The following is a 67,206-nucleotide window of genomic DNA, read 5'->3' as shown; positions in this document are numbered from 1 at the left end:
CAATGCTTTATTTTCAAATGTGCATTTCTATAAGACAAAAATTCAGTGTTAATATTGTTAACTGCATATGTGATTAAAAACATATTTCAGTGTTATTATTGGTTTCTGTCCTTTAATTTTTATATTTAATTTTGATGTATAGAATATGTTGCATTTGTAGTTTTGGTAGGAGTCTTGACACCTCACCGTGGACCTCACTAATTTTCACACCTACAGCCCTGGATGCAAGGTCTCTTTCATGATGCAAGACATTTGTTTTCTCTCATGGCCCTCAGCCTTTATGTGTACAAATAATTTTTTATCAAGGATCAATAGCATCCTTCTTTAAGGATCACGTGCATCCTATTCCATGTATATCATTAAACAGTTACCAACAGTGAGATATTTTATTCATATAACATGTTTAAACTCAGAATAATTGACTAAACCTGTTATTGTAGACATTATGTCTCTCTGAGGAGTGGATAATCACTTTACTTTCAATATCCAACTGAGTGAGGTTAAATATTGACCAAACTGGTTCTGAAACACAAACATCCTGGTGGGGATTCCCAGAGACCTGACTGTATTCAGTAGATCATAACATTGTGTCAGACTGTGTCCTGATTGTTGACAGAATAGACTAGATACAAATAGAAATAATTAGCAGTTGTACTCTCAGTCATGTACATGGAAAGCAACAGATTGTAAATGTTGTATATAGTTCAATAAATTTAATTTCTTCCTGTAATTGGCCTCAGTATCTACTATATACACATTCACTTCCACAGATGGCAGAGGACACCAGGGAATGCAACACACATTTTTTGTATTTATAACGTATTTTTTGTGCTTGTGTGACAAACGTTGACACAATATTTCCATATTTATCTGGTACAAATTAAAGTGGTGGTGCAGTATGCGGTAGAAGTACTTTGGAAATGGAAAGTTGTGTTATAACCCTCCCTGTCTGGTCAGCCATGATATTGCTATATATACAGTACTGTGCGAAAGTCGTAGGCACATAAGACGTTTAACAAAAACATTTGTCTTAAGATGGTTATTTATATATTTAGCTGTAGTGTGTCAATAGGTAATATGCATTTTAGACTCCCAAACATTCCTTCTGCAAACAGAATATATTATAATAATAGAACATGTAGCCCTGCAACAAATGGCCCCCACAGAGACCCCCACTGAACATTGAGTCAGTCTGGGATTACATGAAGAGACAGAAGTAACTGAGACAGCCTAATTAAATAGAAGAACTGTGGCAAATTCTCCAAATAGCTTGAAACATCCTATCTGACAACAACCAAGAAAAACCGTGTCCATGTATACCTATGAGAATTGTTTTAAAGGCAAAGTTGGTCACACCAAATATTGATTAAGCTTTTCTTTTTTTTTCTTCTTTTTTTTATGTTTACTAGACTTTGGATGGTATTCATTGAAAAATGAATAATTATGACACTAGAAATCCTCACTATGCAACATTTTTCACAAGTGCCTAAAACTTTTGCACAGTACTGTAAATATATATATATATATATATATATATATATATATATATATATATATATATATATATATATATATGACTCATATCACTGGCAACCGCAACAAGATGGTGGACGTGCTGAGAATAGAGAAATAACTCTTTTAACTGCGCTGTCGACGAGCCCAGGGGCAAAGCTGCACTGCCGTACAGAGAAGGAGAAAGCTGCTGATTTGCGCCGTAGATCCAACAGCAATCGCTCAGAGATGGGAGGAACAGTGTGTGACTTGCAGCTTGCTGCATACACAACCAGTCGGCTCCGAAGAAAATTTCTGAATGAAACAGATGCATTTCCCTCTCTTTATACCCGTATGTCCGGGGGTGGGACATGCAAATTCTGTCTGCCAATTTCTCATTGGCCTTTTCTCATAGATCAGAGATGCAAAAGGCACTCAAGAGAGACCCCTAGTGTCGCTTCTTCGACACAACGTCCAAGTGAGCGACAGACGGGGAACTGTAGTTATTAAGAATTCAAAGAGGTTTGAGCTTTTCTGTAGTACTATTTAATTATTATTTCATTATAATTATATCCATGCCATTTCATGATTGTTATGTCACAAAGATATGTGTCTCTACACCTTTAGGGTGATCTGTGTCCACTTTGGTCAAGTTGGATCCTGTTAACTCTATATCAGTTCGTCTTGCATGTGGAACTGAAGAACAGGTGTCTAAGCATTTCTGTGGAGAAATAAGTTTATTTATGATTGACCTAGAATCAGTAATAATCGTCTTTATTTAAACTGTTATTGTATGACCTAAATTTGAGTGTGTTCAATTACAATTATTAAGCAGAAACAACAACATTTAAAAAGCAAATCTGTGATAAGTCTACTTGCATATATACCTTAACTTAAATAGTTAAGTTCCTTCTATATTATCTCCAAGTTAAGTGAACTTAATTACACAAGTTTCGGAGACTCTGAGTTTACGCAATCAATTTAGTGAAGTCAACTTATTAGTGTTTTCAGTGTAGAATTAGATTTACGTGAGATTTAAATCTTTATTTAGATTTACAAATTTTGCATTCATGGATTCCCTGTAAAACGTAATAACCTGCAAGGAGCTATTTCTACTTGATCAAACCTAAAATTAGTTTTGTTTGTGTAACCTAATGTTCAATAAAATGTTTGACTTGAATCTGAATAGTTGATTTAGATGCACATGAATCAAATTTTTAGGTTATAATTTTTTATTTTTTTTTAGTGTGGGTATAGAAGCCATGACCTTGAGATGCCAAAATAATAACAAAGTATGATCCCAAAGATTTAGGTACCAGAAATATCAGGGAATATAAAAATTGATGTTCTGGTCGGTAAAAGTCATGGTTATTAATAAAAACCTTACATTTCTATAGTAAATATATGTTCCCTTTACAAAAAACTTCTCTTTGATGCTGCGCTGCTAAGCTCTACGGGGAACAACTCTAGCTGTGAACCGAGCTGAAATAGTGTGTGTAACACGTCAATGAACATTGACTGGAATTTATAGCCTCGGCTGATGTAATCATTAGATGCACCTGTGGCAAGACTATAAATGGATACGTCACCAGGTGTCGTCAGAAACTCTTTTTTTTCTGAGCGATTCCGTTTCTGTGTGTTTCACAAACACTGTCAAAACTTTCTTTCCTCTGTTAGGAGTTAGAATCAGTTAGGCAGTGTGCAGTGAACGTTGTTCAATTTTCTCTTCTGTTTAGAAAATATATATAGGCTATATATTTCAAAAAAGAGAGAGAAAAAAAAAGAGAGAATGACTGAAAGCCGCAAACGGTGCGTGTTCACCTCTTCTTGCTCTATAGCTGAAGAGGACACACATCAGTTTTTGCTCTGTTTGTTTGGGGGTAAGAGCACGCTGCTCTGGCGTTGCAGCAGGGCGGGTGCGAGCACTGCGATTTGCTTTAACAGGCAGAGTGCTTCGTGCTCGCCTCGCTTGCTTCCGGGAGTCAGCACTCACGAAAAAAAAAATAAAAAAAATAAAGATCGTTCGTGGGGCTCTTACATGGATTTGGCTGAGGAGCAAGAGACGGGTTGATCCCTTTCTCTCACTCTCTCCCCAAACCCAGCTGGTCCTTCACATGATCTCGAAGCGCATTCTGACGCTTCTTCGGATCATGAGGGGATTGCGATTCTCTTCCCGCCTCCGAGCTTTCTGTCCGCGATAAAAAAAATCTACGGAGGAATTGCTCGATGTTGTTACCCCTTGTGCATCAATTAAAAAAAGTTACACATAGGTTCATTATGGACAAAAACTGTCATAAAAATATTATAGATTTATATTTTGTTCCACTTTCACTGACATAATTTTTTTAACCAGCATCAGCTCTAATCATAATGACCAAACATTCATTCATTTTTAGAATTTTAACCCTTTAAACGCTGGTTTGTTTACATAATGCCACTGTTGTTTTTTTTTAGGAAAAAATGAAAAATAGTAATTATTTTCATTTTAATAGATGCTAAGCAGAATTTTTTTTCTTTGATTATTAGAGCCTCGGATATGTCAATGATTAACAACAACATTCATTTTGATGCTTTCATATTTTTTATGCAGTATCAGATTTAAAAAAAGCTACCACTCAGGTCCATAATGGACAAAAATGGCCATGTCAAAAAGTGTCATAAAAATATTATAGAATAATATTTTTTCTACTTTCACTGACTTATATTTTAACCAGCATCAGTTCTAATCATAATTACCAAACATTCATTTATTTTCAGAATTTTAACACTTTAAACGCCGGTTTGTTTACATAATGCCACTACGTTTTTTATAAAAAATATAATAATTATAATTATTTTCAATTTAATAAATGCTAAACAGAATTTTTTTATTTTTATTATTAGAGCCTCAGACACATACAAACCACACTCTGAAATCCATACCAACACACTCACACAATTATATATTCATAATGTATCTAATTGGCTCTATAATATGCATAAGCCAAAAACAGCAGAAAACAACAAAAAAAGCGATGATATGCCAAACCTGAAAAAATGGCACGATCTGGTAAAAAATATTTAAAATGTACATTTTGAAGCCTTGCCAACATAATGAAAGCATGTTAAACAAGATTGCATAATTGTATAGTTAAATGGCACTGGGATTAAAAATCGCAGTTTTAATGGGTTTCAATGGGGCCATTTTTGTCCAAATTGAACGACGCTAAGAGGGAGTATTTTGTGTAACTAGTGCAAAAAATATTTTTTTTAAAGGAAATAGGGTGAAATATTAAAATTCCAATAAAAATTCACACCTGAGGAAAATTTTATGCAGTTAGCATTAACACAAAGTTATCAAAAAACCAAAACTGAAAAAGCCAAACATGTCCACAAGGATGCACAGCTCTTGCATGGATTTGGCTGAGGAGCAAGAGACAGGTTGATCCCTTTCTCTCACTCTCTCCCCAAACCCAGCTGGTCCTTCACATGATCTCGAAGCGAGTTCTGACGCTTCTTCGGATCATGAGGAGGATCGCGATTCTCTTCCCGCCTCCGAGCTTTCTGCCCGCGATAAAAAAAATCTACGGAGGAATTGCTCGATGTTGTTACTCAAGCTGTTGCCAGATTGGACTGGCCACGCGAAAAAGAGACACCAAACCCTCCAAATTAGGGGATAGATTTTATCTTCCAGTCTAAGAAAGGGAACGCCTCATGAGTCCCTTCCCTTCTTTGATAACCTCCATGAAGAGCTTTTTCGCTCATGGAGGAACCCCTAAATAAAAAAATAAATAAATAAATGAATAAATTATATATATATATATATATATACAGTGAGGAAAATAAGTATTTGAACACCCTGCTATTTTGCAAGTTCTCCCACTTAGAAATCATGGAGTGGTTTGAAATTGTCATCGTAGGTGCATGTCCACTGTGAGAGACATAATCTAAAAAAAAAAATCCAGCAATCACAATGTATGATTTTTTAACTATTTATTTGTATGATACAGCTGCAAATAAGTATTTGAACACCTGAGAAAATCAATGTTAATATTTGGTACAGTAGCCTTTGTTTGCAATTACAGAGGTCAAATGTTTCCTGTAGTTTTTCACCAGGTTTGCACACACTGCAGGAGGGATTTTGGCCCACTCCTCCACACAGATCTTCTCTAGATCAGTCAGGTTTCTGGGCTGTCGCTGAGAAACAAGGAGTTTGAGCTCCCTCCAAAGATTCTCTATTGGGTTTAGGTCTGGAGACTGGCTAGGCCACGCCAGAACCTTGATATGCTTCTTACAGAGCCACTCCTTGGTTATCCTGGCTGTGTGCTTCGGGTCATTGTCATGTTGGAAGACCCAGCCTCGACCCATCTTCAATGCTCTAACTGAGGGAAGGAGGTTGTTCCCCAAAATCTCGCAATACATGGCCCCGGTCATCCTCTCCTTAATACAGTGCAGTCAGCCCTGTCCCATGTGCAGAAAAACACCCCCAAAGCATGATGCTACCACCCCCATGCTTCACAGTAGGGATGGTGTTCTTGGGATGGTACTCATCATTCTTCTTCCTCCAAACACGGTTAGTGGAATTATGACCAAAAAGTTCTATTTTGGTCTCATCTGACCACATGACTTTCTCCCATGACTCCTCTGGATCATCCAAATGGTCATTGGCAAACTTAAGACGGGCCTTGACATGTGCTGGTTTAAGCAGGGGAACCTTCCGTGCCATGCATGATTTCAAACCGTGACGTCTTAGTGTATTACCAACAGTAACCTTGGAAGCGGTGGTCCCAGCTCTTTTCAGGTCATTGACCAGCTCCTCCCGTGTAGTTCTGGGCTGATTTCTCACCTTTCTTAGGATCATTGAGACCCCACGAGGTGAGATCTTGCATGGAGCCCCAATCCGAGGGAGATTGACAGTCATGTTTAGCTTCTTCCATTTTCTAATGATTGCTCCAACAGTGGACCTTTTTTCACCAAGCTGCTTGGCAATTTCCCGTAGCCCTTTCCAGCCTTGTGGAGGTGTACAATTTTGTCTCTAGTGTCTTTGGACAGCTCTTTGGTCTTGGCCATGTTAGTAGTTGGATTCTTACTGATTGTATGGGGTGGACAGGTGTCTTTATGCAGCTAACGACCTCAAACAGGTGCATCTAATTTAGGATAATAAATGGAGTGGAGGTGGACATTTTAAAGGCAGACTAACAGGTCTTTGAGGGTCAGAATTCTAGCTGATAGACAGGTGTTCAAATACGTATTTGCAGCTGTATCATACAAATAAATAGTTAAAAAATCATACATTGTGATTTCTGGATTTTTTTTTTTAGATTATGTCTCTCACAGTGGACATGCACCTACGATGACAATTTCAGACCCCTCCATGATTTCCAAGTGGGAGAACTTGCAAAATAGCAGGGTGTTCAAATACTTATTTTCCTCACTGTATATATTTTTTTTCTTCCCGTGTTCACATACCCTCGACGTCATTATATTCGACCATCGTGGGTGCTGAGGCACGGGGGTATTCAGTGATGCCGCCGGTCGAAGAGACGCTTGCGGGCTATCTCTCACCGGGCTCGGCATCGTCACTTAAGAAGCCCTCTCTCCCCTCAAAGCCTTGTAGGACATCCTCCACTTTAGTGGGAAGGGCTTATCAAGCAGCAGGTCAGGCTGGTGCTGCTCTGCACACCATGCTGTTTTACAGGCGAACCAGAATGACCCCCCGGACGACCTGAGTGTGGGTTCTGCGCTTGACAAGCAAGCCTCAGACCCGCCTCAGTCCTGTCTGAACGGGGGCTCAAAAGCAAAGCATGGCGAGTCGTGCTCCTCCTCCCAGGGATTGGGGACAGTCTCGCCTCCCTCACCAGCCCCCAAAGCAAGACCTCAGGGCTATAATTTCTAGTAAGAGAAAACCCTGACGGACTTGCGCCTAGATTAGGGGGTAGCTCCCCTCGGGACGGGGCGCGTGCTTCACTTCACCCCTCCGGTACCCCCTCGAAGCCCCTCCATTCCCGCCACCTCTTGATGTTTCGGGTTGCAGAGGCTTCCGTCAAAATTGGGTGTTTTAGCTGTTCCTGCATTTTATTCAGGGCGCTGAAACACCCGACAACCCTCAACAGGAAGTGTTAAAATATAATACCCATCTCAGAGATCCTGGCAGCGTGGAAACTTCTGCCGGATATATTCTTTTCTGTGGGTCTTATAAGGGCGTCAGGATTTAATTCACTCGCCGCTTTTCCGTGTTTCAACGGCGTGTTCTCACTACCGTAAACCGGATTTCTTTTTTGTAAAAACAAAAAACTCAATCTCCTGGTTAAAGGGGCCATGGTATGTGTTCCCCTTCCAGAGAGAGAGTTAGGTTATTACACTAAATACTTCCTGTTTCCCATGGAGGGTGAGGGGTGGCATCTGGCTTAGATCTTAAAGCTTGAACTACCCGTGGGTGTTCAAGTCCAAGATGATGCCTGTCAAGACGGTCGTGTCTCAAGCCCTACAACTCGTTTGGCTGGTCACCTTTGATATTATGACGCACTTCTATACTTCATTTAGAAGTTCTGCCACAACATGGAAAGTTCCTGAGGTTCACTTCTGGGGGCGAAGTCTTCCAGGGTCAGGTTCTTTCACTCAGCCTAGCCCTTTTTACCCGCACATTCACAATGCATGATGTAGCGCTGGCTCCTTGCGACTCCGGGGCATCTGCATTCTGAATTATGTAGACGACTGGCTAATCCTAGCGCAGTTCCAGGAACTGGCAGTTCAGCACAGGGACATCGTCTTAGCTCATCTGTTTCTCTGGGGTTGAGGCTCAACGCCAAGAAAAGCGTCCTCTCTCCCACTCAGAACACTGTCTATCGGGGCATCGTATGGAGTTCAATCACAATGTGGGCACAACTGTCTCCCGCTAGTATTGAGTCCATTCAGATCACCCTGAGCAAAGTCAGGCTAGGTCAAGGTTGCACTGTTATCAGTATCAACGATTTCCAGGTCTCAGGGCGAACGCGTCCACGGTGATCCCTCTGGACCTTCTGCTCTGGACCGTTTTTGTTGTGGCCAAAAGCCAGGGGATTTCTTCCAAGGGCCAAAACCCCTAGGCTAAATAGGGTTACGCGCCTCAGGCTTCGTTCCCTTTCTATGTGGTTCAGACCCGGTTTTCTGCCTTGGGTCCCACTCTAGAGTGCGTCTTGTTGTCGCAGGCTGCTAACAACAGACGCCTCCCTGATGGTGCGGGTAGCGGCCTTAAGTGGTCGATCCAGCTTAAGGGGATAGGAGGGTCGTCAGCTTGGTTGTCACAGTCACTGTCTCGGGTTGATGGCTGTATTTCTGGCCCTGAAATACCTCCTCCTGAGGCTGCCATGTCTTGGTGCGGGTGGACAATACAGCGGTAGCCTCTTACATAAATCATCAAGGAGACCCACGTTCTTATCAGCTGTATTTCTGACACGTTGGGTTCTCCCTAGGGCCCAGGGCAAGCTCCTGTCACTCAGGTCAGTTATATCCCTGGATGCCCGTATATGGGAGCAGATTTACGGTCCAGACAGAAAATACCAACGGGGGAGTTAAGAACTCCACCCTAAGGTAGTAGTTGCCCAGAGTTCGCCAGCAAGGGTTTTTGCCTCTTACTGATAGCACCGCATTGGCCGAACAGGGCTTCGTTCTCGGAGATAATCTCTTCCCTCGACGGCTCGCCTTGGGCGATTCCGAACAGGAAGGATCTTCTATCTCAGGCACAGGGCAATATTTCATCCCTGCCCCAAATTGTGGAATCTTTCATGTTTGGCCCCTAAGGGTACCAACTGAGGGACACAGGGCTCTCTCCTGAGGTTATCGTGACCTTTTTCAATGCCAGGCTTTTTCCACTTGGAACTGATCTGGGTAGATTTTACAGGGCAGAAGAGGACCTCTTCGCCTCTGTTGATAGCGCAATGTCTCCTCTACTTCTCCCCGAGTCGCCCAGTCCCCCCCTCCCCCTCGGGAGGACTGAACGTAGTAACGCAAATGCGCCTGCATGCGTTTCCTTCTACTAAAGTTCTTATTACAGAACCAGCTAATTGCCAGTTTGCTTCAGTTCTGGATTTTCTGTAGAAAGAAATGTCAGCGGGCACTTGCCTCGCCACTGCCAGGTTCTATGTGGCCACTGCGGTTTGCCACGGCTTGATGGGTGGGGTGCCCTCAAAGAGGCATCCTCATTATTGCCCGGGCCTACGAGGCGCGCGGTCAAGCTTCACCAGTAGGTTTCAGGGCGCACTCTACCAGAGGGCTCTCCTCCTCTAAAACCTTGGCTAGAGGTCTCCCTCTGCAGCAAGTTTGTGATGCAGCAGGTTGTCCTTTCCGCACACATTCATCAAACTTTATGGGCTAGATGCTTTGCTACTCCGGGCTCTTATGTCCTTGAGTCGACATCTCAGCCGATGCCTAAACAAGTTTGTGATGCGGCAGGTTGTCCTCTCCACACACATTCATTGGACTTTTTTAGTTTGGATGTTCTGCACTCCGGGCTCTTATGCCCTTGAGTCGACATCTCAGCCCATGCCTAAACAAGTTTGTGATGCGGCAGGCTGGTCCTCTCCGCTCACATTCATCAGTTTTTATGACAAGTTTGTGTTGCGATAGGGTTCTCTTCGCACACATTCATCAAACTTTATGGGTTAGATGCTTTGCTACTCCGGGCTCTTATGCCCTTGAGTCGACACCTCAGCTCATGCCTGAACAAGTTTGTGATGCAGCAGTCTGGTCCTCTCCGCTCACATTCATCAGTTTTTATGACAAGTTTGTGTTGCGATAGGGTTCTCTTCGCACACATTCATCGAACTTTATGGGTTAGATGCTTTGCTACTCCGGGCTCTTATGCCCTTGAGTCGACATCTCAGCTCATGCCTGAACAAGTTTGTGATGCGGCAGGCTGGTCCTTTCCGCTCACATTCATCAGTTTTTATGACAAGTTTGTGTTGCGACAGGGTTCTCTTCACACATTCATCAAACTTTATGGGTTAGATGCTTTGCTACTCCGGGCTCTTATGCCCTTGAGTCGACATCTCAGCTCATGCCTGAACAAGTTTATGATGCGGCAGGCTGGTCCTCTCCGCACACATTCATCAAAATTTAATGGTTTAGATGTTTATGCTACTCCGGGCTCTTATGCCCTTGAGTCGACATCTCAAGCTCATGTCTGAGACCTCTCGCGTTTTTGTGAGTACACTGCACAACCGTAGGGGTCCGGACAGCCCCGAGTGCGGCGGCGTGGGTATTGCGTTCCCCATAGCGCTTAGCAGCGCAGCATCAAAGTGAAGCTTTTTGTAAAGGGAACGTCTCGGGTTACATGTGTAAACCTTGTTCCCTGAAAAAATCGGAACGAGATGCTGCGCTGCTTTGCCGCACTGGGACTTCCCAGGACTGCTCTTCAAAAAGAAGTATCTGACGACACCTGGTGACGTATCCATTTATAGCCTGGCCACAGGTGCATCTAATGATTACATCAGCCGAGGCTATAAATTCCAGTCAATGTTCATTGACGTGTTACACACACTATTTCAGCTCGGTTCACAGCTAGAGTTGTTCCCCGTAGCGCTTAGCAGCGCAGCATCTCGTTCCGCTTTTTTCAGGGAACAAGGGTTACACATGTAACCCGAGACATTTTCTAGTTATTTTCAGCTCTAAAAAGTTTCATCGACTAAAATATACTTTTGTGAGTGCAATCTTTATAATAATTATTTTTAGAAGTCTTTATCCTGTAATCACAAACAACTGGAAAAGTCATGGAAAATATCATGAAAATTAAATGGTCAATTGTGTGGAAACCCTGAAGTATAATGAAGTGTGTACCAATAACCTACGCCAATGCAATCAAAAGAAATTTTTCTGAACCATAAACACTGATAAAACAAACACTAGCTTCACAAAAAAGAAATACAAGCCCATACAACATGAATACAGGTGTTGTGAAATCACTTCTGTCTCAAAGTGTTTCGGGAAATCATGTGACTTCTACTTATTGTGGCAATACAGGAAGCAGAGAAACGAGGGAAAGTAAGGGAGAAAGAGGACAACACTGTGCACACTCAAGTACAGACAGACTAAGAAAGACATTCTTGCGAGTGACACAGATTTGGAAAAATGTATTTCAGGACACTGCAAGCAAGTGTCAGCCTACTGCTCATGCTCTTAGTCTGCTCAAACATCATCACAGGTACAGTAGTGCTTAAAAACATCAAACGCATTTATCAGTAGTGTTCATATATTTCAGGTCATGCTGGTCATGTGGGCAACATGGCTTTATGTTTCTGGCTTTGTCTTTAGATAAAAGAACTGCGGCTATAACCATCCGAGAAAAATGTCAGTGTATTGAAGAGACTGGGTCTGTGCAATGGAGAAAAATCACAAACTACACAATTATAGAAAACGATCCTCTGTGCAACAAGGTTCAAATCATGTGAGTATATAACATTCCGATCCGAAGCATCATGGCCAAACTGAGAACTGGGAACAATTTCCTTCAGATGTATGAGCCAAGTGGATTTTGAATGCAACTTAAAAAAAATAATAATAATAAAAATACAAATATAGTGTAAATCTAAAATTTTATTATTTATATTGCTATCTTTGATAATTAACTTGCTGAAATGCTGTAGTAGAAATCATGTCCAAAGGTGTCCAGTCCAATTGTATTGCACATTCTACAGATCACGTGCATTAAACTGAAAATTCTCTATCATCTAACCACCCTAATTTCACTCAAGGAGTTCATATTAAAAATTAAAAATTAGTTTATTTAAAAAAATATGTGAGGCCGAGTTTTGACATGTCATTGAAATGCATACTCCCTCAAAAATTATAGGTGCATGACGCCACTGCTTTCAATCATATCTAGTATTATTCTAGTAAACTCAGTACTTTATTGTAGAACATTAAGTCTAATTAATGTGCAATTACATCCCTACTGGACATTTTGCTATTTGTTTTATTGTTAAAAGCATGAGAGAATATTACACAATATACTGTATCTTGTTGAGACATGTCATAATCACGAGTGAGGTGGATTTATGTGATGTGAACCCTAAAGCATGGTCATGGGAAAATGAATAATATAGTAATCATTCTGGATTCAGCTCATTCCTATCTGGGCATGAGTGGGCATGATTCTGTATGCCACTCAATTTGACTGAAATTTCAACTCTTTCTTGGAAACTTCTGGAAATATTAGAGCTGCTATGACTTGATCTATATCTAAAGCTTACCTTGCCTTAGTAAAAGCACTTTTACATGCTATGTGTGGACAATACATAATTGTATGCACCCGTTCCACATACATAGAAATACATGTGAATTTTGAACAATTAATTTTAAGTTCAAGTGAGCTTTCTAGGGAGGGGTTGATCCCTCTGATCAAAAGTTGCCGTATTATATAGCTTACACTGGTTTCTTTGCACAAATCTCAAAATATGCCAATCTCCTTCACAGACTCTGGCTGTCAAGTAAACAAGCTTGTTTAAACCCAGATTCCAAGCAGGGGAAAAGACTGCAAAGTTGCTGGAAGAGGTATGTGAACAACAAACATGAACACACGGGAAGTCGGCATGTTGTTTCACAATGTTCCAGTTCCCTATGATCCACCACATTATACCAACTCACTGACAAGTGGCATCTCTCATCAGATATTTTTCCATCGTTTCAAGCTTGTTTAGCTTCCCTTGTGGCACGACTGAAAGTGAGTTGCATCTGCAGTGTGGGAGACCAGTACTTGCATGCTGCATTGAAACTAGGTAGTAATAAATTTGCATAATCAGTGACGATTGCAATTTCGAGGTTGCATTTTCCCCCTCACATTACATTTTTAATCCTTTGATGTTTAGGTTTGGGGTTTGGGCTGTGGGGTAAAGTTCATTAAATGCATTCCAATTATATTACATCCTGTAGAGCTACAAAATAATTAGCTTTTGGTACCCCTCTGTGGACATGTCACCCAGAAAATGGAAATTGGCTCACTCCTGCCCATACGCCGAACAGCACTTACCACTTTGGCCACTGGGGGCAGAATTTCCAATTTCAGTAAACAAACATCGAAGTCAACGTACTGTTTCTTATTTCACTGTGAGTTTAGTCTGGATTAACAATAGCTCTCTAAAATATTATTAGCAAACAGGATAATCTATCATTATTATTCTTTTCATGAATTCATAAATATGAAAATTTGAATTAACTCAATTTGTCCATGTTTAAAATCACACAGATTTAAGTGTCTCATAAATGGTCAAGTAGTTGCTCAGATGTACAGGATTATTGAATCTTTTCATATATAAATGTAATGTTATTGGGGAAAATGTAACTTCCAAATCATGCTTGTCAGTGATTATGCAAATATGATTATTCCTTGTTTGAACACAGGATCTGAACCCAGTTCTCCCACATTGCTTACACAACAAGCTTCAACTCGGGCCTCAGGTCAAGATAAATACATTGAAGCCAATTCAAAAAATGTATGAGAGGAGATGTCACGACTAGTTGAGGCATAATGTGGCCAATCCAAGGGTACTGGAACTTTCAGAATCAACAAACCAACTCCCCATGTGATAATGTAGCTACAAAAGTCAAAGAATTTCCAAAAGCTCTAATGCATATTATTTCATGGATATTCAGACTTTAAATAATATGGGCAGTGTTCCGAAGTAGTAATGTGATACTTTTAATGTGATACTTTTAACACATAATTGAAACAACTGTTAGAAAAAGGATTGTTATATTAAACACCATCTATGTAGAAACAAATGTAGCCTCTATGCAGTTGCTGTTTTCAGAGATGGTCGAATCAGGATAAATCTGTTCCCCAGTTGATCTTATGTGTTGACGTTGACATTAATGTCATGCATAGATTTAGTGTTGGGAAATTGCAAGACTCAGGGTCATTAGATGATTAGATAACATTTTTGCTTGCTCAGCTTTGTGAACTGTTGATGTAATGAAATGCCTTCATTATTCCATTGTCCAGGATTAAATCTAAAACACAGCACAAGAAGGTCTGTTTGAAGCTCCAGAGGAAGAAAGGACCAAAAAAGCAAAAGAAGCATTAGCAATCCTTGCCTTTCCTGTGTAGAAAGGCTGTTTACCTTTTGTCATTGTCATTTTGTCCATTTTCATTTATCCTGCCAATCCTTTATGTGCACAAATAGATATGTATATTTTGATGGCACGTGTATATATTTTGTACTGTTATTTTCTAATAAAACATGATACAATCCTGAGTTTTTGTAGCCTTTCTGTATTGAATCGGATGGGTTTCATTTTCATTTCATTTTATAAGCAATCTGGAACATTAACCAAATCTAAATAAATCACTATTAATAAAATTAGACCCAAGAAAAAATAAGAATATTCTAAGCCCCTCAGTGTATTTCTCTGTCCTTTTGTATGTATAAATAATCCATCTTGTATCTTGGTTAAAGATTCGTTTTTAATAATAACTTTACTCAATATTAAAGGACAAGCCAGCTCCAGATATGGGGGGAAATGCAATCAGCTAAAAGCCAAGTATTTTCATACTCAGTGGAAGAAAAGAATATTCGATGAACTAACCTCTGTCCATGACCATTCTCATAAATGATATATATATATATATATATATATATATATATATATATATATATATATATATAAACGGCTTATGTGGCTTTCAAGAAAAATAATTACGTTCTACTGGTCCAGAAATATTTTTTTACACAAGAATGATTTTAAAACAAGCGGTCATGTTTATGGAGATGCTCTCCTCCTGCTTAAACAAATTACACCCTGACCAGCACTGCCCAACCAGTCAATTACGGCAAACCAGCTGTGGCTCTCATCTGCAGCAATATATCAACCACCATTCGCAATAAAGCAATTAAAGCTTTACAGAGAGCCCTTAACCCCTGTTTTGCAGAAGTTGAACAGATTTGGAATATGACTATTTATTTGTTATTTGTTTGCTTCTTTGCTTCCATCATAAGGGACACATTACATTATTGGCCTACATAGAGAAACAGAATTATATTTAAGAATATTTTTTTTACTATAAACCTCCACTTTCACTTTCTTCTTGCTTTGTTTTTGGAGTCACATTCTTCATGCATGTCGCCACCTACTGGGCTGGGAGTCTGGGATGGAGACTTTATAGTAAAAAAGGACTTAAATATTCATCTGTTTCTCACCCACACTTATCATCTGGCTTCTGAAGATATTGTAGATTTAACCACTGTGTGAACTAACCCTTTAATGTTACATACTGTAATACAACTAAAGAGATGACTTTTATCAGAAAGTTAGTTTACATGTACACCAATATGCTGATAATATCTAAATCAGCTTTTTTTTAACAAATCTGACAAGGCAAGAAATCCGTTTTAAATGACATTTGGAATTATCGTGTTATTCTACTTTTGACGTCAAACCATGAAGAGGCATGTGCTCAACATGTGCACACATAGGATGAGCCGGTAAGAACACGGAGTATGGTGGTTACATGGTATGCATATTCAACGAAGTGGCCTTTACGCTTTGTCGGTTAAGCATAATCGTGTTAGAACATGCTTGTAAATGCGTTCAGTGTTCAAATGTTGTTGTGTAATACAGTCTATTGCTCTTCAAAATGTGTAAGGTATGTTGTTGATTTTTTGAATAGGTTCAGTGCCTCTGTTTAATTACTGTGATATTTAAAGGGAATACCTGTTAAACTATTGCCATGGTGCACCCTGTAGAGGTGTGGTCTAATGCAACATATGCCTGATACAGTACTAATGATGTGTGTTTCTTCAACTGTTAACTTCTAGAAAGTAATGTCTTGTTAAAATATTTTCACACCACAGGAGATGTATACTAAATATACAATATAAAACATTTCACACTTTTTGCATAATTTTGCAAAATTACATTTTTATTGGAAATAATGGTCAATAAAAATATTCGGCTCACAAGTTACATTTACCTTGAATTTTCTGTTTTCTTCAAACAACACTTTCTCAAATTTCATGTCAAGCATGCTCTTCACTGACACTTTTGCTGACTTGGTAAACAAGTGCACTAACTTTTGAAAAAAAAAAAAAAAAATGTTTATATATATATATATATATATATATATATATATATATATATATATATATATTAGGGACAAAATTGATTGGTGTGGTCAGGAAAGGACACACAATTGTGGGAAAGTCATAATTTTAGAAGACAATTTAAAATTCATTTTTACACAATAAATACTAAAATGGTTTATGTTTATTTTAAGATTATCATAGGTTTGAACATGTAATAATTTGCATTTTTATGATGGATTTTCACAGTTTAATATTGAAAGTCTGGATAAGGTAAAATATATACATAAAAGGCATTTCAAATGACCAAAAAGGTTGAAGTAAAAAATAAATTATGAAATAAATAATGAAGTTTCCAATTCAGTTTACATGAGACCTTCATAAAAGATAAAGAAAAAAGTTGAAATCTGAAATCTGTTTGTTGACATGAAAGTGCCCGAATACATTTATAACCCAAGTTAACATTTACAGTCTAATCATTGGTGCTTTATCTGACATAGTCTCTTCTGGTTCCATCTCATGGTATTCTTCCATCTCATTATCATCCTGTCTGAAACTCTCAATGAAGTGCACATTTCTTGTGTCTGTTTGTCTTTTCTTGCGCTGTGCACTCTTCGCTGACTGGTCCTGCCCAAGCATTGACTGGGCACTGTCTGTTGGGCCGAATATTTGGCTATTGCTATGGAAAAAAGATGCTCTTTTGCCCGAGGTGATGTGGAAGAAAGAAAATGTCTGTTCAGTATCCCCCATATCTGTGACACAGACAGAAGACATTGCTGGGTCACCATAAGATGCACTGCGGTCTTTAGGTGGATCTAACTTTTTATTTTTGCTCAGTATGAAGTTAAAGAATCCAGTCACTAGCAACATAATTCCTGTAAAGGAATATGCAATAGGTTATTAATTCACGTCTGTTTATGATCTTCTTTTAATGCATTTTACAGACACAGTTTAGTGCCACAGAGCAACAATGTTTAAATCTCTTTGGTGGAGTCAACCACGAATGGCTTCTATGTAGTTGTCTCTATTAATTAAGCTGGGATTGGAGAAATTATTTAAATAAAACAATTATTCACTTCACCTTAAATAGCAACAGCAAACTATTAATGACAGTTATGACTAAATAAAGCCAATCACCTGGTATTACTGCATGCCATACAAGCACTGGATGCAGGAAACACATCACGGACATCATTGTGTAGTATAGAAATTTCTGGAACCCCCCAACTTTAGCCATCTTCTTCCAAACAATGAAGAACTTCCAAGTGGGTGGACAACTAAAAGCAAAAACGGAAAGAAGACACAAATTACTAAAATGCAATGACTAAAATCAAAGTACTACCACAGATATTTTTACTTAGATCTACAGTAACAAACAATATAATTTGGTAGAACGTACGGGAGGCACATTGCCAACAGAGCATCAATGAAATAGGAAACTTCAAAAAGCATTATCACCACAGAGGAGAACCTGTTGAGAATACACACAGGATTAATAATGAATTGCAGTGGTTAAGAAATGCTTGTTAAAAATGTCTTGTTATTGGAAAGGTATTAGTATCCGAACAACTCAAGAAGAGAGACACAGAACAATACTTTGTTTGTTCCTCTTAATGCTTTCATGAAGTTAGTAATCATAAAGCAGTTATGATCTTGTATTTCAAGTCACTTTATTGTATTCTCATGTTCACACATGTGCACAACCACTTTCCAGTGAAAATATTGCCCTGTTGTTCATGCAGAACCTTTCTGGTTTGGCTCTGAACCCAGACAGATCAGATAATTGGGGACTTGCCTCCATCTGTGTGTAATTCCCTAGAGGAGGACATTTATAGCCAATCAGTTGGAAATGGAATGACAGTGGACTTCAATGACCATGTATATTCCTATTGGGCCTGATCTGTGGTTTGTTTGTTTGCGTTACTTAAGGATATCACCAAATGTAGTGCAGCCACTACAATAAACTGATTGTGATGTTGTACACAACTTTTCATTCATGATGAATAATGTCAAGTGCCTCAGAATACACCACCCTATAAATCAACTCTGATAAGCCCTGAATTTGAGTGTGCCTTTGGCATGTAGCCTAAAGGTAGGTTCTAACAAATAAATTGAAAGAGTGCCAAAACAAAGAGAGATCACTGCCACCCAAACACAAATGAACAGAAATACAATTTACCATTGCCCTAGTTTAAGAAACATTGCAAATGCACACAAACAGTAGTACATTAGAACACTTGCTTGTTTTCTTCGAAATGATATATTATCTTCCATATCTCTACTAAACTCATTTTAGAAAATCACTGCAGGAAAAAGACAAACATGTGACAGGAAGTGTAGAGTATTTATGAAAGGTGTTTTATCTTCTACAGCAGCCCATTTTAATACTCACAGGAGATATACGGCCAGGCTTTTGAACTCCCCCTCTGTCAGAGTCTCTATGCCCACAGCACAAAGTACTGAAACACAATAGAGAGGACAACATAAACACACACTTACAGAATTTAACGCAAGATCTTTAAATTATCTGGTGCAATTAGTAATCTGGCCACTAGATGTCAGGTTTGCCCCACTTAGCTTGACGTCAAATTTACAAAACCCCCCTATTGTTGTGGTGTGCATGCAGTGTACAATCTAACTAAACGAATTGTCTGTCTGTCTGTCTCTCTCTCTCTCTCTCTCTCTCTCTCTCTCTCTCTCTCTCTCTCTCTCTCTCTCTCTCTCTCTATCTGTCTATCTAGCTTTAAAAGAATAATACAAGTTCTCTGTGAATAAAAAACTAGCTAATTGGTGAAATGTCTAAACATTTTTAAAATCTTCAAATCTGTGGATCAGATACTTAAAGGTGCAGTATGTAAGATTCAGAAACCCTTGTTATTAATGACACCTGTGGCCGTTAAGTGAACTGCAGCCAGCTACCTGTTGCTCGTGCTCGTAAACATACTCCATAGGGAAGTGAGCCAGCAAGCATAGGCCAAAACAATGATGTAACATACAAAGAGACTGAACGTGATTCACCAGCATCATGCTGACAGATGAGGTAACTTAATTAAAATTACACAGTTATGATTGTTTTAATAAAAACTTTGAGACTAAACTAAAACTACTTATCAGCTAACATAGCATACTGATACACACATACAGCTACATTCTACCGAACTATACCAGACAGTTTACTGTTGCACTGCACTGTTATGTTACTCTATTGTTTTGTATGTTATATATTGTACTACGAAAAAAACAAGCGTATTTGCTTAAATTGATCCTGTACACCTGACTTTTAGTATAAAGAGAAGATTGTTGAAATTATTTGAAAGTTACAAAGCAAGGTAGTCAATTTGGCAGCGTTAGCAGGCAGGATCAAATTAGCTAAAATTACACAGCTTAATTCTTATGGCACTATATTTCACATGATTTGCAGTTATGTAAGATTACCTGTCCCATAAGAAGAGCTCCAATTCAGGGTCGGTTTTGATTCCCAAATCAAACGAAGGTCCCTCCAGGAATTAAATGCCCTGCCGATGTTCACTCTAGTTTTCGCTCGACCACAATCACAGTCCCGTTTAGCCAGACAGTATTTAGTAGATAAAATTAATTTTTTTGGCTTACTCTGAGTTTGTGTAGGAGTCGGTGTTGTGCTATGAGCTGGACGTTTGCTGGATTCCATCTCTAAGATAACGTTACCTAGTGTTGCAGACTGTCTGTTGACGCTGTTCAATAGCGGAAAAGAAGCTATTACTGAGGCGAGGTTCTCGGGAGTGCGCATAAATGTCACATCCTTTGGATTTTCTCTGCAAAACCGACCCGCTCCCTTCGCATTGAAATCAGTCTACAGGCTTTAATAGGCAACCTAGGAAGTTTTTTTTTTAAATAGCGTTACAAGCTGTTCACACATTGGCACAAAAAAAAAGGGGAATATTACATGAAAATCTTTACATATTGCACCTTTTATTAAAAATAAATATTTATTTTTTATCATGTAATGAAAATACAATCTAAACGAGTGAATGCCATGTTATGAAAATTGCATAAAAACATATCACACACTGAACAATACTTTTCAAACATAGTAATATTTATATAATTAGTATTAATATTATAGTAATGATTAACATTCATATTTATTTATTTAATATAAATATTGTAATTTACAAGTAATAAGTAAAGGAATCCGTTTTGTTTTTAAATGTTTTGAAATGGAAATAGTTATGAATTTAACATCCACAAAAAAATAAGAAAATTAAAACATTCTCATAATTAAAAGTTTTTTCAAACAACATAAAAATACTCAATGTCAACCCTTTCAACCAGAGCACCTACTACAGTACTCAATATTGGTCAATATAAAAAAATTGGCAATGCACGCTCAATGAACAGCCAAAATAACCTTACAAAGTATTAGAAAATACAGAAGATCTATTTGTTGTCCTATAATCTAATTTATCATTAAATAAATATTAAACTTTAAGCCCACATACAGTATACAGTGTATCACATGTCCCATATAATTTTACTTTATTCAAACAATTCTCTAGTCTGGGCAAGTGTAAGGCAGTAATTCCTCATCTTAATTAAAGTAATTATTCTCAACAGAGTACCATTTGGATAAAGAGTGCAGCATTGCCATACGTTTTATGTAACTGTTGTCTGCTAGTGGTCTGTAATCCACCTAGACTCCGGTTAACTGGACATGAGGAGAATATTTGTGTACATTTACGAGACTACCCTCCATTTTCATTTAGAACGGGCATTTCAAAAACATCCGAACAAATTTGTCATTCCTGTCCTTATTTTGATGCAGGTCAGTATGTTCATGAAAATTGGTAATGAGCCCAAAATACACATCCCATAAACAAAGGTATTAAATGTCAAAGTTACCTTTAAAGAAATGTATTCATGGCACCTTCTGTGAAACAATGGCCTACAAACCGATACAAAAGACACAATCCTACCTGCAGCAGTCGAGATGCCAAGAACTCGGCAAGTATATTCCACCATAACCCATACAGCTGAGCCTTTCATGGCCAAAATGAAAGGACTTCTACTTTAGGAACGTCTCGTTTTTGATAGCCAAGTTAAACTTTAAATATGTGTGTAAGTATGGCAGTAGAGCCAGTGCCACTATGGCCCCATGGTCGGTAATCTTCTTGCCTGAGCTGGTGGGTGCTGTAGGCTAGTTCCCAGTGAAGCTTTCACCTTAGTAATCAGCCTAACATAAAAACTAAAACCCAAACACTGACCACCCTCTGTTAGTTCCTGCTACATTCCTGTTTTATCCCCTCACCTTGAGTGGAGGTGCTCAAGGTGAGGGGATAAAACAAGAAAGGCCCAATGAAAAACATTATAATAAAGTTAAAGTTTACCTGACTAAGTAGCAGGAGAGACTATGAGTATGAATGAGGCATGTTCCCTGAGGGCGCGCACACACACACACACACACACACACACACCTAGAACTCTTACAGGTTGTGAGTGTATGACCTTTAAGAGGAGGTATTTTACCCTGCAACCCTTTTACAGCTGCTGAGGGACACTTTCAAATTAAATTACCTTCAGCCAATTAATCAAAAATGCCCTTGCCACAAGTAAATTTAAATGGAGAGAGTCACAAATGTCTGGCAGACAAGCCCTGCTCTGAACTATTTGATTTATGGTAGAGAAAGTAGGTCTGCTGCATGTAGCAGTACTTATAGAGTCTGATCCTGACACAAGACATATGTTAATCATTCCACAGCAGACACACTGAACAGACACCATCTCTTCCAGTCTTTAGTTACCTGTGTCAAAGGTCAGACTTTTCTGAGTCATAACAGATCACAATTGATTAGAACCATAGTGCACCATCACGACATCATGACACAGTGAGGATCCATGTAAATAAATGTGATCAATACATGTGACTACAATTGTACAACATTTAATTTACGATTTCAATATATGTTGGAATTACTCTAGTTTATACATCCCATTATTTTAATATACTGTCTGATATTGTTTAAGTTTCTAATAAAACTGAGAAGAATGATAGATTACAATGCCAGGGTGCCAAGTTAAATAACAAGAATGTATAAATGACATGAAAGGAATAGTTCACCCAATAATTCTTTCATCATTTACAGATGATCCCAGATGTGTATGACATTTTGTTCTTCTGCAGAACACAAAAGAATATTTTTAGAAGAATATTTCAGCTCTGTGGGTCCATACAATGCTAGTGAATGTTGATCAAAACTTTGAAGTACCAAAACTTTGATGCACCAAAAGCACATAAAGGCAGCATAAAAGTAATCCAAAAGACTCCAGTGGTTTAACCAATGTCTTCTGAAGTAATACAATCGGTTCTAAGAGAGAACAGGTGAAAATGTAACTCCTTTTTCACTATAAATCTAGACATCAGCAGTCTCCTTGGCGATCATGATTTCAAGCTTGATTACATTACTCATGATCGTGTCTAGAGACTGCAGTGGCAAGATGTACATTATTGAAGTTATATGAAATAATTTTTATATGCTCTCACCTAATACCAATTGGATAACTTCTGAAGACATGGATTAAACTACTGGAGTCATAAGGATTGCATTTATGCTGCCTTTATGTTCTTTTTGGACCTTCAAAATTCTGGCCATCATTCACTTGCATTGTATGGACCTTCAGAGCTGAGATATTCTTCTAAAAATCTTTGTTTGTGTTCTGCAGAAGAAAGAAAGTAAATCATGAGAAAATGTAAATTTTTGGATGAACTATTCCTTAAATGCGATTGATGTGAACATGTAGTGCCATGCAATTTTAGAGAAATTAATGGTCTATCAAAGAGACAAACCGAATCATAACTTCCTCTGTTCTGAATCCCCATGGACAAATACCAAGTCTGTCTAGTCATCCTTTGGGAAAATATATCATGAATGTTCATAAATATGTAGAACATAGGAGATATGAGAGTAAATGGAAACATATTGCAGGTGCAAACTGTAAATTCTAAAGGTTTATGTGACGTGAACATTCAGGGGACAATTGAGGACCCGTAAACAGAAAAAAAATTATCATTTCTCAGTTAAGTGAGGCCCTGGAGGACACATCATTATGTACTATATATCAGCACAGAGTGAAATAGGCTGTCTTGGCAAACACATGGAGAGATTTGCTCTAATTTACAACTCCCATTTCCAAGTTGACTCCTGCTAAGAGGAAAAATGTAAATCCTTTAACACAGAACAAAACTACCTTTGTTTTCTGCCTGGGTCAACTGTTTTCCAGATTAGCATTATATCATTCCAGGTATGTGTGTGCATTTCTGTGGAATGTTCAGACGGTGAGGTAAAAAATTGACAACAGAAAACAAGTTTATTTTTTATTAAGCAGTTAAAGCAATTAGATTCTATGGAATATTGACCCTGATTAATAGCACTCAAGACATCTGATATACTTCTAATTTGTCTAGTGAAAATGTTTTGTGTGTTAGTATTCCTCTTTTGAATACTGTGTCTAAATGAATAAATCCAAGTCTATCTATTCTCTGCATGCACAAATTTACTTGAGCTTACGACATCTTTTGCGCTTCCAGCAAATCAGTACAGTCCTTCATGCAAATAATTGAATAAAATCACAAACAACAAAATGTTATATTTTTGGGAAAAGTTCTTGTGAAATTGCTAAATTGTTTATACGTGCTATTTAGAGCAAAATAGAGCCTAATCTGTGGAACGTTATTAGTGAAAATAAAGAAAACAGACTTAGACCAATTTCAACAGTACAGCACAGCAGTTAATAAAAGCAAAATATATAGAATGTATGTTTCTATTAATAAAATGTCATGACAACTTGGACAGAGTGCCTATTTTGCTCCTGTAAAACAAGGAAAAACAAGGAAAAACTAGAAAAACAAAACAAAACAACACAACAGATACATGTTAATGAGTTGTTTTGGCAATGTCTTGGGAATGTTAAACCAACCTAATCATAAAGCCTTAATATTTAGATTTTGGATGTCTGGTTTGCATTTCTACCATGTTTTTCTGAGTTCAGTCTGCAATGACATAATAATTGTCTTAGTCAAATAGGAATAAATGTATTGAGGTGTGAAGCTTACTGTACTGTAAAGACTAACTGGTTACCCTGACAAAGTTTTTGTATGATCTAGAATTTTTTTCATCAAAGGAATAGATGTATAGTAAATGTACCAGCTGCTAATCACTGCTGAGTCAAAGTGACTCCTAATTCATGCTCTTAAAATGTCATTTTTATGACCCTTGCTAACCTTGAAATGTTTTTAATCATTTGTCCTACTCATAAACAAACACATGCTGGGTGTGAATGACTCCCTTGGGAATGATATATGAAATTGGATGGCCTTTTGAGGCGCTTGATATATTGCCTTATACCTCACAAAGAAAAAAAAAAGTATATTTAGTGTACTACAAACAACACATATGACACAAAGCCATTTATCTTGCTGTCACACAGATGACAGACTTTTTCAAAGAATGGATAGCATGGTAATAGACTAAGTAACCTACAGCAAATCCTTTTATAACTCCAGTACAATGGTGTTAATGAGTTTGATATGGTGTTATGGTATGGCTGTCTGCCATAACATTTTATTTCATCTGACAGTATAATTGTGTTAATTACGAATGTGAACAGTTTCTGTAAGCAACCCCCTTTTGAAGTAATATGAGGTCAGCACACTCTGTGTACGCAAGCATTTTAGATAGTATGTTTAAACATGATATTTAGTTTAAAAGAAGTGATTCACATTGTACAAAGCACATCACTTTCAAGTATGCACAATACACAACAATGTTTAATCTGTATTTCTGGTCTCCCCCTCATTTTCCATTCTATTGCAATCTGAGCAATGGATTTGTAATTCATCAAAGCCTACTGGGGTACATTAAATCTTGATTACTACAGCAATTTTATCTCTCAACCTAAACATCTCATGAGAGGATTATTGGTTGGCACCACCATTTTCTGCATTGAGTAAGACATTTTCCTTTCTTTCAACAAAAAGTTAAAAATAAGCTATTTTGAAAGTTTTCTTTATTTAAAAAAAAAATATTTAATGATGACTGATCACCAAAATACTGTAAACAAATTAAATGTTAATTGCCTAGATACAATCCAGTTTGCAAACTGAAAACAAGAGTCAGTTTGATGTCCACATTCTAGATTTGCAACTTTATACATACAGCAAATTATGAACATGATTGGAAGGTGTATTAATGCAAGATTGAACCTCATCAATGAGATACCCAAAAGCAAATACCTAATTTTCGGAACTACAAAGCTGTAATTAGAGTGGAAACAGCCAAGCCTCATACCTTAAGAAGTAAGGCATTTGTTGTAATATCACCATTGGTTTTTGACAAAGTTTATTCCATTACTGCCTCTATGTGGCTGCAGAGAATATTGCACTTTTAGTAGGACTATGTGACAATGCTTATTTCAAAATGTTCAAGTGTATTAATTTTTTTTCCATTACAAATGATATTACAAGAATGACAATTTGAGTGAAAATTTACATTGAAAAATTCATATGAATTCAAGTCACCCTTTTGCTTTAATGACAGCATGCACTCGAACTGACATGGACAGCACAAGATTATGCAAAATCTGATGATTCATGTTATCCCATATATTCCAAAGTGAACATGAAATCAGACCTTTTGTACATAGGAATTAACATGGTCAGTGTCACAAATTTGATTAGTGATCACTTTGTGTAAAATCTTAAATATTTCTTATTCTTTTACATCATAATGTTTCCTTGGTTTGTTTATTTATTTTTTAAATCCCAAATCTTTTGTATATTTCCAGGTTTAAATTTAAATGCTATATTTTCAATGTGGTTTCATAAACCCTTAAGTGTCATAAAAGCTTTATACTGGACTCAATTTAGGCTCCTCCTTATTCACCAATTTCTTTACAGGGATATGTGATCATCCATGAGAAACATAAGAATGCAGGAATAGAACTAGCTGACCTTGACCTTCAGAGGGAGATGATGAATGAGGTCAAAGGAGTGGTGGCATTGGTTGATGACAGGCTTTGTAGAGGAGCATCAGAAGTGTCTGTGGAGCCTCATGCTAAAGCCTCAGAACTCCAGCAATGATTCAAACCCACTATGGCACAGACCCACTCTCCCAAATAGGACTTGTTAAAGCCTTTTGCTGTGATCTTCTCCAAAGCACAGAGTTATCATAATGAGTTGGGAGACATCATAACTGATCCTGGACTAAAAAGCTATTTCAACTCTGTCTTTGCTTGACCAACAGGATCATAGAGTAAATTACCCATGAGTCTCTCTTGCTAAAGAGGGATTCTAAGGATGCACAGATGGCTTATTTGATGAGTCAGTTCAGACAGGAAAGAAAACTGATTCCTAATTACAAAAAATAAAATGTTAGTCATTGTTCATGTTGTTATGCAAATGTTTAGCAAAAGAGAGATAAAAAAAATAAATAGCAAATAAATGAAAATACATGCACAAAAAAAACATCAAAAACATGTTTTAATATCCAAGAAAATAAAACAAACCATTATAATGTATGACTTTTATAAGTCTTTGCATTTGTTAAAGGGATAGTACACCAAAAATGGAAACTGGCATAATTTTCTCAACCTCATGCCATTCAAAACCTGTACTACTTTCTTTCCTCTGTGGAACAAGAGAGACATTTTGCTAAATGCACTGGTCACTCTTTTTCACTCAAATATAATAAATGGGAATTGGAGCTATCAAGCTTCAGAAAAGACACGAAAGAACTCTAAAACTACCATAAAAGTGGTCCAAAGGACTCATGTACTCTATTCAAAGTGCTTTTAGATCTTAGTGTAGAAATTCGGTACATCCGAATCACACCTGCGGGATAGGTACTCAATTGCAACAATATCTGCCAAGTTACACCAGGAACGCACAATCCCTCCATCATTGCTCAGACTATCCACAATAGGCTGAGACAGGCTGGACTGAGGGCTTGTAGGCCTGTTGTAAGGCAGGTCCTTACCAGATATCACAGGCAACAACGTCGCCTATGGGCACAAAGCCACCTTCGCTGGACCGGCAAAAAGTGCTTTCAGTGACAAGTCACGGTTTTGTCTCACCAGGGGTGATGGTCGGACTAGCGTTTATCTTTGAAGGAATGAGCTTTACACCGAGGCCTGTACTCTCGAGCGGGATCGATTTGGAGGTGGAGTGTCAGTCATGGTCTGGGGCGATGTGTCACAGCATCATCAGACTGAACTTGTTGTCATTGTAGGCAATCTCAACACTGTGTGTTACAGGGAAGACATCCTCCTCCTTCATGTGGTACCCTGCCTTCAGGCTCATCTGGACATGACTCTCATGCATGACAATGCCACCAGCCATACTGCTCCTTCTGTGCGTGATTTCCTGCAAGACAGCAATGTTAGTGTTCTGACATGGCCATCTCAATCCCATTGAGCATGTGGGGGTGAGGGCTAGGGCATTTCACACAGAAATGCCCGGGAACTTGCAAGTGCCTTGGTGGAATAACATCTCACAGCAAGAACTGGCAAATTCGGTGCAGTCCATGAGGAGGAGTTGCACTGCAGTACTTAATGCAACTGTGACCACACCAGATACTGACTGTTACTTTTGATTTTGATCCCCACTTTGTTCAGTGATACATTAGTCAATTTCGGCTAGTCACATATCTTAATTGTTGAACCTTTTTATGTTCATACAAATATTTAAACATGTTAAGTTTGATAAAAACAAAAACAGTTGAAAGTGAGAGGACGTTTCTTTTTTTGCTGAGTTTATTTCCTCGTAATCCTGCAAAATTTCACAATTCTCCAAGTTAACTGAGTGTATCAATAATATCAAAGATTGGATGGCTAGAAATTGACTTCTACTCAATTCTGAAAAAACAGAGGTACTACTTATTGGACCAAAAACCTCTAAAAATAAGATGCTAAAATATTATTTGACTCTCGATGGATGTACTGTCACATTGTCTTCTACAGCGAAGAACTTCGGTGTTATAATTTTATAGCAATCTGTCATTTGAAAACCACATAAACAATGTGGGTAGAACAGCATTCTTCCATCTCAGAAATATTGCTAAGATATGACTCATGCTCTCTGTTTCTAATGCCGAAAAACTAATTTATTGTAATGGATTACTGGGAGAATGTCCTGCAGATTCCATAATTAATCTTCAGTTAATTCAAAATACAAGAGCTAGAGTGCTGACTAGAACAAAAGATAGCACTTAAACCTGTGCTAGAATATGTCTAACACCTGTCTCTAATTCCAGTGAGGTAACTCAGGTTTAAGTGCCCTTACCGCATTCTCCTCTCTCCAGACGGACATGCGACCACGCCCCTGCTGCCACACCAGGTGTCATTAATGTTACTTTTATTAAGATGCTATGAAAATTGTTAATACTTTATTATTACTTTAACTAATAAACGAATTCCTTATACACAAAAAACTGTTAAGCATTGTAGCTAATATGAGTGTAGTAATGTTAACGTTAACACGTTATCTTGTATTACCACATATAGTCTTCATAAAATTAATGGTTATTTGTTTTATTTGTGTACTAATATGTGCTTTTCTGTGTAGAGTTCAATTGTTTTCCTACTTAGAAATATACATTGAAATTATTTGATATCACGAGAAAAAGGCATCACAGACAGCAGTAAAAGGCAAATAAATAAATAAATAAAAGCATATAAAACTAGCAGGGGTGCAATAACATGCAGTCTTTTCACAAAGTTTAATTGCATAGGTTAAATTTAAATGTACACTGGTGGCCAAAAGTTTGGGATAATGTACAGATTTAGCTGTTTCTGAAGGAATTTGGTACTTTAATTCACCAAAGTGGCATTCACATGGGTGAAATGTCACCTGAGTATCTGGATAAAATGACAACTAGTATGCCAAGTATCTGCAAAGTTATCATTGCTGCATGTGAAGTATTGTTTTATTAGAACGCTTTGAAGAAGTTAAAGAAGTTCTGAACATATTTTTCAAATTGTAATAGCACATTTTCACGTTATTAATGTCCTGACTATACATTGTAATCAGTTGAATGCCACTTTGGTGAATAAAAGTACCAATTTCTTTCCATAAGGGCAAAATCTGAACATTATTCCAGACTTTTGGCTGCCAGTGTAAATATTTACATTTAGCAAGAAAATAAATTACAGTGCAAATTATGGTTACTCTAGGGATGCTTGTGCATCAGATACTGTAAATGTCCTGCTCCTTACTGAAATGTAAAATATTATTGGTTAGCAAATATCCAATCACATCTGAAATGAGCGTTCTGATTGGTGGATCAGCTTAGTCGGACTGTCTGTCTTGCCAGTGCAATCGTTTGCGCTCCCGCAGCTCCATGCGCATTTAGAGAGAATCTCTGTACACTTTAAAAAAAATATATATATATATATTCACAATTCACTCAATGGCGCTGTAGCATCGTGTTAGTAGATTGCAAAAGTTCTGGGTCAAAAGCCTACTCGTTGTTCTGGCAGCCATACATATCATCACTTATTAGAGGTGGGCATATGCAAACGATAGGTGGGCATACGGCGTATGCCTGCATATGCCTGCGTGTGCCTTATTCTAAACTACTGCTAGAATATCAAAATCCACAAAAGGAGGTAGATACTCTTCCTATTTGGCTCCTAAACTATGAAATAATCTTCCCAAGAAAGGTTGGAACTCAGTCTCTCTTTATGTCTAGACTAAAGACTCATCTTTTAAGCCAGGCATACACCTAATTTATCTATCATCTCATAGTTATGCTGCATCCGTTAGGTCTGCCAGAAACAGAACTCATACTCTATGTTTTAAAGTCAATGGCATCTATGCTAATATTATCCTATTTTGTTCCCTGTCTTAACCTCAGGATACATATCCAGAGGTTACGAGAGCATGCCAGATCCCGCTCCGGTGCTGCCTGACGTCTGTCAACCATTACAATATGTTGCTAAGTGATGACGAATAACTGCAGCCTATGCCAGCCCGATATCACTTCAGTCTACTATGATGGACTTGACAGAGGATGAACTGATGCCAGCACCAACCCTCAGACACAGGATACTTCACTGGACACTGTCTGAATCTTGGACTTAAGATGGACTCCACCGGAAATTAATCTGCCACAAGTTTACAGTAGTACTGCAGTGCACCTTACTGACCGCTACCTGCATCACCTTGGTCAAAGGATGGACTACACTCTTAAAATGGAATATGTAGATAATAAATTAATTGCAGCCTTCATCAGCCAAATAACCACAGACGATGCATCTGTTTGCACTTCCGCAGTTAATAAAGAATGTCAATTCTAAGAACTGAGTCACTAATCTTACAGTTAATACAATATCTTTTTGTTTAAACACTGACCCCTAACACTTAGTTTACTAATTTACAATATTGACTTGGACTAAACATAAATAACAAATATTGGCATTATATTCATGCTGCTTAGACAGAGGGGAACTGGCCCCCACAGTAAACCTGGTTTCCCCCAAGGTTGTTTTTCTTCTTTAACCAACATCTTATGGAGTTTTATGTTCCTTGCCACAGTTGCTTTAAGTTGCTCACTGGGGTCTAAATATAAATATAATTATTTTCTATTCTTTTTTTAAGTAAACCGCATTATGACTCGAACACATTACTAAATTACAGCTTTTTCTGTTGAAGCATAATTCTCTGTAAATCTGCTTGAAATGATATGTGTTGTGAAATACACTTTACAAATAAAAATGACTTGAAGTTGACGATAGGAGGAACAGTCCAAAATTTAAAGTCTGTTTGTAGCTTAAAGGCTTCAGTCCCGATTCATTGTAATTGCATAGAAAACAGTGACCAGTACATTTTTACAGAATATCTCCTTTTGGTTTGCATGGCAAAAAGAAAGTCATACAGGTTTGGAATGACATGAGGGTGATTAAATAATGACACAATTTCCTTTTTTGGGTGAACTATTCCTTTAATGTGTAGTGCAATAAAAAACTTGACTTACCTGGCTGACAATGAGAAGGCAAATGTGTGTCAGGGGTTTCTCAAAGTGTGTCAGGACAGTCTGCACGTTTGGCGCTAAACTCAAAATCCCTGCCATTTGCTCTGTGGGTGATCCTCAGCTTTAGTGAGTAAATGGCCTGAGTCCATCTCATTATTTTTGATTGCTCTAGTATTTGTTCCACTGAGCATGGCTTCATAAAAGTCTTTAGGTGGAGACAAAGCCTGATGACCATGGCGTTTTATGAGGCCCTCTCTGCACTTCTGCTGGATTAGAAAAAGCCACAAGTGGATAACTGCAGAGCCAGCAGTGGTGATGAGTCTGTCCTTGTGAAGGACACACGACTAAAACCCTGCAGCTGGGATCTATCATATCACTATTTAAAACAAACTGGAGATGCTTTATCTGCAGTTTATACAAGAATTTATACAGCATCACATGTCTGCTGTACTGTAGTATGAACCTCTGTTAAGGATCAATCTGTCAGATTTAATGATTCAAATTATGTGAAATATACCATGCATTTCATATGCAGCTCAGCTCCAGTTCCAATTTGAATCAATGGAAGAGCCAGGTCAGCACTTAGAGAATCAGTATAACTTTTAAAAAAAAGTAGACTTCTATTGCTTTTCTTTTTTTTAATGAAGCTCATTATAATGTCTACAAACTAACCATAACTCTATTCTTAGAAGAACATTTTTGCATTTTCAGATATAAAAATCAATGCAATTTCCAATTAATTAAATAAGATATAGATCATATATATATACATTTATATTATATTATATATATTGTATTTTAATAGTCATAATATATTTTTTCAGACACAAGGACATCCCAAATGTCCCAAAGGTCTTATTTCCCTCAGACCTTTAAGAAGCTCACTTAAGGGGACAGTTCTGTCCCCAAATTATAGCAAACACTCCACACACAGCAACTTTTTTCAGTTATTACTCCTGTGCCCCATATCCACTTCTCAAGATCCTGTCAAATTAAGTTTATGGATGCTGGAAGAAATGTTCATTTTAACATCAGAAGCAAAAGATAAATATATAACATGATCCCTGTCTGTAATACTATCTCTGCTCTCTGTTTTTGCTCTGATATTGAAGAAAGCAAGAAAACATGACAGCTCTTATGCTTGCTGGCAAACTCATCATTATTTCAGTCAGTGATTTGCTCAAAAATGTAGACAAATGGAATAAACATAATGAACTCAAATAAAGGCAAGCACAACGAGTATCATCTTAAATGTATATAATGTGTGCAGTCTAAGGAAACTGAACAGTTATTAACAAACTTTTGCAAACAATTGTATATTGAAAATAAAAAATAAATAAGTATGAGCAACCAAATATACAGTATATGCTACTCTTTTCCAGACAATATCATTTCAACAGAGAAAGCTGTACTGAACCCCATATGATCTGAATCTGTAAATTTAAGGGTGTTTTCACACTCGGTCTGTTTCAGGGGTCTGAGCCTGGTTTGCAGGATTTTTGGCCCATATGTGAACAATCCAAACGATCTCAGACCTTTTTAAAGCAAACTGAGCCGAGACTATCTTGGGAGGTGGTCTTAGTACGTTCGGTTCACTAATAGCGTGCACAGTGAACACAAAGCTCTCTGGGCTCAACTGATTTTCCCTTTCGTGTAATTCCAAACATGCTTGAACCTGACAGATTATATTATACACCAGTAATGATGACTCAAGAGACGTGACGAGCTGCTTATTCTGTTTCTATGGAGATTACAGAGTAAATTACTTTTACATTTATGCATTTTGCAGTTTTAAAATGGCCCACTAAAAGGGGCCTGTGTTTGGTTCTTTTAAACAGGACCCAAGTGTGAAAACACCCTTACTGTTTTTCAAACATAAGTCTTCTTTTCAGAGTATTGATATTTCTTCTCACAACATTTCACATCACCAAAGTCGTTTACATGGCTTGCTATGTCTAAGAAAAACCACATGTTTAAAAGGAGCATCATCAATCTCTCAAAAAAAGGAAGTGAAGGGGAAATTGTATATTTGAGTGTAACAAATAATTTTTAGAATAGCCCATAGATCTTTTCTCTTTCTGTGGTCGTTTTTCAGTTTCTCTTGAAAAGTTTAGTGGACTGCAGTATTTCAATAGCAACACTGTGGTAATATACTACCTCTTAATATAACGAGTATATAATAGTTTCCATATAAAAAATGCATTTGTCAGAGAAAGGAAATCATTTCACAATTTCATGAGAATGATAAATGTCACCAATTTTGGAATATGACGGAGATGTCATCCAAAACTTTTTTTATTTTTATCATTCAGATATTCACTCTCGAAATCTTAAAAAAAAATCTGTTTGTAGGGGTAGTTGTAGTTTTATTTGCTGAGTAATGATGGTTGGGCTTTCATTAAATACTGTAGTGAATCTGGCTCTACATGCATGCATTTTAGAATAAGTATTATCATATTAAAGACAAATATGTTTACATCTTGATTATTCTTAACACTGTCATTCTAACCATTGTCTCTATGTGTTTCAAAATAAAATGTAGTAATGCTATTGTGAAGCATTAATGAATTGGATCATGTTTGGAGCATTGAGAGGGGCACTGAATCCCATCAGACTGAACAGCTATAACGAGTGGATTTTAAAGAACTGTTGCGTGTTTATTCTCTGTTGCCCCTCATCTTGCTCCAGTCGCACTAGTGATAGTGGTGATGAATGACTCAATTAGCTGTGGGAGGACTTATGGAGCAGTGGAGTAAGAGAGAGAGTCATGGAAATTGAGAAAAGACTGTAATGAGCCAGGGTTCTGTCATTGGAACGATTCGTCAGGGAGATTAATGAGTGTAAATGAACAGCTTTAAGTGTGGTTGAAAGTAATTGCCCTCAGCTACAGCAGTACTTCAGAGTAACTGTTTCCACAAACAAATTTAATGATTTAGTCTACATTTGTTACAGGATCTGTAAATGAAATGTGACTGTCATGTTAATGAAACCTGTAGATGTTATTAAGCATCAATAAGAACAATCTGCCTTGATCATTTTGCAGGCATGAGGAAATTGCTGTCTGCCCGAAAGCTTCACTGCCCTCTTCAGGAGACTGAATGTACATTCTCTCCAGAGAAAAGCACTTAATAAACAGTATCATTACCATTTCCAATCTAGTGTATCATGTATATTAAGGCCCATGTGTATAGCACCTCTTAATCCATAATTCACCTGTCAGACCGCCAAATACCTGTCATGACAATTGCAGCTGTAATTAAACGATCTGTAATCATGTAACTGACTGTTGTACCAGTATTACAACTTAATGTGTCAAAACACCCATCGTAACGTAATGCACTCAGAGCATGATACGAATAAAACACTCAGACGCTTGTAACCCATTTGACCTTCAAGTGTTATACCAATAAAGTCAGAATGTAAGAAACCACTTGGCTAATTTTTACCTAGTGCTTTTGGCTATTTTGCTAATTTTATAGATCATGCATGAGCCACACTGGAGCCTGCCAAGGTCAGTGGCAGCTGGCAGCATACAGCACAGTTGCTCTGCCAGTGGGGTTGTCTTTACAGACTTAACATTTCTAAATTGACAATTCTGTCATGGCTGAGTTGTGTTACATAATACAGATTCTATAGTGCAATTAATCAGGACCTGAAAGGTATTTACCAGTCTGTCTAATGAATCTAAGGCAGCACAGACATACCGTGGCCCAAAAAAGTATTCAAACACTTAAGCCACACTTAAAAATGTATAAATGTCTTTGCATAATAGTATAAAATACAATATCAAACCAAGTGGCATTCATATTATAGAAAGGTAGCACAAGCACATTTTTCATACAAAAAATTTTTTAAAAGAGGTTTTTAGGTTTTAAATTATAACACAATATATTTACAATATTGTTCAAAATTAAGACAAAACTATTAAGACACTTTCAAATTGTCTAACATGTCCATAGTTAATGTGATGAACTACACCTGTGGTTACTCTGCTGGGATGCCTATGTGAACTTGAGGGGATCTGACCTCACACATCCACAAAATGTGACCTTGGAACCAGTTGAAAATTAATTGCAAAATTGACTTTCTTCTGCTGAACACAAAAAAAGCTCAGCTCTGTAGGTCCATTCAATGCAATTAAGTGAATGGTGACCATGCCTTTGAAGCTCCAAAAGGCAGATAAAGTCAGCATAAAAGTTATCTATTAGACTCCAGTGGTTTAACCAATGTCAATGTGAGAACAGATAAAAATATAACTCTACTTTTCTAACTCACTTTACATCTTGCCGTTGCAGTTTATAAGCATGATCATGAATTTGATTACTAAAATGATCTTAGTGCTTGATGCATGCACAGAACGCAGATGGCTCTGTGTAATCGAGCTTGAAATCATGATCGCCAGGGAGACTGCTGTCAAGATGTACAGTGAAAAAGGAGTTATATTTTGGTTTGTTCTCATCCAAAACTTCACCATGAAGATAGACATAGAAGCTGGCATGGTGTAAAATCACTAAATAATTAACTAATTTCTCATTGGATCGCTTCAGAAGACATTGATTAAACCACTGGAGTCTTATGGATAACTTTTATGCTGACTTTATCTGCCTTTTGGAGCTTTAAAGGCCTGATCACCATTCACTTAGTTGCAATGTGTGGACCTACAGAGCTGAGATATACTTCTAAATATCTTTTTTTGTGTTCAGCAGAAGAAAGTCATACACATCTTAGATGGCATGAGGGTGAGTAAATTATGAGAGAATTAAAATATTTGGGTCAACTATCCAATTAAATGTCCAAAAACATATTGCAGCCACTGTATAAATTAAGGCACAGGAGGATTGTGCTTAAAATGTAATTAATATTAAAGATTTCTGAACAATATACTTAAGAATTTTATATGGCCAACAACAATAAATATTAGGATAGTTAAAATGCATCTTTTCATTGCAAATATGTCAGCAGACATGAAAGTGACAAGAGGTTTTAACTGCTTTACCTAAACCAATAAACCAGGGGCTTTTCACAGTCAGTGTGACTGTGCTTAGAGACAGTTTCATGGCTTTTAAACAGGCTGCAATAAACTCCCAAAAAGATGTAACATAAGTGCTTTGGGCCAGATAATAAACAGTATGTCAGAAAAACTCTAGCAAATTAATGAAATAAAAAGTGCATTTAGTTATGAAACATCTTCAAAAACGTTATGAGTTTAGTGCATTCAGAGGACACTCTTGCACACCATGTTGGCATCACACTGTACTTGTCAGGACATTTAACAATTCCCAAACATTTAACTCAGTCCAGCTGCTGTATTTGAATCCACTGTGTTAATGAATTCTTTATACATTCTAATGAAAGGCATCAGCAACAGAGACCTGAAAAAAAAATGCATTGAATATGAATGAGGCCTTAACTTGCATCTTTGCATCTCATAAAATGAGCAGTCAAAACCGATTGTGTGGGCAGTGAAATATCAATGGGAAAAACAAAACAAATATAAATTATTTGGTGATAAAACATGACTTGCAGTTCAAGACAGCTTAAGCAAGTGTACAAAATCAGTGTTGGAATGGTAGGCTACACAAGTATCCTGAACCCATAACAAAGCTTAGGGATATGGCTCAATGACATGTAAACTAAAGAGGAAGTAGACCAAAGGAGTTGTGATTGTGCCTTATTCAGCTTTTCGAGACCCTTAACTTTAGATATCACAGATCAAATGAGTGTGGATTATGCAGACATTTGTGTCAAAATAATGGAAAATATTAGGCTCATAAAATGTGTTTGGGCACAGAATGTTCCATTGGGCCTTACAGTGTTTCTTGTTCCATTACACAAGTTTATAATACAAGCAGAGTATGTTCATTAGAACAAAGGTTATCAGAAGATTAATTTCTTCTGTTGCCTTTAAGTACAGAACTATCAACAAATTCTAATTTTGGAAGTCATGAAACCCCAAAGTCACATCTTTGAACGCAAAGAAATGTGCATGTGCCTGCAGTTATTTGCACTAATTAGTGGGTCTACGAGGTGACATCACTTACATTTTGAGCCGTTGCTGTCACGAAGAAGTGCTAGAAAAAGATGTAATCACTGCTAAACATCAAGAGATGAAAGTAAAAATAAAAGATTGTAAGGAGGTCTGGAGATACCTGCATTTGTATAACTTGCATCTGAAGGCATATAAAGACATCTGTTCTAAACTCCTGAAGATAAAGTCCAGTGTCTCATAGGAGAAGTAGCGTGCATGCGCCAATCGCCTGTGTATGCGTGCACAGTTATTTGAAGTATACTTTGACAGGCTCTTGTTCGACTGTACGCAGACCCTAACAGTAACCAACACCTACATAACCTAACCTAACCTAACCTAACCTAACCTAACCTAACCTAACCTAACCTAACCCTAACCTAACCCTAACCCTAACCATAACCTTACCTCCTCTCTATGACAAAGTCATCTAATGAAATGTGATGTTGAAAGTGAGTTTTCCTTGGACAGCTTTGCACCAAATTGTTTGTAACTATAAAATATGTGAATAAAGCCTCAAATGAGCAATTACATTTAGTGAAAAACAGAATTAATGTAGCACTGAAAAACATGCATGGAAGAGTGGTCGTGTGTCTGTCTGTGGGAGAGAGAGAGTGTTAAGGCTTTTCACCTGGGTTGTCATTGTCTTTAAAACCTGTCTCTTGTCATAGCAGAGGGAGACTTAAAAGCCACACTAGCTCACCAGTTTGAGAGAGAGAGAGACCTGAAAAAACAAGCTTGATGCCCCAGAGTGTTTAAAAGATGTTTTTTGTTACCTAATTGAGTGATTTGAATTTACAAGAACTGAGTGCATTAAAGGAAACCATGAGAGCTGAAGTCAGAAAATAAAAGACTTGCCTGCACTGCTTCTTTGTCTCCTGACTCCTCCATTGCCCAAAGATCTGTCCCTACTACAGTGGTGCTGAAACAAGGGAATTTGGAGGACAACGCTGTTATGAAGTCTTCACTGCTGAGTGAAGTTATCAAATCCCTTGCCAGCATTCAGTAGACCCAGCATCAAGCCCTCATCGAGTCATGGCTGGAACAGGAACAGCGCTTCCAACTCCTGCTCCAGGCCAAGGTGGAGGACTGGCAGGTGTTCTGGAGCCTGATCGAGAGGGAGGGGGCTGGTGCTGCGATCCCCCCGGAGCCCACTACCCCATGACCCTTATGAAGCTGGGGACAAATGAGGGCTTGAGACGAAGAACCATATAAGTCCATATTTTCAAATTTTGAATAATAACATTTTTTTAATTTGGACTCTGAATATTATATTATTATTATTTTTTTGACTTGAAGATAGACAACAAAAGCTTCACAATTCTAATGAGATAAGATTTTTTAGTATCAATCTTAAAAATAAAAAGTTAGAGTAATTTACATTTCTGGAATGTGGAAGAACAGTATATGTCCAGTTAATGTGGAATAACAGTATAAGTCCAATTCATCATATCACTTTAAACCACTGGAGATTTGATTCCTTTATCTTAGTTTTAATACAGTAACAGAACCTTAAAGAAAATATTAAGCATTTCTTTCTTTCAATTTCTTTTATTTTTTGCCAACGTAAATCACAGAACAAAAACACGGACAATACAGTACGAACAATGAACAATACATAGGCCTACTTATATTGCAGAAAATAGACATCAGTACAAACAATAAACCGTACATACAATCAACAATACATACAAACAATAAACAACAGTAATAACTGTAAACAATACATATTTACAATACAGACATACATCATCATCATTCCATGCTATGGTTCCATATGCTAGTTTACCATTTTATTTTACATTTCATAAATCACCCCATTCATTCATTTACTAAATAAATAACTATATATTCCTATTATACAACATAAGATAAGGCATACAAGATAAGCTACAACTACTATTATGATTAATTTTACACAATATACACAATGTACCCCACCTTACCCTGCACATGACCTACACATACCAGGCTACTCTTCACATTCTAATGTCCCATAAAATGCTTGGGCCTCCGCTGGCATGTAGGCTAGCATTTTCATAAGATCCCGGTGCTTCTCCTTCTTGACGGGCAGAGGGTCCTCGTAAGCTACGAGCATACGTGGTGGAGAACAAGGGAGCTGGAGGTGGTTGATTCTTCCTCTGTTTGGTGATCAGCCAGGTCTTCCATCCCTCGTAGAGGCTGTGGCTCCCTTTTGTGTGGACACACCATGGATCAGCAGCTGAAATCATTATTCAACAAGAAATTCAATAAAGATTCTTCTTTCACGCACATATCCCCAACACTGTTAATCTCAGAAAACCAACTCTTTAGTTTTTTACCTGTCACTTTCAACCACATCATGGATGTGATTAGCAAGCCAGGTGGACGCTTTAATGTTGCATCAGGGAGCTGCCTGAAGTCCGCACATTTCATCTCAATTACTTTGAATGGATGCTGCTGCCTTGCTCCACGGATCATCTCGGCGACATCGCTGGGGGTGTGGAGTGTGGACACCTTACGCCTCTTGTCCAGCGTGGCAAAGGAACGGTCACAGGGAAGGAAGGAGTGACCAGACACCATGAACTTCTGCTCTATCTGACTGAAGTACCCTCTAGATATGAGCAGGGCCATGAGGTTTAGGACTCGCCAGTTGTTGTTCTGCCCACAGCATCGGTCACTATAGATGACGAGCTTCCGTTCCTTTGCCTGGACAAGGGGAGCGAAAGATGTTTCTGCCCACTTCAAAAGACAGCTTGCCACCTCGATGGAACCTCTGTGAGCGATGCCCTCATGCCAGAGGCACATTGTAGGAGGATTGTCAGTGCCCATCTCCTGGATACAGAGGTTGTAGTTGGCCAGCTGTCGTTGATAGTACACGTTGGAGTGTGTCAGGTTTGGCGTGAACACTACCCCCTGCATGTCGATACAAATGACATGGCAGTCATCATTGGCTTTGGCCCTCGCTGTGTCAGCCTGCAACTGGGTGTACGCTTTTTCAGCTTTCCGGTGGTGAAGCTCACTCTCGGCTGCGATCTTCAACCTTTCTCCATCTGTTGTAGCAGCTGTTAATTTTGAGAACAGGGCGTCACATTTCGCACAAGTGTCACTTCTTGGCTGCCCAAAACTGAGGTTCTGCTGCTTGAAGAGGTCCCTATAGAGCCAGAACTTTGCAGTGGATGTTGGATTGTTTTCCTTGTACAGGCGGAACATGCGGAGCAGGTTTAAATCAGGGCTCAGGTACTCCCTCTCCACATCTCCCTTCATCCGTGAGTAGTGGTTCGGCTGGCGTGGGAAGCTCAAGATATGCTCTCTTATCCCCTCTCTCACTGCAGGATGAATGCTATGAGGCCTAAAAAATAAACAATGAACAAGGGAAATATAATAAACTATGCTGGTCTGTTTTGCACAATTGCATTGTTTCTGTGACCATAAATGTATAATTCTAAACCTTCTTCTAAACTATAGAATTTTGTTTTTCACATACAGTCATTAAAGGGATAATTCAGGATATAGCATTAAGCTTTGTATCATTAGAAAACCAAATTATTTTTAGTATTTTCGAATTACCATGCTTTCCTCCCTCATATCCCCCTGAGATGAGAGATTTATGTATTTTTTGTCTGGAAAAAATCCTCCGATGATGCAAAAATCGTCATTGTTTACATGCACACATTTTGTTTCAATCTAACTGAATTTATTCCGATTTGTGAATCTGAATGTAGTGTTTACATGAATGCCAAGCATGTGATCGATTGATGTGTGCGTTTTAGCATTCCAATCTGGGAGTTGTTGTCTTTCATCCCCATAAATCAAAAATAAATTTTCTGGCTTTTCTCAGTCTAGAAGGCTCCAAATTCAAAAATAATTTCACATTTCTACTACATAAATGACCCATTTTAAATACATTAATCTTTCCAGAGCTGAAGTATCCCTTTAAGATCCACATGTTGTAATGATACAAAGAATAATCATACATTACATTTGCATAGCACTTTACCTCTGATATCGATCTCAAAGTGCAAAAATATGTTTCCTGACTGGGCAACAACAGTGAGCTGAATCCTAACCATTATGGTACGTGCACGCTGGCGTTATAGGGTGGAAAGGCACCCGACACCTTATAATGCCAGCGTCCAGTGCACCATTAGACCAGGGAATGTTGTAGGGCAACGGATGCTGACAATGGTGCAGCTTTAAAAACTAACAGGACGAGAGCATGAGGTCCTTCAAGATTTTTTTTTTTTTTACTTACCTGTTCTTATGTTTTCCTCTGAAGTCCTCTAATGGAGACCTGACTTTATCTACCTGCTCTGTTCCCTCAGACTGACTGCCTAACTTTTCTTGAATAACCTTTTCAAAGATAAGTAACTTTAAATAAATATGTTATGGACAATGTATCTAATTAAAATCATGCATGTAATACAAAATTAACAAACGGAAAACGCTAGGCTATATAAAACTTGCCTGTAGGCGACTGTTGGTCAGTTGAAAGACTGACATAAATGTGAGCTTACAAACAGCAAGTCTTTGGCCTCCTTGTTGCACATGGTACTTGAAGGTGTACTTCCTCTTAGTTATCTCAGTTTCAGGCCCACGTGGTCGGTCTGCGACTCACCTTGTGCTAGAAGTAAAAAGACATGAAGTAAAAAGACATTTACCATAGCGTAGCAGGCTAGCCATAGTGTAGAGCTGTCAAGTTAAGGTCATTAAGTACGTGAGTAGGCTTTGGTTAGGAGAATGAATAAGCCATGTGTATGCCTTTTAGAGCACCAAAGCGCTGTGGTCTGTAATGCACTTGGTGGCCTACTTGATGCCGATCATCCTTCATCCATCCTCACAAAATTTAACATTTACAGTGATCAGGCACATGTGCAGTCTTAGTGAATTGAAGGCATACAGTAGTATTCAATTCACTGGTTATTTCATGGGCCTACATTGTGATGCATTGCATACTGTTGACATGATATGGTCATGAATTGCTTAAGTTAGCCTACCTGCTCCAAACCAGAGAGAATGATAGCCTGCTGCCTCTCATAAGAGACAGCATAAAACTCTGTGAAGAGCTGGAGTTTTCTTTGTTCTGTTAGGCTTGAACACTGCCTGGGACACGTCTCATTGCACACCTTGCCCTTAACAAAAACAAAGTCACATTAGCTGGGTTTTTTTTTTTTTTTTAGCTATAGAACACTAGAGCTATTAGCAGCTATTAAGGTTACTAGCTAGAATATATAACAGCTTACACAATCAATGCATTTTTTTTATTATTACCTTTTATTTATTTATTGTATTTAATGAGTAACAAACATAGCATAGCATACAATTTTACAAAACAAAGTGTTGAATTAAGTGGTAACAGGGGATCCAAAAAATATATCAAAATATTTTAAACACGTCAATTACTTTTTTTTTTTTTTTTACCAATTTCAGTGAAGACATAAAGCAATCAAAGTCTAATTTTCTTAGCTTTCATTTCGACCTATTCATGACTTGATTCGCTAAACAGTCCGAGCTGTATGAACATTAGTATAACGTTAGACGCCCATATGCCCCCTGACTGTAACCAGCTACGTTACAAAGTAACTGGCCAGCCAGCTAACATTAGGGACATCAAACGCAGCTAAAATGTTTCGATTAATTTATCCGTGGTCATAAGGAGTAGTCTACAGCATTCATTTCGACCCATTCATGAATTGATCCGTTAAACAGAGTGAGCTATATGAATAAACTGTAGTAGACGACGCCCAGTAGCCTACACGCCCCTCTGACTGTAACCGCAAAAGTTAGGTAGATACTTTGTATAGGGTTCTTTCACTCACCTCTTTCGGTGGACTTTTTCCTCGTTTTTGCTCTCCTCTCCGGTTCACATATGGTTTCCCAGCATCCCTCAAAGACTTCCTTGCTCTGTCCTTCCATTCATTCATGTTCGCTCTCCTTTTTTTGCCGAGGTTTTGCCTTTTAATGTCCGCAGCGGACATGAAAGCAACCGGCGTCTCCATTTTTCGTTAGTGGACATAAACGGTTTTTCCGCGTGAGACTATTTTAAAATTTAAAATACAGATTTTTGGTCGCGCGAACACCCCCCCAAAGTGATTATGTATACAAAGTGGCACACATACATTCAAGTCACATGGTTATCTCAATTTTTGTTTTTTTTGGACTTATACGGTTGTTCGTCGCATGAACACAAATGATGATCTGGAGGCCACCTTGACTTGTTCGAGAAAACTGCCAAGGTGTGGAAGTAGCCACCCGACCAGTTGTTGCCGTTACTCTTGCCGGAGGTGCAGCTAGCAGCCCAACAACTTCCCACCACCAGCCTCCTCAATTACCCCAACCCTAAGAAAGTCATCCTGCAGCAGGTCGGTTGTAATTTGGAGCAAAGCCATCAGCGATTCCGATCCCTGAAGTTCGGGAGGCACTACCGCCTGTTTGTGTGGTGGTGGTGGTAAAAATAGATAAAGAAAAGGAGAAAATAAATATATGAATAATTAGTGTCATCAAAACTAAAATATAAAGAGAAAAGAAAATAACAATTTGTAAATCATAAATAAATGATTTAAATAAATAATAATAAATCATCAGAATATGATATTGTCATTGAAAGAAATTGAATATTATTAATGCATACTATATGATTGTGTATTAAAGCGATTGATATTCCTTTTCTTATGGACAATCGATTGTTTGATTGCTTCTGCCTTGGCACATTTGCACCTGCTGGGGAGAGGGCGCACTGCTCAGACAATACAGAGATTCAGACGATGCTGAAGCAGCTCCGTGTCCTGTGTCTTTGTTAATTGTTTTATCTTCCCTTACCAGGTATGACATGTATAAATTGTAATGTAAAGACACTTTGTATAGTTTAAGGCTGTGAAAAATGGCAAACATAATTCTGTGAAGTGTGTTAATTGTTTGTTAAAATGTTTAAAAGTTCGGTTCAAGTTAACTGTGTGTGGGGATGTCACGTGTGCAACGGGTGAATGCTAAATTGATAGCAGAGACCATGCGGTTACAGCAATTGTAAAAATGTGATAAATGTATACAATAGTATTTGTACTTTTGATAACTAATGTAACATAAGAATTTGAAGTTTGAGTGCTTTAAAGAAGTATTGTGTTGGTTCATTATATTATGTAAATGGTATAATTAATGTGCATCGTGATCCTTGTTTCTATTGAAATTATTTGTTCAATTTGTGGAAACAGTACCTGATGAGAACCTGTATGTGAGTGTAAATCTGTATTTTTCTGTATATTGTGACTTTATCTTAACAGAGATTATCTGTTGTTATATGTTAATTGTTAAATGAGAATGCAGAAATATTTGCTCTGGTCAGACAATACAGAGATTCAGACGATGCTGAAGCAGCTCCGTGTCCTGTGTCTTTGTTAATTGTTTTATCTTCCCTTACCAGGCGGTGAGGGTGCTACATTTTGGAGGCCCCAGCGAGGATGAGTGCAGTGCGAGTTGGCTTCCAGTAACGACAGCCTGCTTTCAGTGCCATTCAGCCTTCTACTCAGCCCAGGTGACCAGTGAAGTGAAGACGTTCAGTGTCCGTGTCGAGCCAGGAAGGAAAGTGCAAGCAATCTAAGGTTTATCTTCGATACTAGGAGCGCTGCAGAATTCCAGTTTGATAAGGGCATTTCTTCTATCACTTTGCACACATCTAGACTGAGTAACTCATGGATCACTTAGAGGATCTGAAGCTTGAGGTGATAGGAGCAGTATATGCTCTCTCACAAGAAAATTTGATTGAACTGTGTGAATTCCTTGGTATTGAGTGTGAACATATTAGTAGTAAAAGCAGGTCATTTATTATTTCTGTGATTGTGAGACACATTGAGAGAGAGGCATTAGAGGAGCTTGAAGATGCAGGTATGGCAGAGCTTCTATGTCTAAAAGATAAAATCTGTGAAATTCAGAGGGTTAATGAAAACAGTGATTCAGAGAGGAAAATAGCACAGTCCACTAAGAGAGTGAATGTAAATCCAGGAGCAGAAACCATAGAACAGGAAAATTTGCAAAAAGAAATTGACACATTACAATTAGCATTGCAAAAGCTAATAGAGCAGAAACATAGAGCAGCTAATCACACACCACAAAAAACATGTACACAACAGAACACAAGTACATTACAAAGTTATCCCACTTTACCAAATCCAAATGTTCAGCCAGACCCAAGCTCTGATCTGCAGTTAATGACACACAGACCAGTTATGACTCCCTGGAACAGAGAATTCAAGATATCAGGACAGATAGGTGAACCTGGACAAAAGGATAAACTTACCTTTTCAAGTTTAGCCCATCAAATCGAACATGGATTGAGCAAGGGAGTTTCAGAGCTTGAAATAGTTGACGCAGTAATAAGAGCAATTGCACCAGGCATGCAGCTTCGTAGTTATCTGGAGGGGAAACCAAATTTAACCCTTCCTGTGCTGAGACGTATACTAAGAGCGCATTATCAAGAAAGAGGGGCGACTGAATTGTACAAACAGCTTACCTCCGAGGCGCAAAGTAGTAAAGAGAGCCCACAAAGTTTCCTCGTTCGGTGTCTTGATTTGAGGCAAAAGATCTTGTTCGCATCTCAGGAAGCTGAATCCAGTTTGAAATATGATCCAAGTCTAGTTCAGAGCATGTTTCTTCATACTGTTCTTACTGGCCTGCAAAATGACACCATAAGAAGTGACCTGCAACCTTACTTGACAACCATTGATGTGAGTGATGAAATTCTTTTTGATAAAGTCAATGTTGCTTGTGCAAATGAAACAGAGCGGCAAAACAAGAAGAAGCTTATATTCCATCACACCAAAGTGAATCCAGTGCAGGTGGAGGCAGTTACTATTGAAAAGAAAGGAAAGACACAGTGTCACAAAAACACAGAGAAATTTGAACCTGACATTTTGAGTGAGTTAAAGGAAATGCGCTCTGACATGGCATTGTTGAAGGATCTCAGTGCGGAGGTGTCTCAAATTAAAGAATCTATTCAACAACCTAAGATCATGTCCACACAGTTTTCTGCCAATGTGAGGGATCAAACTAAAATGCCTCCATACAACATACCACCCCAGCCTCCGTACCCACCTCAAAGTTATGTGCAGCAATATGACAGGAGAATGGGGGCAGTTCAGCAGCCACAGTGGCTCCCTGCACAACGCTTCCATCCTCCCCCGACTCGTGTGAGAAAATGTCTGGCATGTCAACAAAGCGGATTGGATGTATACTGTACTCACTGCTATAAGTGTGGCAGTAGCGATCATTTTGTGGTTGGTTGTAGAGCACGAGGCCCAACGATGTACAGAGAGCAGTCGTTAAACGGGACAGGGTCACGACTGCGGGACGAGGAGTGACCAGGTATTCAATGATGTCCCCACAAAGCTGCGTACAGTGTGGTATCACAGACTATGACTTTAAACTGCGACAATGTGCTGCCTGTAAACAAACATTGTATTGTTCTAAAGCATGCCAAGCTAATCACTGGACAGTCCATATGGAACAATGTAACCAGACTGCAAGAGTATACACCAATTCTGCAAAACATAGAAAGAAATGTGAAGCTGATAAGTCTACACATGCCGCCTTTGTAGGAAAACAGTGTCTAGTCCCGTGTTACTTTCAAGGGCTCCGTGTTGATGCATTGTGGGATACAGGATCTCAAGTTTGTATAGTGGATGAACTGTGGAAAAGTGAGCACTTACCAAACATTAGATTGAGAGATGTGGCTGAGGTAATTGACGCACCTGAAGGATTCCATCTAGTGGCAGCAAACGGACAAGAAATACCTTATATTGGTTGGATGGAAGTGAGTTTTAGTTTGACATCACATGAAGTGGAAACAGATAGACTTGTTATACCGGTGTTGGTGATGAGAGGTAGTCAGCTTCGTCATCCTATCGTCGGATATAATGTTATCGAGCAAATGGTAAACTCCAGGAGGATAACGCAGCCAAGCACAAGTGACTTAAAAAAATAGCCTGTCCTAGTGCAGCAACAGAAACGGTTCAAGCTTTTATCAAACAAATCCATGCTGAAACACCATATGAATATACAGTTAAAACAACCAAGGAAAATGTTAATGTGCCCAAACATACATCAGTACAAGTGGAATGTAGAGTGCAGACAGAAAGACCAAAGCAAGACACTTTGCTAATTTTTGAGCCTGACATTAACCCACAGTGGGCAGAGGGGTTGGAGTTTTGTGAGACAATTGTAACCTTACGGCAATATACATCTCCACACATAGTTGTCAGTGTTCAAAACCCTACTGATCATGACCTACTGTTAAAAGGCAAGATGGTAATAGGCACAGCGCAGCCTGTGCAGGCTGTGTATCCAATTGCCGCTTTTGAGGAATCTGATTTAATTTCGGTAACAGTCAATCAAATCAAAAATGAAACCAGCAATACCTCTGACACCGCCTGGGTTCCGCCAGTTAACTTAAGCCATCTAAGTGAGCCTGAAAAACAAATAGTTCAGGTAATGTTAAAAGAGGAAGCAGCTTCATTTTCTGAATCTGATAATGACATAGGTTGCATAGAGAAACTACAACTTTCTATTTCACTGAAAGACACTAATCCTGTTGCACGTACTTACCGGTCAGTGCCTAAACCCCTCTACCAAGAGATGAAAAACTACCTGCATGATCTCATTACGCAAGGATGGGTGCAGAAATCAAACTCACCATATGCCTCACCTGTAGTATGTGTCAGAAAAAAGATGGTAGCTTGCGCCTATGCATCGATTTCAGAGGACTAAACCGGAAAACGCATCCTGATAGACAGCCCATCCCCGTGTACAAGACATAATGGACAGTTTGGGAGGGAACTCCTGGTTTTCACTTTTAGATCAAGGAAAAGCATATCATCAAGGCTTCATGGCCAAGGAGAGCAGACCTTTAACAGCCTTTGTAACACCATGGGGCTTATATGAGTGGATTAGGATACCTTTCGGCTTGATGAATGCACCTTCAGCTTTTCAACGCTGCATGGAGGAGTGTCTGGGTGAATTAAGAGACAATATCTGTGTTCCTTATCTAGATGACACATTAGTTTTCAGTAAAACCTTTGAAGACCATGTGGATGATGTAAGGAAAGTCCTGCGAAGATTGAGACAATATGGAATAAAATTAAAACCTGGGAAATGCGAACTGTTCAAACGTGAGGTGCGATACCTTGGAAGGATTGTCTCGGCGGAAGGGAGTAAGATGGACCCGGCTGATACAGCTGCCGTGAGTAGTCTGAAAGATAAAAGACCAAGCACAGTTGGACAGTTGAGAGCAGTCATGGGTCTGTTGAGTTACTATCGACAATATATCAAAGATTTCTCCAGAATTGCGAGTCCTCTGTACAATCTACTGAAAGAAACTGAGACAGAGAAGGTAGAATGTAAGGAGACATGTAATCGACAGACTAAAGTAAAGAAAAGAGGAGTGCCTTCTCACAGGCCGATTGTATGGACGAACGAGCATCAAAAAATATTGGAGGGACTGATCGATTGTCTTATTGAGCCACCAGTACTTGCATTCCCAGACTTCTCACAGCCGTTCATACTTCATACGGATGCATCGAATCAGGGTCTTGGGGCAGTTCTATGCCAAAAGCAAGCAGGTAAACTTAGAGTTATCGCGTATGGTTCCCGAACCTTGACAGCTGCAGAAAAAAAGTATCACCTTCACTCAGGGAAATTGGAGTTCCTTTCCTTGAAGTGGGCGGTCACCGAAAAGTTCAAGGATTATCTGTACTATGCCCCCACATTCACTGTATATAGTGATAATAACCCACTGACATACGTTCTAACCAGTGCAAAGCTGAATGCAACTGGATGTAGATGGGTAGCGGAACTTGCGGATTTCCATTTTAACATTAAGTACCGGCCTGGCAAAGAAAATGTGGATGCAGACACCTTATCCAGGATGCCCCTGAATATTGAGACCGCAATAAAGGAATGCACAGAGGAATTGCCATCTGACTGTGTTGAAGCAACCATCCAATCTGTTGAGGCACCACACTTCAGTATCCCCTGGACTGCAATGATTTCTCTTGATGACACCCTGGCATCTGAGCATGCATGTGAGATATTACCTGTGGAGGAGATCAGACAAGCACAGCGAAATGATGACCACATTGGACCTGTCCTACAGTTTAAGCTAGACAATAAGAAGCCAACAGGACATATGTTTAAGACTTTGAGTCCACAAAGTAAATGCTTATTGCGCAGTTGGGACAAACTTCTCCTGGGAGACGATGGCATCCTCCGTAAGAAGATGAACACCAAGACACAGCTAGTCTTACCCACAAGGTACAAGCAGCGTGTTTTGAGAGAATTACATGATAATATGGGTCATCAAGGTCTTGATCGAACATTGTCTTTAATCAGAGAAAGGTTCTATTGGCCACAAATGCACAATGATGTTGATCACTATGTCACAAAGAGTTGCGTTTGCCTGAAACAAAAGAAACCATGTAGGGAGGCCAGAGCACCGCTCCAGAATATGGTCACTACTCACCCATTCGAGCTGGTATCCATTGACTTCTTACACCTGGATAAATGTAAAGGAGGGTACGAGTATATCCTAATAATTGTTGACCACTTCACACGATTTGCACAAGCCTATGCGACTACCTCGAAATCTGCTAAAACTGTTGTTGACAAGTTGTTTAATGACTACGCTCTGAAGTTTGGGTTCCCACAAAGAATTCATCATGACCAAGGAGGGGAGTTTGAAAACCAGCTTGTTGCTCAGTTGAAAAAGAGTTGTGGAGTTGCTGGATCAAGAACCACGCCGTATCACCCTCAAGGAAATGGGCAGGTTGAACGGTTCAACCGAACGTTACTTGGTATGTTAAAGACATTGACTGAACAGCAGAAAACCAATTGGAAAGAGTCTTTAAACAAACTCATCTTTGCATACAACAGCACACAATGTGAAGTTACAGGATTTGCACCATTTTACTTACTGTTCGGAAGGTCCCCGAGATTACCCATTGATCTAATGTTTGGTTTGACACCTGAAACCGGAACTACTGATTATAAGGAGTATGTTAAGAGATGGAGACAAGAAATGCAGGAAGCATTGGAAATCACCAGACAGACTGCAAAGAAGGTGGCAGAAAGAAACAAGAGGAACTATGATGGAAAAGTGAGGGGTTCTATGTTATGTCCTGGAGATCGCGTTTTAGTGAGGAACTTGACACCTAGAGGTGGAACTGGGAAGCTTCGAAACCATTGGGAAGATGTTGTATACACAGTAGTCCGTCAACTTGGAGAAAACGCGCCAGTTTTTGAAGTGAAACCAGAACATGGAAGAGGAAGATCACGTGTTCTCCATCGTAACCTCTTGATGCCTTGTGATTATCTCCCTTGGAGACTGATCTTGGAAAGGAAGAAAAGACAAAGGGACCAGTGAAAAGACCAAAACCAGTAAATAGAAGTGTAACTGGTCCGGGGAAGAAGAGGATGAGGATGAAGATTATCCTTACTATAATTACCTACCTGCAGTCCATCCTCAACAATCTGGGCGTGAAAACTGGCGAGATGAATACGTACCTGATGTCCAGTTTCAGCAACTTGGGGAAGGAAATGGAGAGTTAGTAAGTGGAAACTTACCAGTCATTCTGCACAGTGAACCTGAAAAGGAAAGGGAAGAAATTGATCAAAATATATCAAAGGATCAAGGACTTGAAGTCCCTGTAGAAAATGAGATACCTCAACAGGAAGTTGATGTAATGGAGGAGGAACAACCTGGAGGAAGACCTGACGAAATGGAAGAGGTACCTGTGAAACGGGGTGAGAATGACAGAGAAGCAGGACAGGAATACAGATGGCCAAAGAGAGAAAGGAGACCACCAAAGACATTTACTTATGATTACTTAGGTAATCCGGCATGTTATAATGTGGAGCACACAAACCCAACAGTGTTTCAAACCATGTCATATGAGATGCAGAACTTGCCTCCATGGACTTACCTAGCACAACACTATCAACCAGTATACTTGTATGCATGATGGAATGAAAACCAGGGGTTTGAAGAAGAAAGACTGCAGTTTCAAACACATGCTCTTATTCACAATTAACACACAGTACAAATAGGCATTGAGATATTGCATACAAACAGTACAACATTGAGACAAAACTTTATTAGGATCATTTTTTGATTTATTCATTTTGATATGAAGAAAAAGGAGATTAATGTCGGGCTGACATTTATTTTTGACGGGAGAGTGTGGTGGTGGTGGTAAAAATAGATAAAGAAAAGGAGAAAATAAATATATGAATAATTAGTGTCATCAAAACTAAAATATAAAGAGAAAAGAAAATAACAATTTGTAAATCATAAATAAATGATTTAAATAAATAATAATAAATCATCAGAATATGATATTGTCATTGAAAGAAATTGAATATTATTAATGCATACTATATGATTGTGTATTAAAGCGATTGATATTCCTTTTCTTATGGACAATCGATTGTTTGATTGCTTCTGCCTTGGCACATTTGCACCTGCTGGGGGAGAGGCGCACTGCTCAGACAATACAGAGATTCAGACGATGCTGAAGCAGCTCCGTGTCCTGTGTCTTTGTTAATTGTTTTATCTTCCCTTACCAGGTATGACATGTATAAATTGTAATGTAAAGACACTTTGTATAGTTTAAGGCTGTGAAAAATGGCAAACATAATTCTGTGAAGTGTGTTAATTGTTTGTTAAAATGTTTAAAAGTTCGGTTCAAGTTAACTGTGTGTGGGGATGTCACGTGTGCAACGGGTGAATGCTAAATTGATAGCAGAGACCATGCGGTTACAGCAATTGTAAAAATGTGATAAATGTATACAATAGTATTTGTACTTTTGATAACTAATGTAACATAAGAATTTGAAGTTTGAGTGCTTTAAAGAAGTATTGTGTTGGTTCATTATATTATGTAAATGGTATAATTAATGTGCATCGTGATCCTTGTTTCTATTGAAATTATTTGTTCAATTTGTGGAAACAGTACCTGATGAGAACCTGTATGTGAGTGTAAATCTGTATTTTTCTGTATATTGTGACTTTATCTTAACAGAGATTATCTGTTGTTATATGTTAATTGTTAAATGAGAATGCAGAAATATTTGCTCTGGTCAGACAATACAGAGATTCAGACGATGCTGAAGCAGCTCCGTGTCCTGTGTCTTTGTTAATTGTTTTATCTTCCCTTACCAGGCGGTGAGGGTGCTACATTTGCCTTTGCCCAACAGCTCCGGGATGCCTGCCGGAAATGGTTGCTGGCTGAGGGGACCCACGGCTCCATGGACATCATCAACCTGGTGGTACTGGAGCAGTTTAAAGCCCAGCTTCCTCGTGGTATGGTCGAGTGGGCCCAGTGCAATAAACCGAATAATGGCCCATTTTTTTATGTCCGGGGATTCACACAAAATTTGCAAGCGGTGTGCGGCCTGCCATGGATCTCAGTTGGTGAATCCTTCGGCCACCTCAAAAGTGCCAATGCAGCCTCTACCACTAATTGAGGTCCCCTTCGAAAGAATTGGCATGAACCTTGTCAGGCCATTAGAACAGACCACATGCAGACATCACTTTATTTTAGTTCTGGTGGACTATGCAAACTATATGAATTGTTAGGTATTAAATCGATTCACACCAGTGTTTACCATCCACAAACAGATGGGTTGGTGGAACTATTTAATAAAACCTTAAAAAACTATGCCTCGGATAGACGCATTGCTTGATCGGTTGGGCATGGCTCAATTTGATTCTGGAATAAACAAAGGGTTATTGGCAGATCCTATTAACTCTTATCTCTTTCTTATATCTTATCTGGTTTTTTCAGATCCCCCGCCACGTTTCAGCATCTCAAGGACAAAATTATCAGACACCATACAGCATATGCCGCTGCATGTTTAGATTATATTATTATCTATAGTAATGACTGGCAGCAGCAAATGCAAAATTTCAGAGCTGTCCTGAGATTGCTGTGGCGGGGCTCATGGCCAACCTGAAGAAGTGCGTAATTGGTGGAAGTTTGGTATCTGGGGATCCACTTGGGCCATGGACAGGTGTGTTCCAGATTGAAAAAAACTGCAGAAATTGCGGCCTGTCCAAGGCCCAAGACCAAAAAGGAGATGAGACAGTTTCTGGGGCTGGCTGGCTACTACCATGCCTAGTTACTCTGATGCCACCAGTCCGCTAACTGATCTTACTAGAAAGGGGGCTCCCGATCCGGTCCAGTGGATGAAATGTGCCCCTGATTTCTCTCTCCCCATTTTTTTAAAGACGGATTCATCAGACAGAGGGCTGGGGGCAGTGCTCTTGCAGGAGGTGGAGGAGCGACCGGTGCTGTACATTAGTTGTACGCTCTGGCTGAGAGAGACTAAGAACAGCACTGTGAAGAAGGAGTGTCTGGCAATCAAGTGGGCCATCCTTACTCTCCACTACTACCTGCTGGGGCGGGCCTTCACCCTCTGTTCAGATCATGTCCCACTCCAATTGCTCCACTGCATGAAAGATAGCAACGCGTGGATCACCCATTGGTACCTGGCACTTCATCTGTTCAAATTTGAGGTGATCCACAGACCAAGAGCACATATGGCTGTGTCTGACTTCCTCTCCAGAAATAGGAGGGGAGTTGGCAGGCCGAATGTTGCCCTGACCTGAGTCGGGCGGTGGGGATATGTGGTGATCGGGGCATGGTCATTTGTCTGTCTAAGGCTCATCACCTGGCTTGTAACTATCTCTAACACTTGTCTCTTGTTATAGTCAAGTCAAGTCAAGTGGTTTTTATTGTCGTTTCAACCATATACAGTTAGTACAGTACACAGCAAAATGAGACAACGTTCCTCCAGGACCATGGTGCTACATAAAAACAACAAAGGACCAACACAGGAAAACATGAGACAACACAACGAAATAAAATACCTATATAAAATACCTATATATACCTATATAAAGTGCACGTGCAAACATGTGCAAAGTACAGGACAGTACAACAAATTTCTGACAATGAACAGGACAATAGACACAGTGCAGTGCTGACCAGTACTCAGTAGTGCAAAAAGATGACAGTTTCTAAAAACGTACACATAACATACTATGAGATAGTATAGTGTTCTATGCACATAGCAGTTATTGAGGTAGCAGACAGTTATAAAGTGACAGTAATTTAAAGTGCGACTCAGGACACGTGTGTGTGTGTGTGTGTCAAACCAGTCTCTGAGTATTGAGGAGTCTGATGGCTTGGGGGAAGAAGCTGTTACACAGTCTGGCCGTGAGGGCCCGAATGCTTCGGTACCTCTTGCCAGATGGCAGGAGGGTAAAGAGTTTGTGTGAGGGTTGTGTGGGGTCGTCCACAATGCTGGTTGCTTTGCGGATACAGTGTTTTTTGTAAATGTCTTTGATTGAGGGAAGAGAGACCCCAATGATCTTCTCAGCTGTCCTCACTATCCTCTGCAGGGCTTTGCGGTCCAAAACGGTGCAAGTCCCAAACCAGGCAGTGATGCAGCTGCTCAGGATGCTCTCAATAGTCCCTCTATAGAATGTAGTGAGGATGGGGGGTGGGAGATGTGCTTTCCTCAGCCTTCGAAGAAAGTAGAGATGCTGCTGGGCTTTCTTGGTGATAGAGCTGGTGTTGAGGGACCAGGTGAGGTTCTCCGCCAGGTGAACACCAAGGAATTTGGTGCTCTTGACGATCTCCACAGAGGACCCGTCGATGTTCAGCGGAGTGTGTTCACCTTCTGCTCTCCTAAAGTCAACAACCATCTCTTTTGTTTTGTCGACATTCAGGGACAGGTTGTTGGCTCTACACCAGTTCGTCAGCCACTGCACCTTCTCTCTGTATGCTGACTCATCGTTCTTGCTGATGAGACCCACCACGGTCGTGTCATCGGCGAACTTGACGATGTGGTTCGAGCTGTGCATTGCTGCACAGTCGTGAGTCAGAAGAGTGAACAGCAGTGGACTGAGCACACAGCCCTGGGGGGCCCCAGTGCTCAGTGTGGTGGTGGTGGAGATGCTGTTCCCGAACCGGACTGACTGAGGTCTCCCAGTCAGGAAGTCCAGGATCCAGTTGCAGAGGGAGGTGTCCAGGCCCAGCAGGTTCAGCTTTCCAATCAGGTGCTGGGGAATGATTGTGTTGAATGCTGAGCTGAAATATATGAACAGCATTCGAAGGTCTGAGTCCTTATTGTCTAGGTGGGTGAGGGCCAGATGGAGGGTTGTGGTGATGGCATCGTCCGTTGAATGGTTTGGAAGATACACAAACTGTAGTGGGTCTAGTGAGGGGGGCAGCTGGGTCTTAATGTGCCTCATGACGAGCCTCTCGAAGCACTTCATGATGATGGGTGTAAGTGCGACGGGACGGTAGTCGTTGAGGCAGGACACTGAAGACTTCTTTGGCATGGGGATGATGGTGGTGGCCTTGAAGCACGTTGGAACGACGGCGCTGCTCAGAGAGATGTTGAAGATGTCGGTAAGAACATCTGCTAGCTGGTCTGCACATCCTCTGAGCACTCTGCCAGGAATGTTGTCTGGTCCAGCAGCCTTCTGTGGGTTGACTCTACGTAGAGTTTTCCTCACATCTGCCGTGGTAAGACAGAGCACCTGGATGTTGGGAGGAGGGGTGGTCTTCCTCGCCACCACATCGTTCTGCACTTCAAACCGAGTGTAGAAGTCGTTCAGCGCATCTGGAAGGGAGGCATCTTTGTCACAGTCAACTGATGTTGTCCTGTAGTTGGTGATGGCCTGGATGCCCTGCCACATGCGCCGCGTGTCACTGCTGTCCTGGAAGTGACTGTGGATTCTCTGGGCGTGTGCGCGCATTTCCTCTCAGATTGCCCGTGACAGTTTGGCCCTAGCTGTTCTTAGGGCTGCCTTATCGCCTGCTCTGAAGTCAGAGTCTCGGGACCTCAGCAGCGTGCGCACCTCCGCAGTCATCCACGGCTTCTGGTTGGAGCGTGTGGTGATGGTCTTGGAGAAAGTGACATCATCAATGCACTTGCTGATGTAGCTGGTCACTGATGCTGTGTATTCCTCCAAGTTGGTAGAATCGCCATATGTTGCAGCGTCCCTGAACATGTGCCAGTCAGTACACTCAAAACAGTCCTGAAGAGCAGAGATGGCTCCTGCTGGCCAGGTTTTCACCTGCTTCTGAAGCAGTTTTGTGCGTCTGACGAGCGCATACTGATGAAATTTAGGGAGCACTGTCTTGAGATTCGCATGGTTGAAATCTCCGGCGACAATAAACAGTCCGTCGGGGTGAGCGTTCTGCAGTTTGCTCATAGCCCCATACAGTTCACAGAGCGCTTCCTTAGCGTTAGCGCTAGGGAGAAACTCCGGTTATGTAAACAGTGGTGAATTCCCGTGGTAGATAAAAAGGTCTGCATCTAACAGTCACAAGCTCCAACAGCGATGAACAGTAACTAGAGACTAGCATAGAGTTCTTGCACCATTCTGTGTTGATGTAAACACACAAGCCACCACCGCGAGTCTTACCGCAGAGAGCTGTATTTCTGTCGGCACGAAAGGAGGTGAGCCCGTCTAGCTGAATGGCGGCATCCGGAACTCTGTCGCTGTGCCACGTCTCCGTGAAAACAAAGACGCAGCAATCTCTAAACTCACGCTGCGTAGCCTGCTGGAGTCGAATATAGTCCAGTTTATTGTCCAGGGAGCAAACATTTGAGAGCAGGATAGACGGGAGAGCCGGCCGGCTAGGGTTTGTTTTTAGCCTAGCATGAACCCCCGCCCTCTTGCTGCGCTTCCGCTTTCTCGCACACCGCTTACGACGTCCTCTCCCCCGGCCACCGGCATCAGGCGATGCCGAGGACTGGAGGCCTGGTCTCCGCAGCAAGCCGAGTACGCGTAGCGCCTCCTGCAGGTCATCATGCAGCTTGGTTTTTGCATGAGTCTTATATTTTAGTAGTGTCTGGCGATGGTAGACACGAACACCGGTTGCTCCGATGTCGATGTGCTGCAAAAGTCGGGCTTTTTTAACAAAAATAGCACCATTGTGGATCCGGAGTGGCCGCTGCGTGCTACCGCGCCGCCATCTTTACCTCATGTGATTGCGGAGGAGACATAAAAGCCGACACAGCTCACCAGTTCGAGAGCGAGAGAGAGAGAGAGAGAGAGAGAGAGAGACCTGAGAACACAAGCGAAAACTACAGAGTGTTTAAAAGAGTTTTTTTTGCTAACTAATTGAGTGTCGTGAATTTACAAGAACTGAGTGCATAAAAGAAAACCAAGAGACCTGGAGTCAAAAAAGAAAAGATTTACCAGCACTCCTCCATTGCCCAAAGAACTGTCCCTACAACAACATGTTAACCCAAAAATGTGCTTGATGTTGTAACATCTAAAATAACTGGTATGGTGCAAGTCAAAAATATTATTTAGCATAACTAAATCAAACTGAATACATTAGGTTACACCAACAAAACACATTTTAAAGGTTAAATCAAATACAAAAAGCTCCTGTAATAATTGCAAGTTCAGAAGAAGAGATTATACCATACATTTTTAATACAGAACAAATGCTTTATAGTCATCAGTTGAACTGCTACATGTATTCTAATGTTATACAAGGTATAACTGAGTTCTTGATCTTCAGAAATTGACAGTGTGTTACTCTATAAATGTTTCTAACTCTGTCAAGAGGCCGATGGGAGATGTCACTAAATGAGCACAACATTAACAGTACAGAATCCGTTCATTTTTATCAATTACAAGCACCCAGGATTCATATACCATAGATATCCACCACTCATCAACTTGAAAATACTTTTTGCATAAACAGATGAGAGAGGAACTGATAAAGTTCTGGTGAATGGGGTGTGAATTGTGTAGGATTTCTTATCTTTCTAGCTTAAATTGTATTATATTTCTATGCTCCAATGCCTTATTTATATCAAGCAAGGATGCATTTAGATTCACATTTTCTGTCAAATATTACACATGCCCTGCTGTATTTCCTTTGCCAGATTCTATTTAATGTGTTAAAAATGTACGGTTTTATCATTCCTAAGTGCTGCAATTTTAGAAAAACTTTATAAGGTCTATAACCCTATGTCCTATAAACAATGATATTCTGGGAAGAAAATTTAACTAATCTGTCTCAAAATCAAAACAGGAAACAGAATATGAATGACTTGACAACAGTGGTGAGTGACTTCCTCAATGGGACATCTTTCTGACCTTGATAAGGCACTGACCCCTGATTACAGCAGCATTAAAGTATATCCAAAGGTCAACATTTACTTATGATGGGGTTAAGTGAAAATCTTTTCACTGAAGGCGTCTAAACAACCAAATCTTCTTGAGAAATAGAACATAACTCACAGACTCTTCATTTCATGGCTATTTTTAAAACATTAGAATAACAAGCTTAACACTTCAGAACACACAAACAAGCAATTTACTGGCACCCAAAAACCTTCAGAAGGGAATCATTTAGAAGACATAAAAAGACATGGAGGGGATTATTGAGGAGACCCCTGAGCTTTTTTTAGGCAGTAACTGCAGCTCAAATGTTTTATTTGGATGGCACAACCATACTCTAAAGGCAACATTTTCAAATTGATTAGGAAATCCTTGTATGATTTTGAGTGTCATATTTGTAGCCTACGTCTTAATTGGCCTTATTAACAACAAGTTTTTGTACTATGGTGAGGCATTCCTTTTCCTTTATTTATTTAACACTTTCAATTATTGAACTTTTTGGTGTGGAGAACTAAAACTTTTGTCCCACAGACTTATTATATAGCAGAGCCAACAACTACAGTATAATTCCTGTTTTCACACAAGGAATACTGAATGTGCCATAAAGAACATCCAACTTCAACAGAGGCTGACTAGCCGTCGGGAGCACTGGGCATTTTTCCAGTGGAATACTGGGTAATTTGGGCCAGCTCGTTTCTGCACAAGTACCGGCCCATCCTACAGGCTCTATAGGCGGCTGCCCAGGGCCCAACATGCCCATGAGGACCCCATTACAGAGTGAATATTCAAAAAACTCTGTAAGTTAAATCAACGCGATGGGTCTTATTTTGAAAACCTGTAATGACTTTTATTTAAAAAAAAATACTTACACATTGTAGTGCTGTAGTGGCTAAAGCACAGGGCTGTTAATCAGAAGGTCACAGGTTCTAACCCCACGGCCACCACCATTGTGTCCTTGAGCAAGGCACTTAACTCCAGGTTGTTCCAGGGGGATTGTCCCCGTATAATTGCACTGTAAGTCGCTTTGGATTAAAGCGTCTGCCAAATGCATAAATGTAAGTTACAAGTCGTCCTCCACTTTGCGTGGACTTCATTATTTGACATACAAATCACAATAATGGTGACAAATAAATACACCATATTAAGTATAAAATGAGTCCTGAATAATCACAAAATGAAAAATAACTGCAAGTTACAACAAATACAATAACAACAGTGTATATAAATCTGCAAACAGTAAAGCTTTGAGCAGTACATATTGATTTGCACAATTTATTCACACCGCAAAGCATTACAGGGAGCTGAAGTGCAGCTCACTGAATAATGCTCACATCCGATAAAAATGCAAAAAATAAGTCATGAAAAATATTACTTAGTGGCTATTTAGTGTCTTTGAAGCTTACTTTTTTTAAAGGATAGCAGAAACTGTGCTTGTCAAAGCATAGGGATTTTCACTTTTTCTCAAGAATAATCTGGGGAAGGAATTAAATCACTGCAGATATAAAGAAACAACAAACTCACGTAGAGTGAAAAAAATAGCAATTAATCTGCAAAATATCTGCAAAGTTCTACACTTCTACACTTTTCTACACTCTTTTATTTAGTTTCACATATATTTACATTTGTTTATGTTTATATATGTACATATTGTGACCAACTTTGTTTTCATTGATTTGTTTTTAAATAAGCATTTACACAGTAATTGTAATCAATGTCTGTGTGACACTTTCTTCATCTAAATATTTTTTACAAAATGTTATAATCTTGTGATATGCTATGTACACATTATATATTATTATTATAGTTGTTGTTTCCACAATCACATATTACCTAAGACAATGGTTTATTTGTGCTTCTAGAAAAAATCTGAAAGGTGAATAAGATCTTTAAAATCTTTTAAGAAATTCTGACTTGTCACAGCACCTAAAATACACACTTTCCTTTGTACTTTCATGTACATTTTAATTTAACATCTTTATGTTGTGAAAAAAAAATGTTTCTGACATGTTATTTGTCTGAGCTATAAAGTGCTTATTTTAGTGCTTTTTCTAAAAATGTAACATTTGAACGGACTTCTGTCCATCAGAGGGAGCCCTCATCTGAATTCTGAACACAGTCACTTCCTGTTTGTATTGTATATAAGCCATGCATTCACACTCCCTTATTGTGAAGTATTGCCAGTTTATCTGCATTACCAAGCGTTTATCAAGTGTATTCTCATTCTGCCTTATGTTATGATCTTCTGCCTGTTTATTGGTTTCACGTTTCTGGATTACTACCCTTTCTGTCTTGTTGGCATTACTGGATTGGTTGCCTGTTGCCTAAATCTGCCTGATATTCTGACCATGTTTAAGCTTTCTGACTTGGATTTGTTTAATAAACTCTTCTGCATAATGGATTCTAACCTGATCTCCAGTCTGAGTTTGTTACAAAAAATCCACTCATCACATTTACAGTAGTTTTGTATGTTTAAAGTTATGACCATTTTTCTACTGGTGCCCGTTGTCATGACTAACAGTCAATAGAAATTATTTTTTTTTTTTCAACACAAATATTTGAAATTAAGACGGAAAATGAAAACAATGAGCCGGTGTGTTATGTGTGGTGTGCTGTGAGCCGGGTTTGGTTGGACGCTCTGGGCAAGAAAGTCCAGGGGTGCTTTTAAGTCCCAGTCCACCCCTGACCTGCAATGTAGGTTTGAATACGCAGATTTAAACACTGTATAACTGGATAGAATAAATGGATGGGAAGCCAAGAGAAATAAACAGACAAGAGCAAGTGTGTGGAGTAAAGACAGCAGTGCGGCCATCTGCAGCTCATCTCTCACACTCCTGCAGAGTCCAGTTGAGCACAATGAAAAACACAAACCCAAAGAGATGAGCCATTGGGGTATTAAACCCTATCATTACACATATTCTCCTGTTATTGCAATGTCAAAGTACAGGTTTATTTTTGTGGCCTATTGACAGTGGTTTTAATGTTACCACAGGAGCCCAATGTCTTCACTCAGTGGAACGCAAGTCTTGCAAGGCTGTGTGGTCATGTCAGCGAAGGTTTGATTAAGATTAAATGGTGTTTTTCAGGTGATAATTCAAATGTATTGATTGAAACCAGATGAATGTTAAACCACGGTCAACAGCTGCGAGTGTTTTAAATCATGCCTAAGCTGCCACTTCCTTTTTTCAATGTAAGGAAAATCATACTTCAAAATGATTTATTCATAGTACTTTTGGAAATAAAAGTGAAATGGATATGATATTTATAGGGTCCAGAAATGCATGACATACTTTTTGTATCCATAAGACCAATGGGTTAAAATAAACAATACAAATATATTTTACTCTTTCATACATTCCGACACATATGTGCGTTAATAACTTGGCCCCGCAGATACTGTATGTGTTTCTGCATATGTGTTTCTGCAACAACCATTTACATTACAAGCTGCCAGATTCAAATCCACTTTTGCGCCTACACAGGCTGCGCTGGTCAAGCATCTGTAATTTATATTAGCTAAAACAGTTATTCATACAGTCTTTTAAACCACAGAATAAGTTTATTTTATATGCATACATCCAACTCATTACCAAAATACCACATTAAAAAGTTTAGAGCTCTTACACCACAGTCAATATATCAAACACGATCTTCCTCCGATGCGTGCTGCCATTTGTTTACATTAGTAGCAGTTGTCATTTGTCAAACAAACAGCTACTCAAAGAGTCTTTTCAAGCATATAATATTTTTATTTTAACTGTAATTGTTTAATTGTAACAAACAGCCTAACTGTCACCAAAGTACCACGATAATAGTTCACAGCTTGCACAAGCCATCATATTTAAACACAATCTTCTTATGCATGCAGCCAAATCTGCTGAATAGGAGCAGATGAGGTTTTCATTCACACAAGACAGCCAAACTATCACAAAAGCACCACGATAACAGTTTATAACTTGTGTACTCACTGTGAAAACATGCTGATCGAGTGTGATTATCCGATGCACACAGCCAAGTATGTTTACATTAGAGCTTGTCACACACACACACACACACACACACACACACACACACACACACACACACACACACACACACACACACACACACACACACACACATGTTGGTGCAGCTGTCCTTATGAGGACTCTCCTTATACATAATGATTTGAATACTGTACAAACTGTATATTCTATCCCTTAACCCTACCCCTGAACCTAACCCTCAAACTTTCAGCATTTTTACATTAAAAAAAAAATAAAAAACACTGTTTAGTATGTTTTTTAACCAATTTGAATTTTGGGGACACTAGAAATGTCCTCATAAACCACATTTATAGCATAATAGCCTTGTAATTACCAGTTTGTAACCTAAAAATATTTCCTCATAAACCACCAAACACCCCCTGATTATGTTTTTTTTGCATAATATTTTTAGAATATCTTTACATTATTGTGTGGAACTAATTGGGAGTACTCTTTAATATGCAAAGAAATACAAACCTCTAACTACATATTATTTCAAAATAAATGTATAGCTTATTGAGAAACACTTTATTATTAACTAGTATACTTGATAATGTAGCAGCAAAATTAACAGTAAATCCAGTCTTCAAGTCTTCAGTAGAAAAGAAACCAGTCTTTTATTTTTGCCTTTTTTTTTTCTTTCTTTTTTCCAAAAATGTTACAAATTGCATCTGGACTTTAAAGATTGAGATCTCATTTTTGTTCAGTTTAGTTTTAAGACATCGGTTCTCTTTACATTCAAAGTTATTTTTTGGAACCCATTCAACTTAAATATTGTTATAAATTGTAAAGAAATACTAAACAAATACCTCGTCTAAAAGCTTCAGTATCTATTACCGATTCAGGTATCGGATCGGTGCATCCCTAATTTAGAACCTACTCGTGAAAAGGATCAAATGAAATCAAGTGTTTCAGCTAATATTATTTTGTTTATGTTTATCTTATTCAAGTTGTTTTCTTGCCTCCTCTGTATGCAGCTTTACTGTGTATACTAAAGAGATAGTTCACCATAAAATGAAATTCTGTAATAATTTTCTCACCCTTATGTTGTTCTAAACCTTTCTTTTAATGAACACAAAAGAATGTAAGTCTTAGTCAACATTTATTTTTAATTACATAGATTTTTTTCTTCAAATTAAATTGAATGGGGACTTAGACTTACCATTCTGCCTACCATCCCCTTTTGTGTTCCACCAAAGAAAGAATGTCATAAGGCTATGCAACAACAAGAGGGTGAGTAAATGACAGTAGAATCTTAATTCTGGGGTGAATTAATATGAAGGACGATACCTGGAAAAACAATAAATAAATAAATAAACAAATCTGCAAAAATGCAAAAATAAATATATAAATAATTAAATGTATGTGAAGATATACAAAAATAAATAAATAAATAAATGCTCCAATAAATGCAAAAATAATACAATATAAAACATAAATAAATAGTTGGGGAAATGCAAATTGTTAAGGAACAGGAAAATTGAAAAAAAAAAAATATTCCACATTTCTATATTCTTTAATCATACATTTATTTCTGTATAATGTTCTGTATTTATTTTCCCTTTGTACAACATGCTAATGAGAGGATGTCAACAGCTGTTCAGGCATCACAGTCAAACTATCGATACCAGGTGCAACGTTTCTGCAAGCAGAAAAAAGCATACATTTCCATATTATATTTCCCTGACAGATGTTCTCCATCTGTCTTATCTGGGATGTCTTCTGACACATTTTTGCACAATTCTTCTCAAACAAATCTGACATTGCATGGTGTTTTGTTTCCTTCATGGGAAAACCTCAACATTTTCGGCAATAAATTCTGCAATAAATTCTGATAGACTGTGATAATGAGGCACCAAAACACTTTCCTGGAGTCTCAGTTTCATCATACCACGTTGGTGGAATGACCTTCCCAACTCCATTCATGAAGCTGACTCACTCTCTGTCTTAAAAAAACGGCTAAAAACACATCTTTTCTAAGAGCAATTAACCAGTCACTAAAAAAAGAACAACAACAAAAAAAAAAACAATTGTTGCACTTAAATCTGTTTTCTTAATGTAATCTTAATGTTGGTGTATGACTGCTTCATGACTGTAAGCCCCTGTGGCAGGGCGGAGGGTCGGGGCCGGGTTGTGATTCTACACACCCGATCCCTTATAAGGCTAATCAAGCCTCCGAGAGGGATAAAGGACGACTGCGGAGGATGGTGTGGGAGAGAGAGATCGTTGACGGACATGACCGAAAATTTGTTTATGTTGAGCATCATGTGCTCAGATAGGAGACAAAGGCAGGCCTACACAGTCATAAAGCGTGACTGCAGCCTGTAGGAACAGTCAAAGCCTGATAACACAATAACAGTGCCAAAATAAAACAAAGGGAGTCCAAACAGAATACAGATCCCATCAAGACTTGCTTATTTTACACCTAGGCATGAAATTCTGAAGGATTGAACTCAACTCCTATTGGATGAAATGCATGACAGAACCATGATGTCATCAAGAGTATAAAACCCCAGAGATTCCTCCTAAGCTTCACTTCTAGTGACAATATTTGCTGCATCTAGTTGCAACCCTGCTGCTCCCAGGTGTAGCCTCGCTGCCCAAGGAAGTAACGTATGTACCTAAATTGTGACTATATAATCTCGCTGGATGAGACGAGATTCTCCGTGTTCCACGAGCATGCTAACGGATCAGAAAGAGACTGAGCAATCTGCGTCTCACCCTTTTGCCTGCAGAATTGAAGAAAGAAGATTTCTCTTCCTTCTTCAACCAAGTCTACTTCACTGATTTCTCTGCCAACCCGCCAGAATCAGCTGTGTACCGCCCACAGACAGATTGAGGAAACGCCTCCTGTCATCACCCGAGCTTTGAGGAACCAAGTCAGAGTCAAATGATGGACGAACACACATTCTAACCGCATCCTCACTCGACTCAAGGTTTACGTCTGGGCAGAGATAGGTTATTATTAGAATAGTGTTATTCTTGTGTATCAAGGTTATTGCTTGTACATTTTACGGACCGCTCATTGCTGCTAATAATACTCAAGGTATTACTGTTACTTACTGTTACAACAAATTTGATGTGTTGTCATCCAACCGCGTTGGGGTGTTTGTGCATTCCGCCATCGCGGGTCAGGCTGGCACACTGAGTTTATCCATTAAAGAACCAATGACCGCGGTGGACGGATTACAAGATGTTCCCCGTGTCTCTGAGTGATAAAACTAACGGTTGCCGTCTCTCCCACGATAGATAAATCAGCTTCGGTGCCATCACCCTGTTCTCTCTCTCTTGTACTAACTGCAAACATACACAACCCTCACAAACATACACGCACACACATTTTGTGAACAGACAACTTGGCGATAGAGCCCAGCTTTGTCCCTAAGTTATCGTACCAGCGGAGACACGTGTTAAGTGAGCAGACGCCATTAACCAGTCTCTCTGCTCACATTCTCTGGCTGGAAACTCCACATGACGCAATCTCCACGACAGCCATACCTGCCATTTTGTGCACTCCTTCTATCCTTACACACATGCACACACGCACACACACACACACACCCATTCACATACATACATACACACACACACACACAAATACATACATTCACACACACACACACACACACACACACACACACACACACACACACACAGCTCTACCATCCTCTCATATATGAGGCTTATCTGTTACCATATCTAATCATGTTTTACTGTTTAGTTTGTAAGTCGGAAATGTATCGACTGCATTGTATTGATTATTAATTTATATTACTGCATCATTTCCCTTTTTGAATGTCGATGCTCTCCGGATGTTGACTTTCTTAAGAAAACAATCCTATATTGAGACTACTATACTGTCTGTTTATCAGTCCCTGATTCCTAATTTGTATTAATATTCTATTGATTTTGATAATTGATAGTTATTTTTAATGATTATCAATAATAATAATAATAATTTTTTGTTAGCATCTTTTATGTGCACTAAGAAGTACTGAGGAGAATCCAATTTCCCTTAAACTGTATAAGATGTCTTATAATTCAATTTAAATAATTACATAATTAAAATGATACTTTAATCACAAATTAATTAATTTGGCTCATAACTAGTTCATGTAACTTAAATATAAGTTTGGTTTACTTGAGCCAAATATGTATGTTTTATTAAAAAGCATGCAAACCGATTGCCTTACAAATTCTACTAATTAATCTACTAAGGTCAACTAATTACATTTTACAGTGAACTAATCCTATGAAAGGTTTTTCCTGTACAATTTGCAACATCTGAAAGTGTAATCCATCTGTTTTGCTGATATTCCACTCATGTGGACCCTTTTTATCTGTGCTCGCCCACCTAATGCACCAGGAGGCCCCTGACCTGTGTCGTAGCCCTGTGGACCCTGAACCCCTTTGAATAATGGCCAAAGTCCCCTGGAGGATGTGCGATCACAGCCTGCAG

The 67,206-nt window shown here is 39.0% G+C and overlaps 3 protein-coding genes across 4 annotated transcripts; 1 reads left to right on the top strand and 2 right to left on the bottom strand.

The window, feature by feature from the left end:
* The first annotated feature begins 11,473 nt into the window (after positions 1-11,473).
* On the top strand, positions 11,474-14,691 carry cxcl18a.1 (chemokine (C-X-C motif) ligand 18a, duplicate 1). The gene is made up of 4 exons (XM_052150796.1): positions 11,474-11,647; positions 11,758-11,890; positions 12,919-12,996; positions 14,444-14,691. The coding sequence occupies exons 1-4, from the start codon at positions 11,575-11,577 to the stop codon at positions 14,523-14,525; spliced, it is 366 nt and encodes a 121-aa protein (XP_052006756.1). The 5' UTR covers positions 11,474-11,574; the 3' UTR covers positions 14,526-14,691.
* A 1,854-nt stretch (positions 14,692-16,545) lies between these two features.
* On the bottom strand, positions 16,546-21,773 carry LOC127660507 (transmembrane protein 72-like). Of its 2 annotated transcripts, none has more exons than XM_052150789.1 (5): positions 21,473-21,773; positions 18,913-18,979; positions 17,920-17,991; positions 17,658-17,797; positions 16,546-17,272 (listed from the first exon to the last, which is right to left on the bottom strand). In XM_052150789.1, exons 1-5 carry the CDS (start codon positions 21,540-21,542, stop codon positions 16,986-16,988), a joined length of 636 nt encoding a protein of 211 aa, XP_052006749.1. In that variant the 5' UTR covers positions 21,543-21,773; the 3' UTR covers positions 16,546-16,985. The 2 variants fall into 2 exon arrangements, with proteins under 2 accessions (XP_052006749.1, XP_052006748.1); XM_052150788.1 differs by having other exon boundaries at positions 16,550-17,395.
* Positions 21,774-39,523: 17,750 nt separating this feature from the next.
* LOC127660329 (uncharacterized) lies at positions 39,524-43,447 on the bottom strand. The gene is made up of 6 exons (XM_052150455.1): positions 43,343-43,447; positions 42,521-42,655; positions 42,142-42,147; positions 41,779-41,876; positions 39,866-40,875; positions 39,524-39,765 (listed from the first exon to the last, which is right to left on the bottom strand). The coding sequence occupies exons 1-6, from the start codon at positions 43,445-43,447 to the stop codon at positions 39,524-39,526; spliced, it is 1,596 nt and encodes a 531-aa protein (XP_052006415.1).
* Between the last annotated feature and the right edge of the window lie 23,759 nt (positions 43,448-67,206).

This window comes from Xyrauchen texanus, chromosome 20 (assembly GCF_025860055.1).
Source record: "Xyrauchen texanus isolate HMW12.3.18 chromosome 20, RBS_HiC_50CHRs, whole genome shotgun sequence".
NCBI classification, from domain to species: Eukaryota; Metazoa; Chordata; class Actinopteri; order Cypriniformes; family Catostomidae; genus Xyrauchen; species Xyrauchen texanus.
This window is presented reverse-complemented; position numbering and strand designations above follow the sequence as displayed.

Coding starts and splice junctions, on each gene's coding strand:
- cxcl18a.1 (XM_052150796.1), top strand. CDS start 11,575: ATGTATTTCAGGACACTGCAAGCAAGTGTCAGCCTACTGCTCATGCTC. Junction 11,648..11,757: donor CTGCTCAAACATCATCACAG/GTACAGTAGTGC, acceptor CTTTGTCTTTAG/ATAAAAGAACTGCGGCTATA. Junction 11,891..12,918: donor TGCAACAAGGTTCAAATCAT/GTGAGTATATAA, acceptor TCTCCTTCACAG/ACTCTGGCTGTCAAGTAAAC.
- LOC127660507 (XM_052150788.1), bottom strand. CDS start 21,542: ATGAAAGGCTCAGCTGTATGGGTTATGGTGGAATATACTTGCCGAGTT. Junction 18,980..21,472: donor TGGCATCTCGACTGCTGCAG/GTAGGATTGTGT, acceptor ATTGTGTTTCAG/TACTTTGTGCTGTGGGCATA. Junction 17,396..17,657: donor ATGGCATGCAGTAATACCAG/GTGATTGGCTTT, acceptor ATTCCTTTACAG/GAATTATGTTGCTAGTGACT.
- LOC127660329 (XM_052150455.1), bottom strand. CDS start 43,447: ATGAATGAATGGAAGGACAGAGCAAGGAAGTCTTTGAGGGATGCTGGG. Junction 42,656..43,342: donor GAAAAAGTCCACCGAAAGAG/GTGAGTGAAAGA, acceptor GTTTTTGTTAAG/GGCAAGGTGTGCAATGAGAC. Junction 40,876..41,778: donor AGAGGAAAACATAAGAACAG/GTAAGTAAAAAA, acceptor TTTATTTTTTAG/GCCTCATAGCATTCATCCTG.